At 43.7% G+C, this 72,089-nt stretch overlaps 1 protein-coding gene across 1 annotated transcript; it reads left to right on the plus strand.

Moving 5' to 3' along the window:
* Window positions 1–24,480: 24,480 nt before the first annotated feature.
* On the plus strand, window positions 24,481–52,270 carry pomgnt1 (protein O-linked mannose N-acetylglucosaminyltransferase 1 (beta 1,2-)). Its single transcript, XM_084185569.1, has 21 exons — window positions 24,481–24,650; window positions 26,859–27,120; window positions 27,228–27,330; window positions 27,534–27,649; window positions 27,942–28,007; window positions 28,611–28,724; window positions 30,447–30,564; window positions 31,731–31,829; window positions 35,300–35,427; window positions 35,541–35,611; window positions 35,792–35,867; window positions 35,970–36,053; window positions 36,288–36,329; window positions 36,466–36,524; window positions 45,667–45,739; window positions 48,617–48,745; window positions 48,998–49,123; window positions 49,327–49,436; window positions 49,717–49,852; window positions 50,098–50,207; window positions 50,396–52,270. The coding sequence occupies exons 2-21, from the start codon at window positions 27,001–27,003 to the stop codon at window positions 50,475–50,477; spliced, it is 1,962 nt and encodes a 653-aa protein (XP_084041695.1). The 5' UTR covers window positions 24,481–24,650; window positions 26,859–27,000; the 3' UTR covers window positions 50,478–52,270.
* Window positions 52,271–72,089: the final 19,819 nt, after the last annotated feature.

Raw genomic sequence — 72,089 nt, forward strand, 5'->3', positions numbered from 1 at the left:
TTTGGGTCGACTCAAGGGTATGAATACTTACAGTACCAGCCAAAAGTTTGGACACATTTACTCATTCAAGTTTTCTTTAACGGTTTTCTACGTTGTAGAATAATAGTGAAGACATCAAAACTATGAAATAACACATATGGAATCATGTAGTAACCAAAAAAGTGTTAAACAAATCTATTTTTTTAAAATTATTCAAATAGCCACCCTTTCTTTGCCTTGATGACAGCTTTGCACACTCTTGGCATTCTCTCAACCAGCTTCATGAGGTAGTCACCTGGAATGCATTTCAATTAACAGGTGTGCCTTCTTAAAAGTTAATTTGTGGAATTTCTTTCCTTTCTTTCTTTCCTTCTTCCTTGAGCCAATCAGTTGTGTTGTGACAAGGTAGGGGGGGTATACAGAAGATAGCCCTATTTGGTAAAAGACCAAGTCCATATTATGGCAAGAACAGCTCAAATAAGCAAAGAGACATGACAGTCCATCATTACTTTAAGACATGAAGGTCAGTCAATACGGAATATTTCAGTGCAGTCGCAAAAAACATCAAGCGCTCTGATGAAACTGGCTCTCATGAGGACCACTACAGGAATGGAAGACCCAGAGTTACCTCTGCTGCAGAGGATAAGTTAATTAGAGTTACCAGCCTCAGAAATTGCAGCCCAAATAAATGCTTCACAGAGTTCAAGTAACAGACACATCTCAACATCAACTGTTCAGAGGAGACAGTGTGAATCAGGCCTTCATGGTCGAATTGCTGTAAAGAAACCACTACTAAAGGACACCGATAATAAGAAGAGACTTGCTTGGGCCAAGAAACACGAGCAATGGACATTAGACCAGTGGAGTCAGTTAAGATCAAATTCTTATTTACAATGACGGCCTACACTGGCCAAACCCGGCCGACGCTGGGCCAATTCTGCACCGCCCTATGGGACTCCCAATCACGGCCGGTTGTGATACAGCCTGGAATTGAACCAGGGGGTCTGTAGTGACGCCTCAAGCACTGAGATGCAGTGCCTTAGACCACTGCGCCACTCGGGAGCCCTTCAAGACTGTTGGAAAAGCATTCCAGGTGAAACTGGTTGAGAGAATGCCAAGAGTGTGCAAAGCTGTCATCAAGGCAAAGGGTGGCTATGTGAAGAATCTCAAATATAAAATATATTTTTATTTGTTTAACACTTTTTTGGTTACTACATGATTCCATATGTTTTATTTCATAGTTTTGATGTCTTCACTATTATTCTACAATGTAGAAAATAGTACAAATAAAGAATAACCCATGAATGAGTAGGTGTTCTAAAACCTTTGACCGGTAGTGTATATATGGCAAGAAAGTAGCATTTGTGTCTAACTATGCACCCACTGTTTTTGAGGACAGCTTTTTACCAAAGAAGTGTTATCACTTTCAGAGTACGAATTGGTCATAGGGGCAGATATGAATTCAGTTTTCGATCCCAAGCTTGATAGATCCACGCAAACTTTTTCACATGCCCAACAATCAACATCATTAGCGTTGAATGCAATGACGGAACATTTCAATATCGCCGATGTGTGTGGCTAGTTCAAAATCCGGGCATCAAAGATTATACCTGTTTTTCTGCATATCACAAATCTGACTCTAGAATGTATTGTTTTCTATTCTCGCGTACTCTAAGTATGTGCGTCGTGCCAATACAAATATTGCCTGTGACTCTTTCAGATCATAATCCCCTGGTTACCCAAGTGGATGTGAGCTTTAAGGTGAATAAAACAAACCGTTGGTGTTTTAATACGACCCTGAATTTCAAGCCAAAGTAGTTTAATTCTTAGCAAAAAACAAGGACTCTGTAGAGGACTCAAGGTTTACATGGATGGCTACTAAAGGGTTTATCAGAGACATCACATCATCTTTTGCGTCTCACCTCAATAAAACCAGGAATCACAGAATCAAGTTATTGGAGAAATGTTTTTAATCACTTGAACAGAACCTGAAAAGGAATTACTCAAATAATGTCAGCAAAGATTTGAGAGTGATTAAACTGGAACTGAATTATTTACTAAGGAGGAGAGCTGAGTTCATCATGCATAGAGTGAGGCAGAACTATTATTTTAATGGGAGCAAACCAAGCAGGCCTCTAGCCTTAAAATGGAAACAAAGTGAATATTGTACTTCTATAGAATCTATTCAATCCCCATCTAAAGACTTACTTTCTGATCCACAGGAAATTAATGCAACATTTCAGTTTTTTTACCAGGAGTTATATAAATCTTCTATCCAGTTTGAGCCAGTTTTGAGATAATCTTGATTTGCCCGTATTGGACGAGAAGCAATCTGCGGATCTGGGCCGACTTATTTGGTTATTAGTATACAAACATCTCTGCATGGTCTGGTGAAGTTTAATTATGAGAAAATGTACAAGGAGTTTGAACGAGATTTAACCGTTTGGGAGAAGTTGCCTGCTTCTTTACAAACTAGGGCCGCTTCCATAAAGATAAATGTGTTGTCACGTATTAGTTTCCTGAGTATGATGATCCCACTCACTCCACCAGTAGGCTATTGCGGAATGATTGATAAACGTATACGTAAATACCTTTGGAATGGCAAACATCCAAAGATTAGGTTTGAGGTGTTACAACGACAGAAGTGTAATGGTGGACTTGCATTACCACATTTTTGAATTTACCACCAATCTTTCCAGTTACGCCCACTTAGATCATGGTTTGATCAGTCAACATCAGTCTCTTGGAGAACTATTGAGGAAGAACTTGTTTCACCTACTAGATTGCAGGATGTGTTATTTTCTGGTATATCTTATATGAAATGCATGCTGTATATTGGTCCTATTATTTCTAATACAATAGAGAATTTTAGGAAGGTTGAGAAGTGTGTAGGTGGTTACTGGAAATGGCATCTCCATACCCCTCTATGGCATAACAATGCTATTACTTCCGGTAATAAACCTTTTGAGTCTAGAGCCTGGTCTGCAAAAGGGGTCAATAATCTAGGGGATATATTCAACTCAAAGGGTCTTCTTAATTTTCAGGAACTTCGTCTTCGTTTTGATTTGCCAGGGTCGTTATTCTTTCTATATCTTAGACTACGGTCAGCACTTTGTGCCTAGGGGGTCCCATGGGGTACAAGTATGGGAAGGCACCCAGTAATGGAGTGGATTTTTACATTCCAGTCCAGATGTTTTGTGTCCGCTATTCATTCTCATCTTCAACGATTAAAGCAGAAAGATCTTTCTATAGTTAAAGCATGGGTAAATTATTTGGCTGTCGATGATGAGGCTATTGATTGGGAGAATGTCTGGGAGAATATATTGCACTCATTAAAGAACACAAACCATCAATTAATTCATTTTCAACTTTGTCATAGATTGTACTGGACACCACTTGTAAGATTTCATGAAAAACAGGCTCAAAGCCCATATTGTGACCTATGTAACCTCAATACACTTGGCACATACAAACATATGATATGGGATTGTCCTGAGGTTTATGCGTTTTGGAGGAAAGTGTCATATATTCTCTCTGACACGATTGATAAAACTGTACCCCTTGAACCAGTTACGCTGTTGCTTAACGATGATACAGGTATGCAGCTGAATGAGAAACAGTGAAAGATTTGGCTGGCTGGGTTGACTGCTGCCAAAACACTTGTTGTTCAGCGTTGGTTGCCACCACATGACCTTCAGATAAGGAAATGGATAGCATACTTTCAAAACGTAATTATGTTGGAGTTATCCACTGCCGTATGAATAAAGCAAGTCCTAGCACTCTGGAAACATGGAAAGTAGCCACCTCAGAAATCTCTAAACTGTTGGATGTGATGTAAAATGCTTACTTGATGGTGTTGTATTAACAAATGACTTTGCTGGGTATATTCTAGTGTAGTGTGTGTTGTTTATTTAATTTGCCAGGGGTATGGGTGGGAGGGTGTGTAAGTAAAAAAAAAAAAGAAAAAAAAAATATGTATGATTGTAAAAAAAAGCCCTAAAAAGGCATAGCACATTAAAGTACAAAGAAGTATTTTGCTTTATGTTTATTGTGTGTTTTCTGTTAAATGTATGCTCAGCCCACATGCTCACCCTCTCTATATAATATATACAAAACTATGTATTCAGACCAACTGTCCATTGCCCTCATATTTTATGACATGTCTTCTAAAATGTTATAGGATAGACGGAACAGACAAGGTTAACTTTGATTTTATACAAGTAAAGATCAACAAAATACAACTTAATACATGGAATGTGCACGGGCTCCATGACGGAAAAAAAGCATATGGTTTTTTAACACTTAACGAGATTGTCAGCCGATGTGGTTTTCCTGCAAGAGTTACATTTCAAAAAAGGAAAAATTGAATATTTAAAGAGGAGCTAGGATGGAGAGGTATATGCTGCCACCTACTGTAGTAACAGCAGAGGTGTAGGCATCATGATAAATAAGAATACACTCTTTTCCCTTATATCCCAGCACACGGACCAAGATCTATTATTGAATAATGTGGCTATTGAGCAAGTTGAGGAGACTAAACTGCTGGGTGTAACCCTAGATAGCAAGCTGTCATGGTCAAAACATATAGACTCAATGGTTATTAAAATGGGATGAAGTCTGTCGATGATAGGGTGTTGCTCTGCCTTCTTGACATCTCAGTCGACCAGACAGGTCCTACAGGCCCTAGTTTTGTCGCACCTGGACTACTGTCCAGCTGTGTGGTCATTTGCGGCAAAGAAGGACATAGGTAAATTGCAGTTGGTCCAGAACAAAGCAGCACGTATGGCACTTAGATGTACACGGAGGGAAAGTGTCAGTAACATGAATGTCAGTCTCTCCTGGCTCAAAGTTGAGGAGAGATTGACTGCATCACTATTGGTCTTTGTATGAGGTATTGATGTGTTGAAGGTACTGAACTGTCTGTTCAAGCAGTTGCACAAATCTCGGACACTCATCGGTACAACACAAGACATGCAACCAGAGGTCTCTTCACAGTCCCCAGGTCCAGAACAGAGGCTGGGAAACGCACAGTATTAAATAGAGCCATGACTACATGGAACTCTCTGCCACCCCAAGTAACTCAAGCTAGCAATAAAAAACAGTTTAAAAACAGATAAAATAACACCTTACTGCACAAAGGGGACTGTGAAGAGACACAGCCATTTTATATATCTTGTATTGTATTTTGCACTGTATTATGTATTAGACCTAGATATTGTGTGTATGTACTGATATGTAGGCTATGTGTGACGTTATAAATATATGTATTTCAGTCCTTGACTGAGTGAGTGAGTGTGTGTGTGTGTGTGTGTGTGTGTGTGTGTGTGTGTGTGTGTGTGTGTGTGTGTGTGTGTGTGTAGAGAGAGAGCACTACAGTTATTGGCCAAGTCATGAGAGAGCAGCACGAGCGCACATTGTGACACATTTTTACCAGTTGTAGGTAGGCTATTTAAATTGTTATTATGGAGACACCTATTTCCAAACCTTTTTCCATAAAACATATGAATATGCTAGAACTGAAATAATGGAGAAAAAACACTGGAAAACGACTTTGGACGTGCTAGAGCGCATTACATAAATCCGCTCTGAGGTGGTTTAAACTGCATTCTAATGTTGACTGCTTAAAGAAGCGAAGTGCTTCATGCATGCTCAGTTCTTGGGTCTGCCCGAGTGGAAATTTGAAATGGAAGTTATGGAACTCCCTCGCATGGTTCTTTTTATGTGGAAAAGTCCTCAATGAAACTGACAGGCTAAATGTGGAGAATTATACATTTACCTCTGTTGGCCATTAAGTGGCCTATTAATGTATATGCCATTGTAGGCTACCATTTGATACAATAAATATGTTGAAATGACGATATCACTGGAGTCATTGCAAATCAATTTGTGCCACTTGTGTTACCTACCTGGAGCTGGCAAACCAATTTAATAAATAGCCTATAACTTCAGTTTATTGTTGTTGTAGCCTTGTGTTATTATGAACACATTAGATTGACGGTAACAGTAGTCAGATTAGGCTAAAGGTAAAACAAATTCTAAAAAATTAAGACTGGCTGTTGTTGACAAGCCTATTCAGCTCATATACATATTATTAATATTTAATTCAGTGATTGAAATTATGACCACATCCTCAGTAGCCTATTCCAGCAGGCTATTGGGAAACACAAGCACTTCTTATTGCGAAATTGCCTCGCTATTCATGTTGAATAAATTAGTCTGTTAATTTGAACTAAGCAAGCTGCTAAATCGTTCAGTTTACATCTTGCCGAGGCTACTGTAGACTATATGAAATGAGATGTAGGCCTATCAGGGGCTATAGGCTTCCTGCCTTTATCTAAGCAAACTATGGCAACATTTTATTAGAATCATAAACCCAGATTTTAGTCTGTAGCCTATGCCTATTCAAATGACAAGTCAATCTCGGAAATGGGCCATTTCTAACAGTTTGTAGTCTTAACATCTGGCACATTGTCACGGATTCAGCCGAGGCTGCCCCTCCTCCTTGCTCAGGCAGGCTTCGGCGTTCGTCGTCACCGGAGTACTAGCTGCTACTGATCCATGTATCGATGTTCGACTTGTTCTGTCTTTATTGGTCACACCTGTTTCCCATTATGTAGTGATGTCTTCCCTATTTAACCCTCTGTCTTACACTGTGTGTTGTGTGTGTTTGTTCATGTTTCGGCGGGTTTGTTCCCTCCCTGTGTGGAGGTTGTTGTTCTTTATTTTACCTTCGAGTAAAGTACGTCTTCTGATCAATTCTGTGTCCTGCGCTTGACTTCGCCTACCGCATTTTACTGACGCCCTGACAGAAACACACACCATCTACATGGAGTCAGCAGGTACAGCGATGCCAGCCGGATCAATGGAGGAACGCGTACAACAACAAGCGGCCATGATCCAGGCTCTCGGCACCGCCATGGAACGAGTGATGAACACTATGGAGCGATGGGAGAGAGGAGGTCTTCCTATACCTCCTCCGATTACACCGATATCCATCGTTTCACCTCCTGGGTCCAGTGGGATTCGGCTCTCGCTCCCGAGGGCTTATGACGGTACAGCTGCCGGGTGTCAGGGTTTTCTGCTCCAGGTAGAGCTCTACCTGGCAACCATCCACCCGGCTCCCTCGGGATACGAGAGCGTGTCCGCCCTCATCTCCTGTCTGTCCGGTAAAGCGCTGGAGTGGGCCAACGCCGAGTGGGGTGGAATAGACACCGCAACTGTCAGCTATGCGGAGTTCACCCACCGCTTTAGGGCGGTATTCGATCATCCACCAGAGGAGAGAGCGGCGGGTGAGCGTCTATTCCACCTCAGACAGGGGAAGAGGAGCACGCAGGAATTCGCACTGGAATTTCAGACTCAATAACGTTATGGAAAAATAGTTTATTGTATAGATATGGCAACTCCTCTCTTTCTGTGAAAAAATAAATTGGGCTAGTTTTCAGGCATTTGGGCTATAAATGTTTTCCTTGACCTGGCAACCCTAATCATAATTACTATGCTCACCACAAGAAACCACACTATTAGCATGTTTCTCAATTACATATTTCTGCATTAATTTAGTTAACGAAAACAACAACAACTGCAATAATACTACCAATAAAAGTTTACAAGCTAAGACAGGGATGGATCCCCAAAGTAGAAGGTGGGAGTTTTCCCAAAGTCAACTTATGAGAGGAGACTGAAAAACAGTCCTCCACCCAGCAGGACTCACCACTGGCTGGGAGAATGATATGAAACTGTGGACGTCCACAACGTAAGCCAAAATATGCACATACATCATTGATTATCTTGCTGTTGATGGTCAGGCTATTGAAAATCTTAAAAGCTCAGAAGCCTATCAGTATCTTAACAGCGATAAAGTTGGGACCGTTCTGGCGAAGTCCGTCGGAGATGAAGATGAGTGGATCTTCCTCAAAGCCGATGTCGAGCCGATCCAGTCTGTGAGGAGCCAACCCCAACAAGCATGGGTGCTAGCTATTATGGAAGGAGATGTACTGACTGCTGGTTGCACCTGCATCACTAGTCAGGTGAAATCCTGCAGCCACGCCACCGCAATATTGTGGAAGGTGAGATTAATAGCACGCTAGTTAGCTACCACTATTTATTTCCCCTTTTTCCTGTAAGTGTATTAAAGTTCGGATGCAGGACACACTTTTCACTTGTTTACTTCCCAAACTCATCTGAACTACGGGACGTCTCGTGGGGCCTTCCGCAAATAAAATAATGGGACACAGAGATAAGATCAGTGGGTAAATTCCATAATAATGCCACTAGGGGGTGAACAATCCACAAAAATAGCCAAGGACATGTAGAATAGAATAGCTTTGGTTTCAGGGGGGAACTTATAATAATAATAATAATATGCCATTTAGCAGACGCTTTTATCCAAAGCGACTTACAGTCTTCTGGTGAAGCATTCAATATACAACATTAGAAACTGGGTGGTTCGAGCCCTGAATGCTGATTGGCTGACAGCCGTGGTATATCATTACTGTAAGTCGCTTTGGATAAAAGCGTATGCTAAATGGCATATTATTATTATTATTATTATTATTATTATTATTATTATTATTATTATTATTATTATATCAGACCGTATACCCCAGGTATGACAAAACATTTATTTTTACTGCTCTAATTATGTTGGGTAACCAGTTTATAATAGCAATAAGGCACCTCAGGGGTTTGTGATATATGGCCAACATATCACGCGTTGCGTCGTGCCTAAGAACAGCCCTTAGACATGGTATATTGGCAATATACCACACCTCCTCGGGCCTTATTGCTTAAGTATACACTATACAAATGGTCTTGACAGGAAGATGATTATATAAATGATTCATATAAGTTATTATAATAATGCTAATATAACACAAATCATTTTTTTCTCATTTTATGTTTGTAGCTGGTGAATTATGTAAGGCAAGGCATGAAAGGGCTTGCTTACACTGACATGCAGAGGCAGTATAACATGGGCACTAAGCATAGCCTAGGGCCTAAGAGACTTGCAGAGATCAGGTTTAAACACCACAAGCCTGACTACACATACACCCCACAATCCATAGCATCAGAGGAAAGGGAGAAGACCAAGGCACCCTTCACCACCCATCAGGAGTTTAAGATCTAAAAATAACAATGAAATATCTGGACATTCTCAAGAGCAAAAAGCCATAGATGTGTGACGGGGTATAATGACACAATCTGCTTTAAAAGTGGTTAATTCACGGAAATCTCCTTCCGTTGTTTTTATTTAATCTCTTGCTTCCATCTGCCCTGATAATACACCACAGTATTTTATAATGTGTATGTTGGAATATAATATGCATGTTCTGATGTCACATGAAACTTATTACAGAGCAATGAAGAAACTGTGTTTAATATTATTTTCACATCGTATTGTTTATTACTATGTTACATTGTCCAAGTGGATGTAGAAAGTAACATTTTCACATTTCTCACATTAAATAAATAAATAACATTTTCTTTAAACGTATGATCAGAAAATGATGTACATTTTCAGTTGAGGAAACAAACATATTTACAGGAGTAGTCTTCCAGACTCTCACAATCTTTTTGTAGCATCAGAGCACAGCTAGTGAGCATACTACTAGGGCACTAAGGATTAGTTGCTTACCAGTTTCCCTCTCAGGTTCACCACCCAGCACAGATTTTCAGGATTATGTTGCATTTTGGTGTCAGACTGATGGGGATACTTTGTGACAGGACCTTGAACACCTTCAAATGCCTGATTGCGCGCTTGACATGTATCCTGACTTTTGCCACTTGTCTTGTGCCAGTCACTCTCTCGTTGGTGAGTTGACCTCCCTTGTGTGAGAATTCAGGAATGTTCAGTTTCACTCTGATTGTGAACCCCCTGCCTGCTATGACCTCGTTTCCTGGCACAGATAGTTTTCCTTGGGAGCCATGGAACAAGCATTTGACATTTCTCTGCCATCACATCTATCCAGAAAGCTATGACCCTGTGACACCTTGAAACAGCGGGCTAGATCATCTAAGACAATATTCAGTTTGAGTTTCATCAGTGTCATTAAGATCTGGTCAACAGCACTCATGGTTACTGAATCGCACTTAAAAGGCTCCAAACAGGAAACCAGAGTCTTGAACTGTAAGAGGGGTAGTCCTGTGTAGAGCAGTGAACCAGAGTCATCTGTCAACATGGTGGAAACTGCTGGTATCACACTGTCGTCATATTTTGATGCTGTGTCTGTGGTAGTGGTGGTAGAGGTGGTATTCTCAGGACCACTCTTTCCATAAGAGTGGTCTGCCAAGGTTGGATCCTCCCACTGGGTCTGAGCATCGGTATGTTGGTTGCCGCCAGTGCCATCTTCATCTGGTAATTTTAGTCAATCATCATCATGCGCTGGAATACAGACACAACACATACATTCATGTTCAATTAGCTTAAATTATGCAGTGTCTCTTTCATTCATTCTCTCTCACTCACACACTTTACAATTTCAAATCAATTTTCATTGAGATTTTTACAAAAAGTTGTGACACCAGGGGTCTCTTCACAGTCCACAAGTCCAGAACAGAGTCTGGGACATGAACAGTACTATAAAAAGCCATGATTACATAGAACTCTTCCACCTTAGGTAACTCAAGTAAGCAGTAAAATCAGATTTTAAAAATGGATAAAACAACACCTTACAGCACAACACAGGCTGTGAAGAGACACACATTATATTGTAAAATATATAATATTAATATTGTAAATGTCTAAATATGGATACATTTACATTTGTATGATGAATTATTTTATTCATGATGTATTGTTTAATTCCTGTTTGGACCCCAGGCAGCAGCTAATTGGGGAACCTAATAAACACTAATACTAAGGGACAGGCAGGCAGGCAGACACAAATGTTCAGGAATCTATATCAACAAGTCTTGTTTATGCATGAACTAACGTTAGCTATAACATAACTACAATTACCTGTTGATCCCGATTCCGCTGGACAGACTCTATCAAGTGTCCTCCTCTTCTTCACAACGGGTCGGTCGTCCCCGAGGTACAATTCCGGATATGGTTGTTCCGTGGTGGGTTATTTGTTGTGTTAGTGGAATGAGCACACAAACAAATTGTTTGGTGGCTTCTTCAGATTTAAAGCCTTCAGCCATTGCCTCTTGTTGACTTCAGTCACGGGCATCTTGTGAAAAGAAAACCACGCTGGACATGAACATTTTGCCTTGGTTTGTGGCTTGTGGTCGAAACATTCCTGTCTTGACCACTTCTGCACAGGTAGTTCCAGAAAATACTTACACTATTGTTAGTAGCTTAATAGCTAACATTAGCGAACATGAATGAAATACATATACAATTACACAAATTCACTAACACTTATACTTGAGTTTTATACTGTATTTGACTCCTTCGAATAATTTACTCCATCAAAATGTTTTACAAACGCTGGGAAAGTAGCTAAAGTAGGGCTGTGGCTGTCATTACATTTTGTCAAGGGGTGATTGTCAAGAAAATAACTGCCGGTCTCACGGTAATTGACCGTTAATTAACATAAACACATTTAGCATCTCCTGGCTTCCACGCATAGCCTACAAGCCACTGATGCAGACCTTTGGAATATCTACATTTTAAAAAGTCTAATAAATCCATGTAATATAGCCTACATATCACAATAAATCCATTATTAATTTTAGACAGGTCTAAAGAAACATGATGAAGAAAATGTAGTCTATTTCAGAAGAATAGAATAGCATACTCTGAGTTGTCCTTATGTTAGTGTCACGGTTCAGACAGACGACCAGAGGACCACAATTGCGTCACACCAGAAAGTTTATTAAAACTTAAGGGAAAAGGGAAGTAGGGAGTGAATGAAGGCTCCAGGGGTAACAGGGATCCCGTCCAATGTGCTGGGTCTGTGCCCCCCCCAGTGGCAGCGATGCGTCCTATGAAGCCGGTGGTGGGTGGTCCAGAAGTCCTGGGGGGGGGAGACACAGACACAACAGGGCGGAATGAAACAAGGCAGCAGTACAGTTCAAGGGAAATCCAAAATACGTAGTAGCAAGGCAGAAGGCTGGTCAGAGTTACCGGGATAGCAGAGTAGTCAGGAGTCGTTATGGCAGAAGCAGGTCTGGATCTCCTGGGGCAGAAGAGTATCCAAAAATCAGGCAGGTCCGGGGTCACAAAACCAGGGTGAGCCAGAAGCGCGAGCAAACAGGTTCCGGGTGTGAGCTTTGCAGACGATCTGACACCGGAGAGCTGAAAGACAGGGCCTTAAATACTGGGAGAGGTAGTGGGTAATGCAGCGCAGCTGGCAGAGTAATTAGAGCAGAGCAGAGCAGGGACAGGTGGAGCTAGTTAGGCTGAGTAGAGAGAGTGGTGAGCAGAGTGGAAGAAAATTAAGGTGGTAACCCGGTGGAGTGAGAGGCTCATGACAGAACCCCCCCCCCAAGGGACGGCCCCAGAAGTCCCAAGAGCAACACCACGCCGGGCGGGAGGAGGGGAGCCGGAGGAGGGCTAGAACTCCTCCGAACGGTCCGAGTGAACGTCCTCATCCTCGGAGGAAGCCGGAGGGCCGTGGTCGGGAGATGGGACAGGTCCCGAGACAGGATCAGGCACAGGACAGGAAGCCGAGCGGGCAGGACGGTTAGGGACCCCTCTGGGGCGGCCCCTACGGATTGCAGGTTGATCAGGATGCCGTTGGTGGAAAGCGGTGATGAGAGTCCTATCCACAATCCGACTAGCTGGCACCCAGGTCCTCTCCTCAGGTCCATAGCCCTCCCAGTCAATGAGGTACTGGAGACCCCTACCCCTCCGTCTGGACCGAAGCAGGCGGCGGACGGTGTAAACCAGACCACCATCGACGAGCCGTGGAGGAGGAGGACAAGGCGCAGCAGGGACCAGCGGACTCTCATGGATGGGCTTAATCTTAGACACATGGAAAGTGGGGTGCACCCTCAGGGAATTAGGCAGTTGGAGCCGGACAGCAGTTGGGCTAATCACTCTTATGATAGGGAATGGGCCAATGAACCGAGGTGCCAGCTTCTGCGACTCCACCCTGAGTGGCAGGTTCTTCGATGACAACCACACCCTTTGACCAACATGGTAGGTGGGAGCAGGAACTCTCCGACGGTTGGCCCCGGTAGTGTAGCTGGCAACGGATCTGAGGAGTGTGGCTCGGGCTTGTGACCAGGTGCGGCGACATCGACGGGCAAAAGCAAGTGCAGATGGGCAAGTAACCTCCTCTTCCTGGCTGGCAAATAGAGGAGGCTGGTATCCATAAACACATTGGAAAGGGGACATACCGATGGCAGAGCAGGTCAGAGAATTGTGTGCGTACTCCACCCATGTCAATTGCTGCGACCAGGAGTGGGGGTTGCGTGAAGTCATGCATCGCAGTGCCTTCTCGAGCTCCTGATTAGCCCGTTCTGACTGCCCATTGGATTGGGGATGGAATCCGGAAGTCAGACTGACTGTGGCTCCCAGCAGGTGACAGAACTCCTTCCAAAAAGCGGAGGAGAATTGTGGACCACGGTCAGAAACTACGTCCTTTGGCAGTCCGTGGATCCGGAAGACGTGTTCCAGGACCACCTGGGCGGTCTCCTTGGCGGTTGGGAGCTTGGGGAGGGGAATGAAGTGTGCCATCTTGCTGAAACGGTCCACTATGGTGAGAATGACGGTCATGCCACTTGAAGGGGGCAGCCCCGTGACAAAGTCAAGGGCGATGTGAGACCAGGGACGTCTGGGCACAGGCAGGGGCTGCAGCAATCCGGCTGGGGGCTGGCAGGACGACTTGTGTTGGTTGCAGATGGGGCAGGCTTGGACGAATTCCCGTACATCCTTTCTCAGAGAGGGCCACCAGAACCTCTGGGCGAGCAGGTTGTAAGTGCGGGTGGAGCCAGGGTGACAAGCTAGGCGGGAGTCATGTCCCCACTGAACGACCTGGGACCTCAGGTCTTCGGGGACAAAAAGGCGGTCAGCTGGGCAAGTGCTGGGACCTGGCTGGTTACGGAGAGCCTCCAGCACCTGTTCCTCAACAGCCCAGGTCAGAGCTGCAACGATGCAGGGACTTGGCAGAATCGACACAGGGTCCTTGGAGGGGGTGTCATCCTTCTGGAATTGACGGGAGAGGGCGTCTGGCTTGGTGTTGCGTGATCCAGGCCGGTATGACAGAGTGAAATTAAACCTGGTGAAGAACAGGGCCCAGCGGGACTGCCTGGAGTTCAACCGTTTGGCCGTGCGGATGTACTCCAAGTTCTTATGATCGGTCCAAACGAGAAATGGAATGGTGGACCCCTCCAGCCAGTGACGCCACTCCTCCAAGGCAAGCTTCACAGCCAGCAGCTCACGGTTCCCTATGTCGTAATTGCACTCAGAGGGGGACAACCGACGTGAGAAAAAGGCACAGGGATGGAGCTTCCTATCCTCCGCAGCCCACTGAGAAATCACAGCACCAACTCCCACATCCGAGGCGTCCACCTCCACAATGAATTGCCGGTCCACATCAGGCATCTGGAGGATGGGAGCGGAGGTGAACCTCACCTTGAGGGTACTGAAGGCTTTGTCGGCTGCTGGGGTCCAGGTGAAGGGTTGCTTGGTGCTGGTTAGAGCAGTGAGAGGGGCAGCAACGGTACTGTAGTTCCGGATAAACTTTCTATAGAAGTTAGCAAATCCCAGAAACTGTTGCAGCTTCTTTCTGTTCTCCGGAACTGGCCATGAAGTGACTGCTGATACTTTGGCAGGATCCATTTGGATACTTCCCTCTGCCACTATGTACCCCAGGAAGGCCACTGTCTTGACGTGAAACTCACATTTCTCTGCCTTGGCGTAGAGGGAATTCTCCAGAAGACGATGAAGGACTTGCTGGACATGGCGGGTGTGTTCAGACAGGTTTCTGGAGTAGATTAAGATGTCATCCAGGTAAACGAAGACAAACTTGTTTAACATGTCCCGCAGTACATCATTCACTAGAGCCTGGAACACAGCAGGAGCATTGGTGAGGCCAAAAGGCATAACCAGATACTCGTAGTGGCCTGTTGGTGTATTGAATGCGGTTTTCCATTCATCTCCCTCCCGGATCCGCACTAGGTGGTAAGCGTTTCTGAGATCCAACTTGGTAAAAACAGTGGCTCCCTGGAGCAACTCAAAAGCAGAGGTGAGCAGAGGCAGAGGGTAACGGTTCTTCACTGTGATGTCGTTGAGTCCCCTGTAGTCGATGCAGGGGCGAAGGGATCCGTCCTTCTTCCCCACAAAGAAGAAGCCAGCACCAGCAGGAGATGAAGATGAACGGATTAATCCTGCGGACAGAGAGCCATTGATGTAGTCCTCCATGGACTTTCTTTCAGGAGCAGACAACGAATAAAGACGACCCTTTGGAGGGGCTGTTCCAGGGAGGAGGTCGATGGCACAGTCGTACGGCCGGTGAGGGGGCAGAGATGTGGCTCTTGCTTTGTTAAACACCTCTCTGAGACCATGGTAGCATTCTGGGACATTGGAGAGGTCAGGAGCGGAGTTAGTAGGTACTGGCCGAGGGGGTAGTGCGGCAGCAAGCAGGCAGGTTCGGTGGCAGTCCTCTCCCCACTCCCTGATCACCCCGGTCACCCAGTCGAGCTGAGGGTTGTGCCGGCGGAGCCATGGGTAACCCAGGATGAGGGGTTGGCCTGGAGAGGGGAGCAGGTGAAACTGGATAGTTTCTTGATGGTTTCCGGACAGACCCATCGAGACCGGGGCCGTGACATGAGTGACCGATCCGAGTAAGTGTCCGTCCAGTGCCCGGGCAGGAATAGGAGGTGTCAAACGGAGGTTCTCCAGTCCCAGTTGGCGTGCCAGCTTGATGTCCATTATGTTGGCTTCGGCGCCAGAATCCACCAGAGCAGCCAGGGTGTGAGTTGAGTCAGAGAGGCGGAGGTGAACTTGCAGCAGGGGTTTGCGGTCGGAGGACTGGATGGTCATTGAACTCAACCGGACTCCCTCTATGCCCGGTGAGCTCCGGCCCTTTAAAGGGCAGGTTACCACACGATGTCCATCACCTCCACAATAGAGGCAGAGGTTTGAGGTGAAGCGGCGCTGGCGCTCTGCAGGAGTGAGAGAGGCTCGCCCAATCTCCATAGGCTCAGACTGATCAAGCTGACCTGGGTGAGTGGCAGTAGATGACAGGAGCCCAGTCGGATCTCTCCGAATGCCGGTAGTAGGTGGACCTTGGCGCCCCCTCTCACGACGACGGGTCTGTATCCTTCTGTCGATCCTGACAGTCAGTGCGATGGCTTCATCAAGAGTGGAAGGCAGTTCATGGGAGACCAACTCGTCCTTGATATAGTCAGCCAAACTATGGAAGAACGCGTCCACCAACGATGGTGTGTTCCAAGAACTTCGTCTAGCCAGGGTTCGGAAGTCGATGGAATGGTCTGCGACTGTACGTCTGCCTTGTCGAATACTGAACAGTTCACGAGACGCCTCTGCGGTTGGTGAATCCAGGTCAAACACCTTCAGCATCTCCTCAGCAAACAGGTCGAAGGTTGCACATGCGGGGGTTTGACGTTCGAACTCTGCTGTTCCCCAGAGTCGAGCTCGGCCCGTCAGGTGAGTGATGGCATACCCAACTTTAGCCCCCTCCGTGGCGAAGGTCCTTGGCTGCAAGGAGAACTGAAGTCGGCAGCTAGTCAGGAATGGCCGGACCTGGGTTGAATCGCCGTTGAACCGCTCGGGGTTTCCAATCTTGGGTTCCGGAGCAGCAGCTGCAATGACCGGGGCAGGTAACTCGGGGGCAGGGCTGGTGGGCAGACTGGCTGGGGTAAGGTTGGTGAGGAGTTGAATGATCATGGCGAGTTGTTGTTGCTGCTGCTGGAACTGCTGCTCATGCTCATCGGTTTCCATGTCGGGGAAAGTGTGCGCTGAGTCCATAATGGTCAGATCGTACTGTCACGGTTCAGACAGACGACCAGAGGACCACAATTGCGTCACACCAGAAAGTTTATTAAAACTTAAGGGAAAAGGGAAGTAGGGAGTGAATGAAGGCTCCAGGGGTAACAGGGATCCCGTCCAATGTGCTGGGTCTGTGCCCCCCCCAGTGGCAGCGATGCGTCCTATGAAGCCGGTGGTGGGTGGTCCAGAAGTCCTGGGGGGGGGAGACACAGACACAACAGGGCGGAATGAAACAAGGCAGCAGTACAGTTCAAGGGAAATCCAAAGTACGTAGTAGCAAGGCAGAAGGCTGGTCAGAGTTACCGGGATAGCAGAGTAGTCAGGAGTCGTTATGGCAGAAGCAGGTCTGGATCTCCTGGGGCAGAAGAGTATCCAAAAATCAGGCAGGTCCGGGGTCACAAAACCAGGGTGAGCCAGAAGCGCGAGCAAACAGGTTCCGGGTGTGAGCTTTGCAGACGATCTGACACCGGAGAGCTGAAAGACAGGGCCTTAAATACTGGGAGAGGTAGTGGGTAATGCAGCGCAGCTGGCAGAGTAATTAGAGCAGAGCAGAGCAGGGACAGGTGGAGCTAGTTAGGCTGAGTAGAGAGAGTGGTGAGCAGAGTGGAAGAAAATTAAGGTGGTAACCCGGTGGAGTGAGAGGCTCATGACAGTTAGGCCCTGATCTGGCTATGCCATATGGCTGTGGGCTACACTAGTTCATTTAGCAGACAATATTTGCTTAGAATTCCATGGCATTATTGAACATAGCTGAATAAAATAGAAAGGATATTTTCTCCAACCGATTTGCACTACTATTCTGTGTTGAGCAGTCAACAAAGAAACAGGTACTGCGTGCGTCCTTATCCAATTCCGAGGCGCTTATTGAAGATATTGGAAGAACTGTCCACTTTTTACTTTTTACTTTTCGTCAGCCAACAAGATGAGTATGCCTAACGAACAGCAAAAGCACTAGCCTATGTCAATCTACTATCCCCCATAGTACAAAAGTTGACCTTTTCTATTCTGTGCGAGAAATAAATATTCCAAACATAGTCTGGGACAGTTGTGGGATGCGATAGATCCCAAATGAATACAACCACTAGCATAAAAAAAAAACTGTTTTAAGCAATGAGCCTGAGGCAACAGATGAGAATGTTTAGCTTAAACGTTGATAAACTATTAGGCTATTTCTTCACATTATAATCGCAGCAATGCGCACACGTCAGTAGGCTTACGAGCGAATGTTCCATTAGCAGGAAAACCATTCTCAAAAGTGGTGTGTGTGTTGAGACAGCGCTGCAGCAGGCAGCTGAGTCTCGTAAGTGTGAGTAGACAGAGCAGCATGCATAAACGTCGTGACAACTTTTTACCAGTTGTAGGTAGGCTATTTAGGTTTTCATTATGGAGACACCTATTTCCAACCCTTTTTCCGTAAAACATATTAACGCGCTAGAACTGGTGCGCATCAAGAAATAACGGTGACAAAGCACAGGAAAACGACTTTAGGCGCTCTAGAGCGCATTAGATAAATTCGCTTGGAGGTGGTTTAATCTGCATTCGAATGTTGACTTTGCTTATAGAAAACCATATCAAGCGATGGGTTTTACGCATGCTCAGTTCTTGGGTCTTAAGTGCTGCGTGAGTGGAAATTTGAAATGGAAGTTATGGAACTCCCTGGCTTGCTTCTGTTATAGGGAAAAGCCCACAATGAAACGTACATTAAATATGGATAATGATACATTTGCATCTGTTGCCCATCAATTAGCCTATTAATTTATGTATGTGATACCCGAATACTTATGTAAATAAGGTATTTATGTTTAATATTTTTAATCAATTATGTAAAATTTCTAAACACCAGTTTTTTGCTTTGTCATTATGGGGTATTGTGTGTAGATTTCGGAGGAATTGTTTTTATTTAATCAATTTTAGAGTAAGGCTGTAACGCCTCCCGGAGGCGCAGCGGTCTAAGGCACTGCATCGCAGTGTTTGAGGTGTATACACAAAAAAAAAAAATTTATGCACGCATGACTGTAAGTCGCTTTGGATAAAAGCGTCTGCAAAAAAAAAAAAAAAAAAAAAAAAAAGGTGTCACTACAGACCCGGGTTCGATCCCAGGCTGTGTCACAGCCAGCCATGACCGGGAGACCCATGAGGTGGTGCACAATTTGTCCGGTTGGGGAGGATTTGGCCGGCCGGGATTCCCTTGTCCCATTGCGATCTGGTGATTCCTTGTGGCGGGCCGGGCGCCTGCAAGCCGACTTCAGTCGCCAGCTGGACGGTGTGTCAAGAAACAGTGCGGCTTGGCAGGGTCGTGTTTTGGAGGATGCATGGCTCTTGACCTTCGCCTCTCCCCAGTCCGTAGGGGAGTTGCAGCGATGGGACAAGACTGTAACTACCAATTGGATATCACGAAATAGTGGTAAAAGTACAATAATAAAAAAAAGAATAAGGCTGTAACGTAACAAAATGTGTAAAAAGTCAAGGGGTCTGAATACATTCCGAAGGCACTGTAATTCATCCTTCATTCAGTTCAGTCAGTCAGTCAGTATGTCATCCATTCAGTAATTTGTCTTGAGTTGCAATAGGAACTAAATCAAAGAGAATAGAACAGTCTTATACATGTGTTTATTGAAATCCATGTGTGTGTTCCAAATTATCAAAATTATCAAAAGTTCTTTAGCCTTATCACTTTAATAATTCAATGTTTAATTTAGGCCTATCCAAATACAAAATAGACCTTCAACTTGTAGTCATTGCAATTTAGGTTAGCATTTTGGGTACTGGTGTCTTGCGGAATAATATTTGAACATTATTTGTGTTTTATAACTGTTTTTATTATAGGCCTCCCATTAAAAATAGACCCTAGCTCACAGGCCTCTAAATATAGCCTGTAAATAAAAAAATAGTTGAAAAAGCACGTGCAGTGGCAGATAGGGAAAACAGATCTAGCAATAAGAATAGGCTATAGATAGTCTTGACCATTTGGGACCCCTTGGCTATTTCGCTCAGGATATGTTATAACCAAGACTTAATCAATATTTTGTTTTGTCTCATTTATAGATAAGTATATAGCCTCTGCGTGATGGGGTTGTGCAATGCAAATGGCTATAACAAGCCCACATACAGAGTGGAATTCACTAATACAACAGTCAAACTATCTAATATAAGGTCTACAGTCCGTGATCCCAAATACTGGAGAAAGTGTGATTCATTAGGTTACAGGATCACCACAGTAGCCCCACGCAGCTATAAAAATAAATGATCAAATCAAATGAAATTTTATTTGTCACATGCGCCGAATACAACAGGTGCAGACCTTTATTAAGAAAAATAAGAGATAACAATTTTTTAAACTAAATAAACTAAAGTTAAAAATAAAAGAGCAACAATAAAATAACAATAATGAGGCTATATACAGGGGGTACCGGTACCGAGTCAATGTGCGGAGCTACAGGTTAGTCAAGGTAATTGAGGTAATATGTACATGTAGGTATAGTTAAAGTGACTATGCATAGATAATAGATAATAGATAATAAAGAACGAGTAGCAGCAGCGTAAAAAGTCTGGGTAGCCATTTGATTAGCTGTTCAGCAGTCTTATGGCTTTGGAGTAGAAGCTGTTCAGAAGCCTTTTGGACCTAGACTTGCCGTGCGGTAGCAGAGGGAACAGTCTATGACTAGGATGGCTGGAGTATTTGGCCATTTTTTGGGCCTTCATCTGACACTGCCTGGTATAGAGGTCCTGGATGGCATGAAGCTTTGCCCCAGTGATGTACTGGGCCGTACGCACTACCCTCTGTAGCACCCTGCGTTCGGAGGCCGAGCAGTTGCCATACCAGGTGGTGATGCAACCAGTCAGGATGCTCTCGATGGTGCAGCTGTAGAACCTTTTGAGGATCTGAGGACCCATGCCAAATCTTTTCAGTCTCTTGAGGGGGAATAGGCCTTGTCGTGCCCTCTTCACGACTGTCTTGGTGCGTTTGGACCATGATAGTTTGTTGGTGATGTGGACACCAAGGAACTTGAAGCTCTCAACCTGCTCAACTACAGCCCCGTCGATGAGAATGGGGGTGTGCTCGGTCCTCCTTTTAAGCGCACACCCCTGAGGGGCGCCCGTGTTGAGAATCAGCGTGGCATATGTGTTGTTGCCTACCCTTACCACCTGGGGGCGGCCCGTCAGGAAGTCCGGGATCCAGTTGCAGAGTGAGGTGTTTAGTCCCAGGGTCCTTAGCTTGGTGATGAGCTTTGAGGGCACTATGGTGTTGAACGCTGAGCTGTAGTCAATGAATAGCATTCTCATGTAGGTGGTCCTTTTGTCCAGGTGGGAAAGGGCAGTGTTAAGCGCAATGAAGATTGTGTCATCTGTGGATCTGTTGGGGCGGTATGCAAATTGGAGTGGGGGTCTAGGGTATCTGGGATGATGGTGTTGAGGTGAGCTATGGCCAGCCTTTCAAAGCACTTCATGGCTACAGACGTGAGTGCTATGGGTCGGTAGTCATTTAGGCAGGTTACCTTGGTGTTCTTGGGCACAGGAACTATGGTGGTCTTCTTGAAACATGTAGGTATTACAGACTCGGCTAGGGACAGGTGGAAAATGTCAGTGAAGACACTTGCCATTTGGTCAGCGCATGCTCTGAGTACACGTCCTGGTAATGCGTCTGGCCCTGCGGCCTTGTGAATGTTGACCTGTTTAAAGGTCTTACTCACATCGGCTACGGCGAGCGTGATCACACCGTCGTCCAGAACAGCTGGTGCTCTCATGGATGCTTCAGTGTTGCTTGCCTCGCAGCGCGCATAGAAGTAATTTAGCTCATCTGGTAGGCTTGTGTCAACAGAGCCGGTGTAGTAGGATTCAATCTTAGTCCTGTGTTTACGCATTGCCTGTTTGATGGTACGTCTGAGGGCATAGCGGGATTTCTTATAATCGTCTGGGTTAGAGTCCCGCTCCTTGAAAGAGGCAGCTCTACCCTTTAGCTCAGTGCGGATGTTGCCTGTAATCCATGGCTTCTGATTGGGGTATGTACGTATGGTCACTGTGGGGACAAAGTCATCGATGCACTTATTGATGAAGCCGGTGACTGATGTGGTATACTCCTCAATGCCATCGGATGAGTCCCAGAACATATTCCAGTCTGTGCTAGCAAAACAGTCCTGTAGCTTAGCATCTGCGTCATCTGACCACTTCCATATTGAGCGAGTCACTAGTAAATCCTGCTTTAGTTTTTGCATGTAAGCAGGAATCAGGAGGATAGAATTATGGTCAGATTTGCCAAATGGAGGTCAAGGGAGAACTTTGTACTTGTCTCTGTGTGTGGAGTAAAGGTGGTCTAGAGTTTTTCCCCCTCTTGTTGCACATTTAACATGCTGGTAGAAATGAGGTAAAACGGATTTAAGTTTCCCTGCATTAAAGTCCCCGGCCACTAGGAGCGCCGCCTCTGGATGAGCATTTTCTTGTTTGCTTATGGCTTTATACAGCTCGTTGAGTGCGGTCTTAGTGCCAGCATCGGTTTGTGGTGGTAAATAGACAAATACGAAAAATATAGATGAAACTCTCTTGGTAAATAGTGTGGTCTACAGCTTATCATGAGATACTCTACCTCAGGCGAGCAAAACCTTGAGACTTCCTTAATATTAGATTTCACGCACCAGCCGTTATTTACAAATAGACACAGACCGCCACCCCTTGTCTTACCGGAGGCAGCTGTTCTGTCTTGCCGATCCACGGAAAAACCAGCCAACTGTATATTTTCCATGTCGTCGTTCAGCCATGACTCGGTGAAACATAAGCCATTACAGTTTTTAATGTCCCGTTTGTAGGATAGTTTTGACCGGAGCACATCCAGTTTATTCTCCAATGATTGCACGTTGGCCAATAGGACAGATGGTAGAGGCAGGTTACCCACTCGCCTACGAATTCTCACAAGGCACCCGGACCTGCGTCCCCTGTATCTCATCTTCTCTTCACGCGAATTACGGGGATTTGTGCCTTGTCGGGTATCTGGAGTAAATCCTTCGTGTCCGACTCGTTAAAGAAAAAATCTTTGTCCAGTTTGAGGTGAGTAATCGCTGTTCTGATATCCAGAAGCTCTTTTCGGTCATAAGAGACGGTGGTAGAAACATTATGTACAAAATAAGTTACAAATAACGCGAAAAAACACACAAAATAGCACAATTGGTTAGCAGCCAGTAAAACGGCAGCCATCTCCTCCGGCGCCATTATTCACAGTGATTCAATTCATAATGATTCAATTATATGGCCATTAAATAACACACGACAGCATGGCACATTTAGATAGCAGAATAGGCCTAGCCTAGGCAGGTAGCTCAGTGGTTAAGAGCGTTGTGCCAGTAACCGAAACGTCGCTGGTTCTAATCCCCGAGCTGACTAGGTGAAAAATCTGTCGATGTGTCCTTGAGCAAGGCACTTAACCCTAATTGATCCTGTAAGTCTCTTCTGTGCATTTATCATTTTCACATAAGTCATTTGCTGAAAGTCCAAGGCCAAAAAGATCATCAAGGACATCAACCACCCGAGCCACTGCCTGTTCACCCCGCTATCATCCAGAATGCGAGGTCCGTACAGGTGCATCAAAGCTGGGACCGAGAGACTGAAAAACAGCTTCTATCTCAAGGCCATCAGACTGTTAAATAGCCATCACTAGCACATCAGAGGCTGCTGCCTATAGATATCACTGGCCACTTTAAGAAATGAAACACTAGTCACTTTAATAATGTTTACATATCTTGCATTACTCATCTCAGATGTATATACTGTATTCTATAATATTCTACTGTATCTTAGTCCGTGCCGCTCTGTCATTGCTCGTCCATATATGTATATATTCTTAATTCCATTCCTTACTTACATTGTGTGTGTTGGGTATATGTTGTGAAATTGTTAGATGTTACTTATATATTACTGCACTGTCAGAGCTAGAAGCACAAGCATTTAGCTACACCCTTAATAACATATGCTAAACACGTGTATGTGACAAATAAAATTTGATTTGATTATACTACGCCATCTACTGGTATAACGTCGTTATTGAATGCAGTTCTAAAACAACTCTAGACTTTTCTTTTGGAAATGAAACCGGAAGCTGCAAAGTAACTCTAACGTCTGGGCTAGAGTTGCTTTATTGACTAGCTAACTTCGACTAGCTACATTCAGTTCATGTCCTTTGCAGATGCCACATTACTGACAAAAGTTTGTACGCATAAAAAAGATCTGTAACCGAGTAAAGGGAGACGTAAAGTAAGAATTGAACCTGTAAATGTTCATTCATAGTCGTAACATAGGGTTTGTACGTTTACAGATCTAATTTAACGTTTACATTTCATGTTTCATGCATGGCTTTTCTTACTATCCTAACAATTTACGTATGGATGTTCTTACGATCTTAACGATACGTACGTTCAACCATTTGGCAGCTATCTCGCTCCATATTGTGAACTCACTCCATAATGGTAGGTGGAAACACAGTGCTAGATAAAACGAATAGATTAATAGGCAGGCTGTGAATGGCCTCACATTCCAGTACAGTAGGAGGCGGTGTAAGCACCCCACGGTTGCGATACGCCAATACATATTTAAGAAGAAGAAGGAGGCGAAGAAGAAGAAGAAGAAGATGATGATGAAGGAATCGTTCATGAAGTCAACGTCACTAAAGCTCGCAGGATCAGGGTGCTTTGCGAGGCTAGGAAACGACAGAGTTAGCAGCCGATAGCCAGCTGCCATTTACACAAAAGCAACTCCAGCGATTGTCCTGCAAATTACGGTCGGCGTAAGTGTTGAGTTATTACTAGCTAGCTACCACAATGTAACTTGAGTTGTTATGCAACCAGATGTATATCAGACAACCAGGCAGCAACGAGTGCGCTTGTTACCGTTAGATAGCCAGCTAACGTTAGCTGCATTGGTGTGTTAAAACTTCATTACCGTTCTCCTGGCAGCAGGATATTATGCTGGCAGGACGATCGCTGATATTTATTTTCAAAATAAGAGCCCCCATACAAGGCCACGCTAAATTTAGGCAATATCGTTTTTTTCCACTCTAGTGCAGTACACCTGTTTTCACAGCGTTGCAACCACCTTTAAAGCGGCAATCAGCAGTTGAAACAATAACAAAGCGTAGTCCCCACCCCTGTTTCGTTAAAAAGTTGAGGGATGGGTCTGGAGAAGTGTTCCACTCTCAAATTCATTGAGGGAGCTATGGATGCAAGGACTGAACATCCATGGTTTTAAGCATGTTTTGATGCTAAATAAATGGAGAATTTGACCTACTTTTATTTTTAATATTGTATTATTTATACCAGTATTTCTGTAGAAAGTGTACACCAATGCTGGCATGTTGAAAGCTATTATGTAAGGCTAAATGTAAGGAAATACATGTAATTGGAATTTCTCAATAGGATACAAAACTTGAATTGGTCAATTGTGTTGGGCAATGGGTTTAATAGAGTGTGCTGGTGACGCCTTACTCCATTCACTGCAATGCAATACAATACGCTGCATATGAATTACATATTGGTTAATAGAGAATATAAACGACTGTGCCGATGTAAAAGTAGTGTTGGGATTACTCCGTAGGGTCTGTAGATATGGTGTTATTTCTTGAGGGACTGAGGACTACATACCCAGCAGCACTTTCAAATCCACCCGTTCCAGTGGTCCAGGTGAGGCTTGAGGCTGGGGTACTAATGGGGGTCCACTAGAATTGGTAGCCCTGGAGACCTGGCCCGAGATTGCCTCCACTCCCAGAAGGCCTAGTTGCACCCATGCACCGCAGTTCCTCGAGCGAAGTTTCTTTGATCCGCATGGCCAAAATTGGCATCTCATAATCATCACTCAGGTGTACTTTGTCGTGGCACAAGAGGCGCCGTTGAGAGGGTGGGAAGGCGTTGGATGGAGCCCTTCTGTAGGTCACACCCAGCTCTCATGCTTGGCATTCATACTCCAATGCTAGCTGCTCCAGTTACTTTAGATCTTTGACCCCGTCAATGTGACTTGGGAAGTCAAGGACAAAGACCTATAATTACAAGTGGCATTGCAGAGTTTTAGTAATTTGCAAAACATGGTCTTGGAAATCGTTTACGTTATGTTTTGATGCAACTAGTAATGGTAATTAAGGATTTACCCGAGTCCACTTCAACAGAGCAGCACAAAGAAGTTCTTTAAACTCCTTTCCTGCATGAGCGATGGATGGACTGTATATAAGGTTGTTGCCAGGAGCTAATAGACAGACAACGTCTGGGACGAGGCCTTGTGGTAACAGTCCCACAAACATTTGCGTCCAGCATTGAAGCTGTAGCTCCAGGAGTGGAGTTATCTGAGCTCTGTCTTGGTCTCAGCAAGAGGGTGTTGTAACGCTTGCTGGGGTTGATTTCTGAACGGGGCCATTGGTTAGCTTTATGGCGGGAACCATACGTGTAAAGAAAGTCTGGCATGACTGGAAAATGTCATTAGTATGATTTTGGTTTTTGCCCTAGCACTACACCGCTGATTCAAATAATCAAAGTTCGATGATGAGTTGGTTATTTGAATCATAAATTCCTTCTTGCATTTTTCAACATGGATTAAAATGTAATATCTTATTGAGTTAGCACCTTGTAATATTTTGAAATGTGGGCTTTTATTTTGAAGGTTTCCTCATTACCTTAGGAAAGTGACATCTTCGTTAGTTTTGCTAGCAGAAAAATAGTGAAGACCTCCTAGCTAGCCAAATACAGTATCTATGGGTGTGATGAACCTGTGGTGGTGTTTTTGTAAAAAAAAATGTATCCTGCATAAGTTAATTTGACTTATCTTGGTGTGTTAGCTGTTAATTCGTCATACTACTAGTTATGTTATGCTTGTTATTGTCAACAAGAATGTGCAAAAATAAATCTCACAGAATCAAATACTTGTTGTTATGCTAACGTTAGCTAACTGTGCACGTAAACTAGCTAGCTAGCTACTGCATTCTTCAACTTCTGCTCTCTCTGCTTTCAAGATGACAAGGTGATTGCATCTAATTAGTCACTTCAACTGGTCATCAGCTTGCACTGGATGCTGTGTAGGCATATGCGTTATTGTCGTAAAGCGCTCGGCAGCAGGAGGTGGAGAGGGTTTGCAGTCTCGTGCCACAGTCCGGGATGGACACCTGGACACCGAATCCTCGAGCGAAACCGTTCATCCCTCGCCAGCAACGGAGCCTCTACCTCACCTGGAAGTACAAATTAACTAACAAGCGAGCTCTTCGTCGAGGCTGCCAGGTGAGCCCATGTTGTTTTGCCAGTTCAGCCTCCATTCACTGTCACTTTTGGTTAGCCTACATTTGGGGTACTTTTGAGAAAACAACTTGCCTTTTTCCTCTGTGCAGGCTGGAGCGGTTCTATTTCTGCTGGTCACAGTCATTGTGAATATCAAACTCATCTTAGACACAAGAAGAGTAGCCAATGAGGAAGAGGCAGTGCAGGAGTATGGTGAGTCTTGTCAATTCTTCCACCATTTGTTTCACACATTTCCATTTGCCATGTCAAAAGCTGTTTCTCACGTATTATAGCCTAACAAATTTGTTGATCTATGGAATTCATGCTGCTGAGCAATGTTATGCACCGTCTCAGTCAACTTACGAAACAACTTTCCACAATTCAAAATGGCTGAACTTCCCCGTGCTCGTTTCCAGACGAAGCCCTGCCCAACATGGAGACCCCGCGCAAGCCGGCGAGCGGTAGGAAGGTCCTGGACATTGAGGTGTACTCCAGCCGCTCCAAAGTCTATGTGGCAGTGGACGGCACCACTGTGAGTACCTGTACGCATTTCACTATTAGGCTACCCTTTTCACAGTACTGAGCCAAACCAAGCTGAGCCAAGCCAAGCTGAACTGTGCTGGCCTAGGTATGCATCGTCCATAGTTGCTGGAAAAGACCATGTGTAAAAATAAATTAAAAAAGATCTGAGCCAGCACGGTCTGGCTCAGGGTGCAGTCTGGCTCTAGTGTGAGTCTGGCTTATCATTGTTGATTTCATAGTGTGATTATGATGTAACTGTTGATATTTTAAAAGGTGCTTGTGTTGTCTGTGTCCCTCTCCAGGTGTTAGAGGATGAAATGCGGGAACAGGGCCGAGGCATTCACGTGATAGTCCTCAACCAGGCTACCGTAAGTAAGCATGTGTGACTCTTCACCTAGAGACACACTGAAACTACTGTGGTGTTTTTTTTCTCTGCACTTGTGAGCAGTTTCAATTTAGCCTTTGTTTTTCAAGCATTCATGAACCGCAAGATGTCGATAACATAGTGAGATGATACTGCTAGTCTTGGTAGTAGGCAATTCCATGGTAACAGAGTGATACTGAGACTCAGATTTTTCACTTTAAATTGTCAAACAAAAACCAATCATTGCAAAGTTAAACAAAACACACAACTGTATGCACAAGGACTACTTTGAACAATTTCCACACATTTTGCTGAAACACATTGACTTGAACAGTTCAGATGCAACGTTTGTTAAGAGAATGGTTTGGCCTGTTTATGCCGTCATTCTCTTACCAAACTTAGCATCTGCACTGTTCTCCAAGTTTTTGTAAAATGTTCAGTGGAAATTGTTAAAAGTAGTCCTTGTGCATGGAGTTGTATGGTTTGTTTAACTTTGCAGTCATTGTTACTGTGGACTTGCCCTATTGCTAAACCAACCTCTCCTCTCAAGACAAGGTCTATTTGTAGGTCTGCAGCATAAGTGTCACTTGTGTGTGTGTGTGTGCAGGGCCATGTGATGGCCAAGAGGATATTTGACACCTACTCTCCCCATGAGGACGAAGCCATGATCCTCTTCCTCAACATGGTGACACGTGGCAGAGTCCTCATCTTCACCATCAAGGTCAGTCACTACCTCAGTCACTAACTCCCTTCAAGTTTTGTAGATATACTATACTAAACTCAGCAAAAAAATAAACGTCCTCTCGCTGTCAACTGGGTTTATTTTCAGCAAACTTAACATGTGTAAATATTTGTATGAACATAGCAAGATTCAACAACTGAGACATAAACTGAACAGGTTTCACAGACATGTGACTAACAGAAATTAAATAATGTGTCCCTGAACAAAGGGGGGGGTCAAAATCAAAAGTAACAGTCAGTATCTGGTGTGGACACAAGCTGCATTAAGTACTGCAGTGCATCTTCTCCTCATGGACTGCACCAGATTTGCCAGTTCTTGCTGTGAGATGTTACCCCACTCTTCCACCAAGGCACCTGCAAGTTCCCGGACATTTCTGGGGGGAATGGCCCTAGCCCTCACCCTCCGATCTAACTGATCCCAGACGTGCTCAATGGGATTGAGATCCGGTCTCTTCGCTGGCCATGGCAGAACACTGACATTCCTGTCTTGCAGGAAATCACGCACAGAACGAGCAGTATGGCTGGTGGCATTGTCATGCTGGAGGGTCGTGTCAGGATGAGCCTGCAGGAAGGGTACCACATGAGGGAGGAGGATGTCTTCCCTGTAAAGCACAGCGTTGAGATTGCCTGCAATGACAACAAGCTCAGTCCGATGATGCTGTGACACACCGCCCCAGACCATGACGGACCCTCCACCTCCAAATCGATCCCGCTCCAGAGTACAGGCCTCGGTGTAACGGTCATTCCTTCAACGATAAACGCGAATCCGACCATCACCCCTGGTGAGACAAAACCGCTACTCGTCAGTGAAGAGCACTTTTTGCCAGTCCTGTCTGGTCCAGCGACGGTGGGTTTGTGCCCATAGGCAACGTTGTTGCCGGTGATGTCTGGTGAGGAACTGCCTTACAACAGGCCTACAAGCCCTCAGTCCAGCCTCTCTCAGCCTATTGCGTACAGTCTGAGTACTGATGGAGGGATTGTGCGTTCCTGGTGTAACTCGGGCAGTTGTTGTTGCCATCCTGTACCTGTCCCACAGGTGTGATGTTCGGATGTACCGATCCTGTGCAGGTGTTGTTACACGTGGTCTGCCACTGCGAGGACGATCAGCTGTCCGTCCTGTCTCCCTGTAGTGCTGTTTTAGGCGTCTCACAGTACGGACATTGCAATTTATTGCCCTGGCCACATCTGCAGTCCTCATGCCTCCTTGCAGCATGCCTAAGGCACATTCACGCAGATGAGCAGGGACCCTGGGCATCTTTCTTTTGGTGTTTTTCAGAGTCAGTAGAAAGGCCTCTTTAGTGTCCTAAGTTTTCATAACTGTGACCTTAATTGCCTACCGTCTGTAAGCTGTTAGTGTCTTAGCGACCGTTCCACAGGTGCATGTTCATTAATTGTTTATGGTTCATTGAACAAGCATGGGAAACAGTGTTTAAACCCTTTACAATGAAGATCTGTGAAGTTATTTTGAATTTTACAAATTATCTTTGAAAGACAGGGTCCAGAAAAAGGGACGTTTCTTTTTTTTTTGCTGAGTTTATAAGCTAGTTCTTGATGCACTAGTAGTGACTTGCATCAAAGCTATTGTATTTGCATGCAATGAACTTGATGAGCTAAATGGGCTAATGTAGAGTAAGGCTAATCATTTAGCCTGATGATGCAGTGTTTTGTGTCTGTCTGTTTGTGTTGTGGTGTTTACGTTTAGGATGAGGGTACGTTCCACCTGAAAGAGTCTGCTAAAAACCTGCTGAAGGGGCTGGGGAGCCAGGCTGGCCTCAACCTCAGCTGGAGAGACATGTGGACCTTGGTGGTGAAGAAAGGAGGTACAGGAACAGACGCTCACTCACTCACTCTTGAAACACACACACACACACACGCTGAGATCCATTTTCACACAAATTACATAGTTTCTGCTAGGGGTGTGAACGTTTAAATGTTAAAATCTTTCAATGCAATTGGGATCTTTACGTTGAAGATCCTTAACCAAAATACTTGTTTTTCCCCCCACAGAATTTTAATCACAGTGCAGTTATTACAAAACCGAACCGTGTTATAGCTATAAAGGCCTGGGGAAAGTAGTGTCATTTAAATAAAAAAAGAGAGGAAGTCAAACTTTAGGCTACTTCGGTGAATTTGCGAGGCGTACAAGACATTGCAAGGTACAGATGAAGACATTCTTTCTGCCTGCCCCCTCCTCTCTCTCCCTTGCGCTGGCTCGCCTGCTCTTACTCTTCGCTAATGATGTGAGTGTGTGTTCAGTCTTCGGACTGTTGCATGTAGAATATCTTCGCCTATTCATTGATGATAGGCCCTGCTTTACTGAAGTTGTGCGACATTGCAAGCTAAGAAATTGCGACATATTGCATTGCGAGATACAGCTTTTTTATTTTTTATTGAAGATAGGCCTAGTGCACGGTTCAGACTGTCTGCCTGGTGGCCGACCTGCCTATACTGTGCCCCTCCCCTCTCTCTCCATCCTTCGCTAGCTCGCTATGAAAGATGTAAGTGTTTGATTAGTTGCCGTACTTCCGAGAACACAATCTCCCCCGTTCCAAAAATACTGAATCTTAGGACTCAATTCCTTGCGGAATAGAATCTTGATATTCAGAAATGGGAGTCGACACTGGGAGTATCGACTCTCCACTGCTACGTAATCATCTTATTAAGTTGGAAAAATGCCAGAGAAAGGCAAGCGACCGCAGCGAAGTCCTGTATGGCAATACTTCGAGAAATAAAATGAGAAGGAAATGCAAACTTTGCGAGGTGGAATTGAGGTACAGTAATGGTAGTACAGGTGCAATGCTTAACCATCTGAAAGGGATGTACTTTGAGACCCAAACCGTTGCTGGCAGCAGTGTAGCTGCATTGTGAATTCACGTGAAATTGTAATTATTTTTGTTATCGTTTTAACATAGTTTTTTTCAATTTGCGTGTCATGCGATGTAGGTGTGTTGATGATGAGTTGCTTGGTATATGTGTGTGTTTTCAGGTCAGTTGTATGGTGAGAAACACTCCAAGTCCCCAGCCCTGTCCACCTGGGGAGACCCTGTTCTACTGAAGACTGAGGTGCAGCTCACTGCTTCTGAAGGTACCTACCTAGCCTCCCATTCCCTCTTCTCCCTCCCCACCTTGCTCCATGCTCAACAATGACCAATCATCCTTTATATGCAGCTATTAAGAGAGAAATTACCTCAAATATACAGTCGCTAGTGAAAGTCTACACATCCCTTGTACAGTCTTCACATTTTGCTGCCTTAAAAATATATCTTAAAAGGGATTACATTTGAATTTTTTTATACCCATCTTTACAACCTACTCCACACTTTCAAAGGGAAAAAATATATATATAACATTTTCCATATGAATAAAAAATTTAAGATTTATTGATTGCATGTGTCTTCTCACCCATAGTTAATAATTGGTGGATGCATCTTTAAAAACGGGATAATTTTGAATAAGATTCCTCCGACATTGCACAACTCTTAGGGCAATATATAGCAATTGTTTTTGTCAAAATGACTGAAGCTCAGTAAATTTGGTTTGGAATCTTTGATGGACAGCAATATTAAAAACATGTCTCAAATTTTTAAGCATATTTAAGTCAGGACTGAGACTGGACCATTCAGGAACATCTCACCAGCTCTTGGAAAGCCATTCTGGTCTGTCTTTGGAAAGAAAATGTGTGTAATTGTCCCGCTGAAAAATAAAACCCTTCCAGGGTTAGGTTTTCAAATCAAATTGTATTTGTAAAATGCTTGGTAAACAACAGGTGTAGACTAACAGTGAAATGCTTAGTTACGGGCCCTTCCCAACAATGCAGAGAAAAATAGAAAAATAATAACACAACAAATAATTATACAATGAGTAACGATAACTTGGCTGTATACATGGTGTACCAGTACTGAGTCGATGTCCATGGGTACGAAGTAATTGAGGTACAGTAGTATTCGCACCCCTTGGCTTGTTCCTAATTTTGTTGTTACAAAGTGGGATTAAAATTGATTTAATTGTAATTTTATGTCAACGATCTACACAAAATACTCTGTAAAAGTGGAAGAAAAATTCTAACATGAAAAAAAGTACAAAATACAACATATACAGTGCCTTCGGAGAGTATTTAGACCCCTTGACTTTTTCCCACATTTTGTTAGGTTATAGCCTTATTCTAAAATTAATTAAATAGATTTTTTCCCCCTCAATCTACTCACAATACCCCATAATGTCAAAGCAAAAACAGGTTTTTTAGAAATGTTTGCAAATGTATTACAAATAATAAACCGATCACACTTACATAAGTATTCAGACCCTTTACTCAGGACTTTGTTGAAGCAACTTTGGCAGCAATTACAGCCTTGAGTCTTTTTGTGTATGACGCTACAAGCTTGGCACACCTGTATTTCAGTGGAACTCTAGAGCTCTGTCAGAGTGACCATCGGGTTCTTGGTCACATCCCTGACCAAGGCCCTTCTCCCCCGATTGCTCAGTTTGGCCGGGCGGCCAGCTCTAGGGAGAGTCTTGGTTGTTCCAAACTTCTTCCATTTAAGAATGATGGAGGCCACTGTGTTCTCAGGGACCTTCAATGCTGCAGACATTTTTTGGTACCCTTCCCCAGATCTGTTCCTCGACAGAATCCTGTCTCGGAGCTCTACGGACAATTCATTCGACCTCATGGCTTGGATGCTGCCACCACAATACTTGAAAATACAGATGGTTTCATTCTGTTGTGTTATATTGGATTTGACTTCTTCAAAGTAGCCACCCTTTGCCTCGATGACAGCTTTGCATACTTGGCATTCTCTCAACCAGTTTCACCTGGAATGCTTTTCCAACAGTCTTGAAGGAGTTCCCACATGCTGAGCACTTGTTGGCTGCTTTTCCTTCACTCTGCATTCCAACTCATGGCAAACCATCTCAATTGGGTTGAGGTCGGGGGATTGTGGAGGCCAGGTCATCTGATGCAGCACTCCATTTCTATCCTTCTTGATCAAATAGCCCTTACACAGCCTGGAGGTGTGTTTTGTATCATTGTCCTGTTGAAAAACAAATGATAGTCCCACTAAGCCCAAACCAGATGGGATGGCGTATCGCTGCAGAATGCTGTGGTAGCCATGCTGGATAAGTGTGCCTTGAAATATAAATAAATATCTCAGTGTCACCAGCAATGCACCCCCACACCATCACACCACCTCCTCCATGCTTCACGGTGGGAACCACACATGCAGAGATAATCCTTTCACCTACTCTGCGTCTCACAAAGACACAGCGGTTGGAACCAAAAATCTCTAATTTGGACTCCAGACCAAAGGACTGATTTCCAACGGTCTAATGTCCATTGCTCGTGTTTCTTGGCCCAAACAAGTCTCTTCTTCTTATTGGTGTCCTTTAGTAGTGGTTTCTTTGCAGCAATTTGACCACGAAGGCCTGATTCACACAGTCTCCTCTGAACAGTTGATGTTGAGATGTGTCTGTTACTTGAACTCTGTGAAGCATTTATTTGGGCTGCAATTTCTGAGGCTGGTAACTCTAATGAACTTATCCTCTGCAGCAGAGGTAACTCTGGGTCTTGCTTTCCTGTGGCGGTCCTCATGAGAGCCAGTTTCATCATAGCGCTCGATAGTTTTTGCAACTGCACTTGAAGAAACTTTCAAAGTTCTTTACATTTTCCGTATTGACTGACCTTCATGTCTTAAAGTAATGATGGACTGTCGTTTATTTTTTGCTTATTTGAGCTGTTCTTGCCATAATATGGACTTGGTCTTTTACCAAATAGGGCTAGCTTATGTATACCACCCCTACCTTGTCACAGCACAACTGATTGGCTCAAACGCATTAAGAAGGAAAGAAATTCCACAAATTAACTTTTAAGAAGGCACACCAGTTAATTGAAATGCATTCCAGGTGACTTCCTCATGAAGCTTGTTGAGAAAATGCCAAGAGTGTAAAGCTGTCATCAAGGCGAAGGGTGGCTACTTTGAAGAATCTCAAATATAAAATATATTTTGATTTGTTTAACACTTTATTTTGGTTACTACATGATTCCATATGTGTTATTTCATAGTTTTGTAGAAAATAGTAAAAATAAAGAAAAACCCTTGAATGAGTAAGTGTATCCAAACTTCTGACTGGTATTGTATGTTTCCCTAAGAGTTGTGCAAGGTTGGTAGTCTTATTCAAAATGATTTACAGCTGTAATGGCTGCCAAAAGTGCTTCCACCAAGTATTATCTTGGGTGTGAAGACATGCAATCAATACATCTTCATTTTTTATGAAGATGAATTTTGCATTTTACTTTGAAAGTGTGGAGTAGGTTGTGTAGATAAAAAAAAAAAAAAACATTAATTTAAGATTTCATTTTGAGGCAGCAAAATGTGAAGGCTGCAAGGGGTGTGCATACTTTCCCTATGCGTTGTAAGGTGGTTTTATGTTCCTGCACCATGTCAACCACCATCTGAACTTTTATACTGAATGCCACACCCGAAGTTCCCTTGTGGGAAATAAAAAATTATATGTTTCAGTTCAATGTAATTGGGTACCATTCTCCTCCCTCTCCCCGTGCAGATGCAGAGTGCCATTGGGCCGACACAGAGCTGAACAGGAGGAGGAAACTCTTCTGCAGTAAGGTGGAGGGCTATGGCAGCATCTGTAGCTGCAAGGACCCGGCCCCCATAGAGTTCAACCCAGACCCAGTAAGGGCCACGTCCCAAATGGCACCCTATTCCCTATTTAGTGCACTACTTTTTATAAGGGCCCATCTGGATGATTGAACACAAGCTGTCCCCCCCTCCCCCTCTTTTTCTAGCTCCCCAACAACAATGTGTTCAGTGTTCCTGTGGCTGTCATCGCTGGGAACAGACCTAACTATCTGTACAGGTATGACTGGGATTCTGAGGTGAAGGGAATGACTCTGAAAGTAGCATTCAGACCAGAAACATTGTTTTGATCTTACAAATCAATGCTGGTTTTCTGAGGCCAAATAGCAAACACAAATCTAATCAGGCAACCATTGCCTGATGTCCTATCATTATTACGACCAGCTCTTCTCTATGTTAGGATGCTGAGGTCTCTGCTCTCGGCCCAGGGGGTCAACCCACAGATGGTCACAGTCTTCATCGATGGATACTATGAGGTACTGAGTTTCTTCTCTTTATTATGTTCTCCCTCTTCCTCTTCTCAACTATATAGCATTTCATTTCTTGCGCTTAAAGTGTGTGCATGTGTGTGCGTACAGGAGCCCATGGATGTGGTGGAGCTGTTTGGACTGAAGGGGGTTCAACACACTCCCATCAGCATCAAGAATGCCAGAGTATCACAGGTGAGATGTCCGTCAGCCAACTCACTCATCACACTCCGAGCAGCCTCCATCACAGACCAGCTGAAACGGTGTCAGTCATTAGTCAACTAGAAATCACTTATTTTGTCTACTTATTTTGTCAAACACCAACCAATGAGACAAAGGCAATGTTGTGTTGTAATGCACACACAGTGTTTTGACATCAATCACCCACTCACTACCACCTCTATACATATGTCTGCTCTCTCCTCTCAGCATTACAAAGCCAGTCTCACTGCAACCTTCAACCTACACCCAGTGAGTACTTTCACAACTTTTAAGATATGAAGCCAAACCTTTCTGTCCACCACATCCAGATCAGTTATTATGGTGTGGTTGTGGTTGCTTTGTGCCATTGTGGTTGTTATGTGGTTGATTTGTGTTTGATTTGCAGGATGCCAACTTTGCCATAGTCCTGGAGGAAGACCTGGATATCTCCATAGATTTCTTCAGGTAAGATCTCTATAGTTTTAGATTGATGGAAGCTTTAACTATACAATGTATAGAGAGGGAGTGTGTGTGTGTGTGTATGTGCGCACACTGAACAAAAATAAAAACGCAACATGCAACAATTTCAAAGATTTTCAGTTCATATAAGGAAATCAGTGAATTGAAATACATTCAATAGGCCCAAATCTATGGATTTCACATGACTGGGAATACAGATATGCATCTGTTGGTCACAGATACCTTAAAAACAAAAGTAGGGGCGTCGATCAGAAAACCAGTCAGTATCTGGTGTGACCACCATTTGCCTCATATACAGTGAGGGGAAAAAAGTATTTGATCCCCTGCTGATTTTGTACGTTTGCCCACTGACAAAGACATGATCAGTCTATAATTTTAATGGTAGGTTTATTTGAACAGTGAGAGACAGAATAACAACAAAAAAATCCAGAAAAACGCATGTCAAAAATGTTATAAATTGATTTGCATTTTAATGAGGGAAATAAGTATTTGACCCCTCTGCAAAACATGACTTAGTACTTGGTGGCAAAACCCTTGTTGGCAATCAGAGGTCAGACGTTTCTTGTAGTTGGCCACCAGGTTTGCACACATCTCAGGAGGGATTTTGTCCCACTCCTCTTTGCAGATCTTCTCCAAGTCATTAAGGTTTTGAGGCTGACATTTGGCAACTTGAACCTTCAGCTCCCTCCACAGATTTTCTATGGGATTAAGGTCTGGAGACTGGCTAAGCCACTCCAGGACCTTAATGTGCTTCTTCTTGAGCCACTCCTTTGTTGCCTTGGCCGTGTGTTTTGGGTCATTGTCATGCTGGAATACCCATCCACGACCCATTTTCAATGCCCTGGCTGAGGGAAGGAGGTTCTCACCCAAGATTTGACGGTACATGGCCCCGTCCATCGTCCCTTGGATGCGGTAAAGTTGTCCTGTCCCCTTAGCAGAAAAACACCCCCAAAGCATAATGTTTCCACCTCCATGTTTGACAGTGGGGATGGTGTTCTTGGGGTCATAGGCAGCATTCCTCCTCGGCGAGTTGAGTTGATGCCAAAGAGCTCGATTTTGGTCTCATCTGACCACAACACTTTCACCCAGTTCTCCTTTGAATCTTTCAGATGTTCATTGGCAAACTTCAGACAGGCCTGTATATGTGCTTTCTTGAGCAGAGGGACCTTGCGGGCGCTGCAGGATTTCAGTCCTTCACGGCGTAGTGTGTTACCAATTGTTTTCTTGGTGACTATGGTCCCAGCTGCCTTGAGATCATTGACAAGATCCTCCCGTGTAGTTCTGGGCTGATTCCTCACCGTTCTCATGATCATTGCAACTCCACGAGGTGAGATCTTGCATGGAGCCCCAGGCCGAGGGAGATTGACAGTTCTTTTGTGTTTCTTCCATTTGCGAATAATCGCACCAACTGTTGTCACCTTCTCACCAAGCTACTTGGCGATGGTCTTGTAGCCCATTCCAGCCTTGTGTAGGTCTACAATCTTGTCCCTGACATCCTTGGAGAGCTCTTTGGTCTTGGCCATGGTGGAGAGTTTGGAATCTGATTGATTGCTTCTGTGGACAGGTGTCTTTTATACAGGTAACAAACTGAGATTAGGAGCACTCCCTTTAAGAGTGTGCTCCCAATCTCAGCTCGTTACCTGTATAAAAGACACCTGGGAGCCAGAATTCAGACCCTTTGCTATGAGACTTGAAATTGAGCTCCGGTCCATCCTGTTTCCATTGATCATCCTTGATATGTTTCTACAACTTGATTGGAGTCCACCTGGGGTAAATTCAATTAATTGGACATGATTTGGAAAGGCACACATCTGTCTATATAAGGTCCCACAGTTGACAGTGCATGTCAGATCAAAAACCAAGCAATGATGTCGAAGGAATTGTCCGTAGAGCTCCGAGACAGGATTGTGTCGAGGCACAGATCTGGGGAAGGGTACCAAAACCTTTCTGCAGCATTGAAGTTCCCCAAGAACACAGTGCACTCCATCATTCTTAAATGGAAGAAGTTTGGAACCACCAAGACTCTTCCAATAGCTGGCCCCCAGCCAAATGGAGCAATCGTGGGAGAAGGGCCTTGGTCAGGGAGGTGAGCAAGAACCCAGTGGTCACTCTGACAGAGCCCCAGAGTTTCTCTGTGGAGATGGGAGAACCTTCCAGAAGGACAACCATCTCTGCAGCACTTCACCAATCAGGCCTTTATGGTAGAGTGGCCAGATGGAAGCCACTCCTCAGTACAAGGCACATTACATTCCTTTTGGAGTTTGCCAAAAGGCACCTAAAGGACTCTCAAACCATGAGAAACAAGATTCTCTGGTCTGATGAAACCAACATTGAACTCTTTGGCCTGAATGCCAAGCGTCATGTCTGGAGGAAACCTGGCACTATCCCTACGGTGAAGCATGGTGGTGGCATCATACTGTGGGAATGTTTTTCAGCGGTAGGAACTGGGAGACTAGTCAGTACAAGGGAAAGATGAATGGAGCAAAGTATAGAGAGATCCTTGGTGAAAGCCTGCTCCAGAGCACACAGGACCTCAGATTAGGGTGAAGGTTCACCTTCCAACAGGACAACGACCCTAAGCACACAGCCAAGACAACGCAGGAATGGCTTCAGGACAAGTCTCAATGTCCTTGAGTGGCCCAGCCAGAGCCCGGACTTGAACCCGATGGAACATCTCTGGAGAGACCTGAAAATAGCTGTGCAGCGACGCTCCCAATCCAACCTGACAGAGCTTGAGAGGATCCGCAGAGAAGAATGGGTTAAACTCCCCCAATACAGGTGTGCGACGCTTGTAGCGTCATACCCAAGAAGACTCGAGGCTGTAATAGCTGCCCAAGGTGCTTCAACAAAGTACTGAGTAAAGGGTCTGAATACTTGTTTTTGCTTTGTCATTATGGGGTATTGTGTGTAGATTTAGGGGGGGACAAAAACTATTTTAATCAAGTTTTGAATAGTCTGAATACTTTCCGAATGCGCTGTACATACACTACCAGTCAAAAGTTTGGACACACCTACTCATTCAATGGTTTTTCTTTATTTTTACAATTTTTTACATTGTAGAATAATAGTGAAGACATCGTAGTAACCAAAAAAGTGTTAAACAAATCAAAATATGTTTTATGTTTGAGATTCTTCAAATAGCCACCCTTTGCCTTGATGACAGCTTTGTACACTCTTGGCATTCTCTCAACCAGCTTCATGAGGAAGTCACCAATTTCAATTAACAGGTGTGCATTCTTAAAAGTTAATTTGTGGAATCTCTTTCCTTCTTAATGCGTTTGAGCCAATCAGTTGTGTTGTGACAAGGTAGGGAGGGATATACAGAAGATAGCCCTATTTGGTAAAAGACCAAGTCCATATTATGGCAAGAACAGCTCAAATAAGCAAAGAGAAACGACAGTCCATCATTACTTTAAGACATGAAGGTCAGTCAATACGGAAAATGTCAAGAACTTTGAATGTGGAAGGGGGAGAAAGTAAGGAACTTGTCTGTCGGCCTTGCATTAAAGAACATAATTGGTTAAAGGAAACTGTGATAAATAAAAAAAGTATACCAGTTTCATTTAAGGACCAAAGGATTGACAGCCATCCCATATAGATTGCAAAATAGTTGGGAAGAGATTTTTGATCTACCGATCCCATGGCATAGTGTTTATGAACTGATACACAAAATTACACCGGATTCAAAACTTAGAATCTTTCCATTTTAAATTATTATATAAAATACAATCTTCCCAGCTCTGCAGATTTTGCTGCAAAGAGATAGAATCATTAGATCATTTGTTTTGGTACTGTCCATTTGTAGCTTGTTTTTGGACACAGGTCCCAGATTGCAATATTTACCTGGAGCTAACCTTGCAGGTAGCATTACTGGGTGATGTGAAAATTCATAGTCAATCGATCAATAATATAATAATACTTTTAGCAAAAATGTTCATTTTCAATTTACAATCTGTAGAAACAATGAGAATAGAAAGGTTCAGAACTTTTGTAAAACATCACAGTACAGTTGAAAAATTATATGGCAAATATAAATCCTATATGGATGGTGTTAAGAGATAGATGGGTGGTGTTGAATGGAGTTGAAGGATTGGACTAATAACAACTATCAACAACTAATAACAAGATAACTAATAATGTATGCATACTGTGTCCATAATAAGTATATAGGTTGGGAGCTTTTGTGAAAGAGCACAGTTAGAAAGATATGGCATATAGAAGCAAACCGGATGGACATCATGAAAATGATCGGAGAGGTTGAGAATAGAAGTAGTTCAGGAGAAAAAACAAACAAAATATAATTATTGTAAAATTGACTGTGTCCATAAAATGTATATTTACATTTACATTTAAGTCATTTAGCAGACGCTCTTATCCAGAGCGACTTACAATAGTAAGTATAAGCTGGAAGTAGAGGCCTAAGCATTGTTGTTCACTAGTTTACTCCAATTAGGGAAAGGGTGGTGGGGTTGGAAAGTAATAAAGGATATGTGTGTGTGTGTGTGTGTGTGTGTGTGTGTGTGTGTGTGTGTGTATGTATATGTATATATACACACACACACACACACACACACACACACACACACACACACACACACAGTGGGGAGAACAAGTATTTGATACACTGCCGATTTTGCAGGTTTTCCTACTTACAAAGCATGTAGAGGTCTGTAATTTTTATCATAGGTACACTTCAACTGTGAGAGACGGAATCCAGAAAATCCAGAAAATCACATTCTATGATTTTTAAGTAATTAATTAGCATTTTATTGCATGACATAAGTATTTGATACATCAGAAAAGCAGAACTTAATATTTGGTACAGAAACCTTTGTTTGCAATTACAGAGATCATACGTTTCCTGTAAGTCTTGACCAGGTTTGCACACACTGCAGCAGGTATTTTGGCCCACTCCTCCATACAGACCTTCTCCAGATCCTTCAGGTTTCGGGGCTGTCGCTGGGCAATACGGACTTTCAGCTCCCTCCAAAGATTTTCTATTGGGTTCAGGTCTGGAGACTGGCTAGGCCACTCCAGGACCTTGAGATGCTTCTTACGGAGCCACTCCTTAGTTGCCCTGGCTGTGTGTTTTGGGTCGTTGTCATGCTGGAAGACCCAGCCACGACCCATCTTCAATGCTCTTACTGAGGGAAGGAGGTTGTTGGCCAAGATCTCGCGATACATGGCCCCATCCATCCTCCCCTCAATACGGTGCAGTTGTCCTGTCCCCTTTGCAGAAAAGCATCCCCAAAGAATGATGTTTCCACCTCCATGCTTCATGGTTGGGATGGTGTTCTTGGGGTTGTACTCATCCTTCTTCTTCCTCCAAACACGGCGAGTGGAGTTTAGACCAAAAAGCTCTATTTTTGTCTCATCAGACCACATGACCTTCTCCCATTCCTCCTCTGGGTCATCCAGATGGTCATTGGCAAACTTCAGACGGGCCTGGACATGCGCTGGCTTGAGCAGGGGGACCTTGCGTGCGCTGCAGGATTTTAATCCATGACTGCGTAGTGTGTTACTAATGGTTTTCTTTGAGACTGTGGTCCCAGCTCTCTTCAGGTCATTGACCAGGTCCTGCCGTGTAGTTCTGGGCTGATCCCTCACCTTCCTTATGATCATTGATGCCCCACAAGATGAGATCTTGCATTGAGCTCCAGACCGAGGGTGATTGACCGTCATCTCGAACTTCTTCCATTTTCTAATAATTGCGCCAACAGTTGTTGCCTTCTCACCAAGCTGCTTGCCTATTGTCCTGTAGCCCATCCCAGCCTTGTGCAGGTCTACAATTTTATCCCTGATGTCCTTACACAACTCTCTGGTCTTGGCCATTGTGGAGAGGTTGGAGTCTGTTTGATTGAGTGTGTGGACAGGTGTCTTTTTATACAGGTAACGAGTTCAAACAGGTGCAGTTAATACAGGTAATGAGTGGAGAACAGGAGGGTTTCTTAAAGAAAAACTAACAGGTCTGTGAGAGCCGGAATTCTTACTGGTTGGTAGGTGATCAAATACTTATGTCATGCAATAAAATGCAAATTCATTTCTTAAAAATCATACAATGTGATAGATTCTGTCTCTCACAGTTGAAGTGTACCTATGATAAAAATTACAGACCTCTACATGCTTTGTAAGTTGGAAAACCTGCAAAATCGGCAGTGTATAAAATACTTGTTCTCCCCACTGTGTGTGTGTGTGTGTGTGTGTGTGTGTGTGTGTGTGTGTGTATATATATATATATATATATATATATCTATATCATGGGGGATTGGAAGTGATGCAGACAATTACATTGATGTAAGTTACAATCTATCTGCAATATTAAGCTGATCTACCAAAGAAAAGGAAGAAAAAAAAAAGAACTTTGAATGTTTCTTGAAGTGCAGTCTCAAAAGCTTTATGATGAAACTGGCTCTCATGAGGACCACCACAGGAATGGAAGACCCAGAGTTACCTCTGCTGCAGAGGATAAGTTCATTAGAGTTACCAGCCTCAGAAATTGCAGCCCAAATAAATGCTTCACAGAGTTCAAGTCAGACACATCTCAACATCAACTATTCAGAGGGGGCTTTGTGAATCAGGCCTTCATGGTCGAATTGCTGCAAAGAAACCACTACTAAAACCTTTCTTTTTTGATAGAATGTTTAAAAAAGGTATAATCTTCGTAAATGATATCATCGGTAGGACTGGTGGAGTTATGTCGTACATGCAGCTGACGAAAACATATGGAAATGTCTGCTCTACCCAAAATTACAACCAAATAATTGCAGCCTTACCGCAAAAGTGGAAGAGGAAAGTGGAAGGGGGAGAAAGTAAGGAACTTGTCTGTCGGCCTTGCATTAAAGAACATAATTGGTTAAGGAAAACTGTGATAAATAAAAAAGTATATCAGTTTCACTTAAGGACCAAAGGATTGACAGCCGTCCCATATAGATTGCAAAATAGTTGGGAAGAGATCTTTGACGTACCGATCCCATGGCATAGTGTTTATGAACTGACACGCAAAACGACACCGGATTCAAAAATTAGAATCTTTCAATTTAAATTATTATATAAAATTCTTGCTACCAATAGAATGTTATTTATATGGGGGATACAATCTTCCCAGCTCTGCAGATTTTGCTGTGAAGAGACAGAATCATTAGATCATTTGTTTTGGTACTGTCCATTTGTAGCTTGTTTTTGGACACAGGTCCAGGAATGGCTAAAGGATTGCAATATTTACCTGGAACTAACCTTGCAGATAGCATTACTGGGTGATCTGAAAAGTCATAGTCAATCAATCAATAATATAATAATACTTTTAGCAAAAATGTTTATTTTTAATTCACAATCTGTAGAAGCAATGAGAATAGAAAGGTTCAGAACTTTTGTAAAACATCACAGTACGGTTGAAATATATATGGCAAATAGAAATCCTATATGGATGGTGTTAAGAGATAGATGGGAGGTATTGAATGGAGTTGAAGGATGGGACTAATAACAAATAACAACAAATAAAACAAAGATAGCTAATAATGTAAGCATACTGTGTCCATAATAAGTATATAGGTTGTATGTTTTGAGCTTTTGGGAAAGAGCACAGTTAGAAAGATATGGCATATAGAAGCAAACCGGATGGACATCATGAAAATGATCGGAGAGGTTGAGAGTAGAAGTAGTTCAGGAGCAATAAAAAAATAAAAAAAAATATATAATATAATTATTGTAAAATTAACTCTGTCCATAAGGTGTAGATAGTAAGTATAGACCGGAAGTAGAGGCCTGGGCATTGTTGTTCACTAATTTACTCCAAGTAGGGAAAGAATGGTGGGGTTGAAAAGTAATAAAGGGGAGTATATATATAAAAAAAACATGGGGGATTGGAAGTGATGCAGACAATTACATTGATAGATTGTATCTTCTATCTGCAATATTAAGCTGATCCATTCCCCCCCCAAAAAAGAGAGAACAAAAAAAAAAAAAAAGAAACCACTACTTAAGGACAGCAGCAAGAAGAGGAGACCTGCTTGGGCCAAGAAACACGTGCAATGGACATTAGACCGGTGGAAATGTGTCCTTTGGTCTGGAGTCCAAATGTAATATTTTTTATTCCAACCGCCATATCTTTGTGAGACGCGGTGTGGGTGAACGGATGATGTCCGCATGTGTAGTTCCCACCGAAAGCATGGAGGAGGTGGTGTTATGGTGTGGGGGTGCTTTGCTGGTGATACTGTCTGTGATTTATTTAGAATTCAAGGTACACTTAACCGTCTTATTGATGTCACTTGTTAAATCCACTTCAATCAGTGTAGGTCAGGGTTGCCCAGCCCTTTTCCTGGAGAGCTACCCTCCTGTAGGTTTTCGCTCCAACCCCACGTGTTACTAACCTGATTCATCTTATCAACCTGCTAATTATTAGAATCAGGTGTGCTAGATTAGGGTTGGAGCGCAACTCAATATTAGGAAGGTGTTCTTAATGTTTAGTACACTCAGGAGAGCGGGAGCGAGACTTCAAAATGACTATCTGTGTGTCTTCAATCTCAGTTCAAAGATAATTGGAAGGTTGTCAGTGTGTTGAATATAGCCGAGTGTGTACTTTAGAATTAATATTACCATTAATGACCAATAGGGGGCAGTAGATCCACATGCTTCCTACTTTACTAAATCTCACTGGGACATTGTCTCCTTTGTGTGGCCCAAGCCTTAAATGTATTTACTGTTGAACATGTGCTACTACTCCAGCTTTGCGATCTGTCCTCCGTTAACTAATGTCAAATGGCTTAGAAACATTTTGTGTATTGGGCCAACTGAATTCAATGCTTGTTTACCCTCGCAAACATGCTTTTTGAAAGAACTGGTAGAGATAGTTTAACTGTCACATACGGGAATGGAATGTATTTGTGGTAGGGAATCATAGACTTGGATTGATTTGAACCCATTGTTGATCCCCAGCATGAAATGAAGATATCTAAGTGTTGTGGTGAAATCATGCTGTTGTGGTGGTGACCATTGTCTTATGTCAGATTGTGTCATTCCTACGTGACGCTTGTCCCTCAACCGATGTGACAGATCAGTGCAGGCGGAATCGACACGCTATCTGACATAAGACAATGGTTGGTGACATGTTCTGGTTGTTGTTCCTGTCCAGTTTCCTGAGCCAGACCGTCCATCTGCTCAACGAGGACGACAGCCTGTACTGCATCTCAGCCTGGAACGACCAGGTCAGTGTCCTCTTCCTCTCGACTCTTTCCACCCTTAATGTTTTCCTTTCGTTGCTGTAGCTCAGTTGGTAGAGCATGGCACTTGCAGCGCCAGGATAGTGGGTTCGATTCCCTTGGACCACCATATGTACAATGTATGCATGCATGCCATTTGGGGGCCCTAAGTGAGATTTGGTTAGGGGGCCCCCCACCTCACGGCAAAACATTTTAGTGGCCCTTCTTGATGACAGAGAGAGAAATGTACGTTTTAAAGTTAATTTCCTGCAATTCTACACATTTTGTCAGATGGCAATGTAGCAATTTTATAAAACATTTTATGCAATTCTACAAATTTTGCCTGTTTTAAATGCCCTTAGCTTACCAATGATGTTGCACAACGATTTAAGTCAATAAGTCATAATCTTAGTCAAAGGATGATATACTGTATTTGGGGTTGAAGTGGGAAATCCGAAGCGGTAACTTCGGATATTTTCCATGCCAATGCCGTGTATGATATGACGTGCTAATACTTTTCAGTCTACTTTTCTTTTCAGGGCTGGGTTTTATTTGAATGTTACAACCCACCAGCATGGCATTGTTTATTAATCAGAAACACCTGAAAAGTTATTCCTCTTCGTGACTGAGCAGAGCAATATAATGGATAAGGTTTGGCTGAGCCGAACAGCTTTTCCCATAGCCTAGACTTGGCCGCCTGAGATATGGAGCAGATTAAAATAGGGGGTGCAAACTTAAGTTTTTGCACCTCCATTTTTTTACCAGCAAATTATCATAATCCATTGGATAATGTGTCAAGTTTCACTTATTTTTAAGATAGTCTGTATAAAAATATATATACACTAAGTGTAGAAAATATTAAGGACACCTGTTCTTTCCATGTCATAGACTGACCAGGTACGCAACTCAATATTAAGGTGTTCTTAATTTTTTGTACACTCCTTTCATTGCTGTAGCTAAGTATGACAATTTTATAAATGGTAAAATTGCATGTGATATGATTGCATTTTGGAACCCCGCTCCCCCCGTCGCCCCAAGATAAATGGTTTTGACCACGCTCCACTGTTGTGATTGGTGCAGCTAGAAATCACAAGTGTTTATCCTATAATGAAAAGGCTCCCACAAAAGAAAATTCCATGAACTTGTTTATCTATTTTGTACTGTTACATTTGTATTGGTGTTTCGATGCGCTCAGGGTGGTGTTACATAGAATTTGTGGCATGCATCATGAGCAAAGTCATTGTAGCCTCATTTCACTTCCCATGGAAGAGAGAACAATGGCATGAGCACAGGCTGACTTAGCATTGCTATAGCGCAACTGAATAGCCTGCCAGCAGCCTACCAAAGGTTGCACCGTGTCCATTACAATGTAGAAAAACGCAACTTTAGTCCAAATCGTTCAATAGTTCAACTATCCATATTACTTTTTCTATTTCTATGGCGGATTCGCGGCCGCAATTTATGAAACATGCTAAAACTTTGAATATAACAATAGATGGCAAAGTCAAAGATACTGGTTTCTCCGATCCTTCTGGCTAACTTTTCCCTAAATGCTTATGACAAATCCAGCTCCAGCACCAACCGTAGCCTAGCCAACTGGCTAATCTTTTGAATAAGGTGTAGCAACAGCAGATAACGTTAGCTGGCTAAATAAGCTGTCAGTGCCCTACTCGTTGTTATTTCTCCACGCCATGTGGAAATCAACACAACGTTCCCACCCCCAATTCGTGAATATGTATTAGCAGGCTGCGTCGTTCTTCGGAGGTGGAACCTAAACGAGAATTTACGCGATAGGAGTTATGTAGAAATAGGGGCGGAATTGCCCTCTGGTGGGGTTCTTTTTAAAGTTACAGTTCTTTTGCCATGACTTATGCCACTTTAATATGATATCTGAGTGAGAGTGATTAACAAAATCAATGGGTGCCCCATGGAGGACAGGGCCCCTGGGCACGTGCCCGGTCGGTATTCGGCCATGATTACTACAAGTTTAGATAGCTGGTTAGACTACCTACCAATCAAAACATTGACATGGCTAATTGAGTGAGTGACATAAGAGAAACTGCACATTTCGAAATTGCACCTGGTGTGTTTGACTATTCTTACTCTCAATAGTAAGTTGAGACCCCGACTGAGTTCCAAAAAAAGACATCTTTGGGGCGGATCTGGGGGCCCTAAAGACATCAGCATGTTTCAGTTCGGCTGGCGCCTAGCCGAACTCGGCTAGCCCGAAACGAACGAATGTGCTCACATACTCCCTTAATAGACCTTCGCTCGAAAAACAAGAAAAAAGCGGCAGTAGTACTTTGTCCATTTTGAGACGCCGTTTCCAGTATACACTTCCTCAAATTAGTCAGAATTAATCGAAAATAATGTCATTCATTTTGACGTTTTTGAAGAGGAAATCTTAGTCGTGCAATTTTACATCTATCGAAGATGTTTGGTGCAGTATTATCAATAAAATAATGTGTATGAAAACGAGTCGTCTCTCAATGAATGACAACAAAGACTTTATTGCAGAATCCCTGCTGTTGGCCAATCACTGACAAAGGGGCGTAGACTTCGGCTCCGAACTTCGGCTTGCCTCTAGAAAAAAGGTTGTGTGCCCGAACAGCCTAAAAAACCCTCACCGAAGTCCAAAACGAACAAAAACGTCACGAAATGTCATCATAATATATGCACAAACTGTTTCGGCTGGGAAGCATGCGGACGCCTTAAGCCACCGCTTATTTCGCTTTTGCCTTGAGCTGGCCCTGCACGCATGACTGTAAGTTGCTTTGGATAAAAGCTTCTGCGAATTGGCATATATTACTGTATACTACTGTAATGTGTGGAAATGATGTGTTTTATGTCGTTTTTAATATCTGTTATAATGTTGCTATGCAGGGTTATGAGCACACAGCAGAGGACCCAGCTCTCCTCTACAGAGTGGAGAGTATGCCAGGCCTGGGCTGGGTGCTGAAGAAGAGCCTCTACAAGGACGAACTGGAGCCCAAGTGGCCCACGCCTGAGAAGGTACTGGTGCGTGTGTGTGTGTGTGTGTGTGTGTGTGTGTGTGTGTGTGTGCGCGCGCGCAGTGTTTCCGAAACTGTAATAGTTAATATGTTCTCTGTGTGTGATAATGACAACGTTTGTGTGTGTCAAATCAAATCACATTTTATTTGTCACATACACGTGTTTAGCAGATGTTATAGCGGGTGTAGCGAAATGCTTGCGCCTCTAGCTCCGACAGTGCAATAATATCTAACAAGTCATATCTGTGTGTAGCTGTGGGACTGGGACATGTGGATGCGTATGCCAGAACAGAGGAAAGGCAGAGAGTGTATCATCCCTGACGTGTCCCGCTCCTACCACTTTGGCATCATCGGACTCAACATGAACGGCTACTTCCACGTAAGGCCCTCTTCTTCACTACTAGAATACACCCTCTATAGCCTTCCATCTGCTCAGGCTGGTATACATTTTTAAAGTGAACTTGATGATGAGGATGATGAATCAGGATACTGACAGCTATTTTCTCAGTGGGTTTTCAATAGCTGATTATGAGTTTGACATGTCTTGCATCTGAGTGTTTCTTCCCCATTTCTTCTCTCTAGGAAGTGTATTTCAAGAAGCACAGGCTCAACACGGTTCCTAATGTCCAGCTGAAGAATGTAGACGGCTTGAAGAAAGATGCCTACGAGCTGGAGATTCAGAACTTACTTAAGTGAGTGAGCATGTATCAGATATAGTCCACAAATTAAGCTCTGTGTCTGTGTGTCAGAGATGTGTGTGATGCGTGCGCGTGTGTGTTTTTAAAAATATATATATTTCCACCGAGACGCGCTTTTTAAATGGATAGTCATTGCCTCAATGACTGGAAGTCTATGGGAACAGCTAGCATGTCATTGCACCCCCCCCCCCCGCTACCCTTGCAACCACTGCTGAAAATAATCCTAGTGAAAACATCTGTGACTAATGTGTGTTATTCTGTGTGTTGTGCTCAGGGAGGCTGAGGTGCTGGACCATAGTAAGAACCCATGTGAAGACTTGTTCATCCCTGATACAGAGGGGAAGACCTACGTCATGTACGTCAAGATGGAGCTGGAGACCGACACATCCACCTGGACTGAGCTCGCCAAGGTAGAGGGGGAGGGAAGGAGAGGGAGTGGAATTAAGGAGGGAGGGAATGAAAGAGAGAGGGAGGGGAGATGTAGAGACCAGCCCTTCACATTTCAAAATAGGTAGTGGTTTACAATCGTAAAACGAATCAGTATCAAACTGTTGCTGATTTTGTCACCCTTAAAAAGTTGTTGCTGTTTTTTTTTTTGTGTTGTCTTTCTCTGAAGAGTGTTTTGTAGACTAACGTGTGTGCTGTCCTCCTTTAGTGTCTCCATGTGTGGGATCTGGATGTGAGAGGGTACCACAACGGCCTGTGGAGGCTCTTCAGGAAGAGGAACCATGTCCTGGTTGTGGCCGTTCCTATCTCGCCATACTCGTGAGTTATTATAGTGCATCACTGTAGCCACGGCTATGGTTAAGGCCCCTCGGCACATGCAGTACTTCACAATAGAATGACAATGTATTCTTCTCAACTAAACTTTCTTTAACCAGAACAGAATCCCATCCAACTTATTTTCACCGCTAATATATATCTATATTTGTCTCTCTCTTCACTTTGGTCAGTGTGAAGAAGCCAGCGAACGTTACACCCATCCACCTAGAGCCTCCACCCAAAGAAGAGGGAGCCCCAGTGGAGCAGCGGTAGCCCAACTCCTCCACACACCCTCTCACAATGCTCTCGACTGGTATTAAGGTCATTCTTGCAGGGGCTTGTGGCGTCGGAGAGCCGTTGTCTTTACACTACACCATTCAGAGGGGGGGGGGGGGGGGGGTGTATGTGGTGTAAATGGTGGAGTAGCCCAACACCTCCACACACACACACACTCTCCAGCCTGGCCTTAACACCTGCACCCTTACCCTACTACCAACACCACCCTCCTGGCCTCACCACAGACAGCAGGGCTTCTTGGAAGTAGTGTTTCTATGGTGGAGGTATGGTGACTGGACTGCACCACTGATCATCCTTGGTCTTTCACTGTGTGGAGGTCAGCTAGAAGAAGGTTTTTGACGAAGTGGGAGGTTGACCGTATTGGGCTGTGTCACAGTGCCACAGGATTCTGTCCAAATGGCTATGTGTGTGTATATATAGCTATGCCCCTTACTGACACTCCACCTGTGAATTCTCAGAGAAGAGGAGGAAGGAACAGAGGCTGGACCAGGAAGCAGTAAAAAAAATATTTACTGGATCTCCTTTACGACGGTTGGATGACATATGGAAGAAACAAACTGGATGAAAAGGGAGAGAAAGAGCGAGAGAGAGGATGATTGACGCTCAAATCTCACCCCCAGCTTTGGGACACACACTCGCATAAATAAGTGGCTTCTGGTGAAATTTGCCCAAGCAGAAAATATTGTTATTTTATTTCTAAGTGCTTTGTCAATCATGTGTACATTTTAACTTATGTTTATTTATTTCACTTGCCGGTATATCAACCAACAAGTGGTTCAAATGTTTCATTTTTAATCTGATTTCATTAATATCAATAAAAACATTGAGGCCTAACATTGTTTACAGATCTGATATAATAATGTCTATACATACATATTTTTGGATGAATAAAAAGGCTGCTTATTTTTCAGCTTTTTTCAGCACCTTTCAACAGGTGTGTTTAGTATGTTTTTAAAGTGCTAGTTGTTGCAGATTCGGCACATAAGGGTTACGTCCCAAATGGCACCATATTCCCCATATAGTGCACTACTTTTGACCAGAGCCATATGGGCCCTGGACTAAAGTCGTACACTATAGGGAATAGGGTGCCATTTGCGACGCAAAGAACAGTGGTTAACATCAACCCGTGAACACTACAGTCTCAGTTGTCAGTCTGTTTCTGCACATATTATGGTCTGCACAGTGTGGTTAAGAGACATATTTCAAGGTACTACTGGTGCAGTATTTCAGAAAGCCTATGATCACTTTTTTCATTTAATGTTGGATATGTTATCTACTGTAGGGTTGAATGGTGATGAAATTGTTTGTAAAAGCAAGTATATTGTATATCAGTTTTTGCAGAGTTAGTTTTTGGCCTGTTAGTCAAGAGCAGTGGATGGTATCGGAGCCTAGAGTAAGTGGTGGGCAGTGCTGCTTTTAAATGTCATTTTTGACCTATTGAACATTGTGATGAGCAATAATGCAGATGGAATATTGATTGGGTGGGTTTTAGTCCTGCAGCTAAAACAATGTTCTTCATTTCACTTATAATTACCACTTGTTATTTTGCAGTATCACAGGACAACAAAAGTATGTCCAATGGACCATGGCCATGATCATCTCATTGTCTAGCTCTACGGTCCTCTAATTTCAAAGACCACAAGACAGATCTATTATAACGGAGGTTTGTTCTCTGTTTGATAACGGTCCATAGACATTTGTTTTGCAGTTTGACTTACATGTTAAGTACTATATTCTTTCTCATGGAAATGAATAAATATGTTTTTTAATTCTGGTGTCAGTTTTTCTTGTGGTGTTTGTTTTATGGATTGGGGGAGTTGTAGTGAAAGAATGCTTAGGTGTGTGATTAACATAAGTATGTGAATTTATTATAGAGGTGAATTTACAGCAGGCATAATAACAATATTGATTTATTACTTTGGAATATTCTCAATATATTCTCAATATATTTTCTTAGTTAGATTGTTTCTCTCCCGAGTGGCGCAGTGGTCTAAGGCACTGCATCGCAGTGCTAACTGTGCCACTAGAGATCCTGGTTCGAATCCAGGCTCTGTCGTAGCCGGCCGCGACCGGGAGACTCATGGGCGGCGCACAATTGGCCCAGCGTCGTCCAGGGTAGGGGAGGGAATGGCCGGCAGGGATGTAGCTCAGTTGATAGAGCATGGCGTTTGCAACGCCAGGGTTGTGGGTTCGATTCCCACGGGGGGCCAGTATAAAAAAATATGTATTCACTAACTGTAAGTCGCTCTGGATAAGAGCATCTGCTAAATGACTAAAATGTAAATGTAAAATGTAATTTTGTCTCCAGATTTCCCAGGAGAGGATGTTCGTTAAACCAACAGAGGAGATTAAAGGAGAGAAGAGAGGGGAGCAGAGTGTGGGCTATGGAAATTAATGAAAGTCCCTTGGAGGTACATTTCCGTAACCATAGTGGTTGACCAAGGACAAACACCTTCCTGGTCTTTGAGTTTTCATCCCCCACCATCTCAATTATCTCATAAAGGGGACGCCCAGTCAGAACCCAGAGTGGACTGTGTCTTTGTTTTAATAAGTACTGTACATCAGTATCTTTGTGTGTGTGCATGGAAGTGTGTGTGCTTGTTTGTGCACATCTGCATGTACTATGTATTCCTGTATCTGCATTAGTCTGTCAATCTGAATGTTCATAATTGAAGTGCGTCTGTGTGTGTTTGCGCATGTTTCACATGGCACTCAGCCATTTAACATCCCCACTTAAAGGCATCCTGTCACCCAGTGTTAGTTTCCTACATGGCGATTGTTTATGGCTCTGTACACACACAAACACACTGAAGCCGTTGCTGGAAAGCCTCGTTTTCTCTCCCAGTCAGATAAGGGGATTTAGACTCTGTTTCATTATAAACTGTAATGCTAAACCTGTTCATTTGGCCTTTTAGTCAAGAGCAGTGGATGGTATCGGAGCCTTGAATTAGTGTTGGGCAGTGCTGCTTTTAAATGTCATTTTTGACCTATTGAACATTGTGATGAGCAGCACACTATCTCAGCACCTCGGAGCTAAAGATGGAATATTGATTGGGTGGATTTTAGTCCTCCCTATAGAGAGCGAGAGAAGGGTGGAAAAGACAGGGTTGGTGTACAAGGGTTATTGTTATACGTGGGAGGGAATGAGGAGAAAAGGAGAAAGACTTGTTTAAAAACAATATGCTACTTATTGTTTTATCTATAAAATCTCTTGCACAACTAACTTAATTTGTGTAGAGCACTTTAAACATTTATTTTGGGATCCACCCCTGTAAATGTCACTAGTCTAATGATAAGCGATTGGAGAAGGATTGTCTCATTTCAAGCAAGGGCATTTCCATCCACGTTCACTCTCCTCGATAACTTTGACCTTTTTCAAAAGGAGGCGAGAGAGGACGCAGGAGGTGAGCTAATTGATAAAAGGGCATGGTCTCTCACTCTCTCACTCCACTTAAATAGACTGTCAAAGGGGAACAGTTAACATGCTTGGTGTTCAGGGTTTGAACAGGGATTTCAGATGATGATTACATTAGTTCAGGTGTCATAGATAGAGGCACGGTATATGAGGCTCAAACAATACCCTATTTCACTCTCTCCATTCCTCCTTTCTATGTTTCAAAGGCCCCTGATCGGTCAATATTTGCAGTACTTTGTTATAGAGTGTGGAAAGTAATACAACCAAGCCTAAAAACAAAATTGCGCACACACTTTGTAATCAAAACTTTCTCCATTTATAAATCAGTATATGTTGTTGCTCACTGATGTAATACCTGGGTGTGTATTACAGTGAGGGAAAAAAGTATTTGATCCCCTGCTGATTTTGTACGTTTGCCCACTGACAAAGACATGATCAGTCTATAATTTTAATGGTAGGTTTATTTGAACAGTGAGAGACAGAATAACAACAAAAAAATCCAGAAAAACGCATGTCAAAAATGTTATAAATTGATTTGCATTTTAATGAGGGAAATAAGTATTTGACCCCTCTGCAAAACATGTCTTAGTACTTGGTGGCAAAACCCTTGTTGGCAATCACAGAGGTCAGACGTTCCTTGTAGTTGGCCACCAGGTTTGCACACATCTCAGGAGGGATTTTGTCCCACTCCTCTTTGCAGATCTTCTCCAAGTCATTAAGGTTTCGAGACTGACGTTTGGCAACTCGAACTTTCAGCTCCCTCCACAGATTTTCTATGGGATTAAGGTCTGGAGACTGGCTAAGCCACTCCAGGACCTTAATGTGCTTCTTCTTGAGCCACTCCTTTGTTGCCTTGGGTCATTGTCATGCTGGAATACCCATCCACGACCCATTTGCAATGCCCTGGCTGAGGGAAGGAGGTTCTCACCCAAGATTTGATGGTACATGGCCCCGTCCATTGTCCCTTTGATGTGGTGAAGTTGTCCTGTCCCCTTAGCAGAAAAACACCCTCAAAGCATAATGTTTCCACCTCCATGTTTAACGGTGGGGATGGTGTTCTTGGGGTCATAGGCAGCATTCCTCCTCCTCCAAACTCAGCGAGTTGAGTTAATGCCAAAGAGCTCGATTTTGATCTCATCTGACCACAACACTTTCACCCAGTTCTCCTCTGAATCATTCAGATGTTCATTGGCAAACTTCAGATGGCCCTGTATATGTGCTTCCTTGAGCAGGGGGACATTGCGAGCGCTGCAGGATTTCAGTGCTTCACGGCGTAGTGTGTTACCAATTGTTTTCTTGGTGACTATGGTCCCAGCTGCCTTGAGATCATTGACAAGATCCTCCCGTGTAGTTCTGGGCTGATTCCTCACCGTTCTCATGATCATTGCAACTCCACGAGGTGAGATCTTGCATGGAGCCACAGGCCGAGGGAGATTGACAGTTCTTTTGTGTTTCTTCCATTTGCGAATAATCGCACCAACTGTTGTCACATTCTCACCAAGCTGCTTGGCGATGGTCTTGTAGCCCATTCCAGCCTTGTGTAGGTCTACAATCTTGTCCCTGACATCATTGGAGAGCTCTTTGGTCTTGGCCATGGTGGAGAGTTTGGAATCTGATTGATTGATTGCTTCTGTGGACAAGTGTATTTTATACAGGTAACAAGCTGAGATTAGGAGCACTCCCTTTAAGAGTGTGCTCCTAATCTCAGCTCATTACCTGTATCAAAGACACCTGGGAGCCAGAAATCTTTCTGATTGAGAGGGGGTCAAATACTTATTTCCCTCATTAAAATGCAAATCAATTTATAACATTTTTGACATGCGTTTTTCTGGATTTTTGTTTGTTATTCTGTCTCTCACTGTTCAAATAAACCTACCATTAAAATTATAGACTGATAATTTCTTTGTCAGTTGGCAAACGTACAAAATCAGCAGGGGATCAAATACTTTTTTCCCTCACTGTATACTGTGCGTTATAGGGAAATAATGCACATTCTAGAATGCCCTTCAAGCCAATCAAGTATTCAACAGTGCCATGGTATAAATGGTTATATGTAATTGTGCCACTCCTATGTAGAAGTTTGTGAAGGTGTTACATTTCTTGAGGGAGAGGCTATTTTCCTGGCACCACTCCACCAGGGCTCTAACCTCCTCCCTGTACAGTCTCGTCATTGTCGGTAATCAATCCTACCACTGTCGTGTCGTCAGCAAACTTGACAATTGAGTTGGAGTCGTGCGCAGTCATGGGTGAACAGGGAGTACAGGAGGGGGCTGAGCACACACCCCTATGGGGCCCCCGTGTTGAGGATCAGCATGGCTTAGGTGTTGTTGCCTACCTTCACCACCTTAGTGACAAGCTTGAATGGCACTATGGTGTTGAAAGCAGAGCTGTAGTTGATGAAAAGCATTCTCACATAGGTATTCCTCTTGTCCAGGCGGGATAGGGCGGTGTGCAGTGCAACGGCGATTGCGTCGTCCGTGGATCTGTTGGGGCGGTATCTAAATTGTAGTGGGTCTAGGGTGTCTGGTAAGGTGCAGGTGATTATGGACTGTGACAAGTCTCTTGAAGCACTTCATGATGACATAGGTGAGGGCTACAGGGCGATAGTAATTTAGTTCAGTTACCTTTGCTTTCTTGGGTACAGGAACAATGGTGGACATCTTGAAGCAAGTTGGGACAACAAACTGGGATAGAGAGAGATTGAATATGTCCGTAAACACTCCAGACAGCTGGTCTGCCCCTGCACTGAGGACGTGGCTTGGGATGCCATCTGGGCTGGCAACCTTGTGAGGGTTAACACGCTTGAAAGTAGTCGGCTATAAACATGTTGTTTTCCTCGAAGTGGGCGTAGATGTTAAAGGAAAAATGTTATGTTTTATAACCAAATCTCTATTGTTGACATAAATTACATGTTATAGAAGGATCCAGACACCTTTTTTGTGATTTCACTTTTGATAAACTTACCCCAAACAGCGAATCACTTCCTCATCCTTGTTGTGCAGTACGGGGGCCCTGGAGAAACATGAACAAAGGCTCCAAAAACACACACATGTCATTTTAGAAACAGCAAAGCTATCAGTATAGTGATGCAGGTCTTTAGATGTTGTACACATGAAATTGTGTCATTCCCAACTTTATTCGCACCGATAATTTGATGCGCATGCATATTGACATGCATGCGTGTACTTCCTCGTTGCCAATTCCTCTCGCTACTGCGCGCGTGTAAGTAGGGTGACGTGCTACCGGCACAGGTATAGCTAGCCAATGTTACGTTGTCAGTCATTCACGAGATCAGGAAACACTCAGGCCACACTGAAACAGTGGACCAAAGTAGTTTTTAGGTGTTAGGTAATTCGCCTTAATATTAATGAAAATGGTTCGCAAATGTGTGATCCCAACATGCGGCAATGCAATGAAAAAACATAGTCTGATAACTTTTCACAGACTTCCTTTGGATGACCCAGCTCTACTGAGGCTTTAGCTAGTTGTTCTACATAGACGCATAAACACTCCCATCCACAGACTTGGTGGTGTGCGTCGAATCTACGAGCATTTTTGCAGCAAGCAATTTTCTGATGACTTCTGTAAACCACCACGAAGGAGAAAAGTAATTGGTACAAGAACACATTTAAAGAAAACAGCTGTTCCAACCATAGTAGGATGTCGCCAGACCGTTCTTGACCTGCAGAAAATGAAATCGAGGTAAGAGATTGGCTATAACGTTAGCTGGCTAGCTAGTTAATAAAATAACATCACAGATGAAAGGGGAAACGTTAGCTAAAAGTTTGCTTACGTCATGTAGAATGTGCATCTCGCAAATCGCATCCTGAAATGGTTATGTTCAGGTGTTTGTGAAAGCAAAACATATTTTGAGTAATTCTCACAAATGCTCCATGGAACCAAATTTCAAATGTGAAAACGCCCCTAAATTGAACAACATCAGCCAGAGGTAGGCTGACAGTGGAATACGGATAGCCACTGTATTGTATAGTGACTCGATGGTTCTATTATTGGGTAGGCTACTGTGTGGAGTGCATGATAGTGGGACCCTGGCTAGGGTGGATCCAGTTGTTTTTCATTTAGCTTTTTATCTATGTTGTGCAGGCTGATGTTGGTGGCAGCACAGAAATGAGTGGATATTGCTGCTCTCCAGTCCACAGCAGGCAAACCCATGCACAACATGTTCAACCTCAGGGGTCTACCTTGCTTTACACTTTACCACCTGGGCAATGGTAATTCAGTAATTTTTTACTGGTTATCAGAAATAATCATATGAACACAGCTTAACAAAACTGTGTCACTGTTTTCTCTTTTATATAAGACTAATTTGGCATTGTTGTCTTGTTTCTTATGTTTTTTTCTGTCACAGGACACCTCAAGTGAATTAACCACTGCTCCAAGTCAGCCAACCAATGAAGTCGCATCACAAGTGAGTGGATTACATTGTCCTCTTACAAGCATTTATTTTTTCAACATGTGTATTAGATTGCGTCGAATTTGTATATCTTACATCTCACACCCTAACATGTGGGTAGATTAACATGGTCTACTTCACTGGCATTCTACATCATGACTGCAGAGGCATAACTGCATACACAGCATAGTTATCTGCAATAATAACAGATGCAAATTGTACTGAATGATTACATAGGCAGTTCAGTAAAAACCTCACCATTCATAACATATCACATTTTCTTATTAATCTCGTCTTCGACACAGGCTTGTGGTCCTCTGTAGCTCAATTGGTAGAGCATGGCGCTTGTAACGCCAGGGTAGTGGGTTCGATCCCCGGGACCACCCATACGTAAAAATGTATGCGCACATGACTGTAAGTCGCTTTGGATAAAAGCGTCTGCTAAATGGCATATTATATTAAATTATAAGAAGTTGCTGGCCCTGTCCAAGAAGAAAGAGAACCATGAACTTGTTCCCTGGCTAAGGTCCATTGGGAACCATTTGTGGTGGTCGTGCTCAGCATGCAATAAAGACCCAGAAGTGAGAAATGAACTTTTACATCAAAACATGTCATTACAAGGGGAATAAGCTAATGTTATCTTCCCGGGTAATCAATGTGTTTTGCCTAATTCAGACTGCAATGCCATTTGCTAAATTGGACACTATACAGCCAGCCACTGTTGATCAGGGGCCATGTCTTTGAAGGGTCTCAGATTAGGTTTGTTGATAGGATCAGGCCATCCCTGTCCATACACTGACATGGTGTGATCTACAAGAAAAGGTCCACCGCTGCATAGAAGATGGAGAGGAGCAGACTTGCAAGCACCCAAGTCTAACTGCAGATCAACAGAGGAGAAATAAGGGGCTACTACAAGATTCACCTGCACACAAGGCTCTCTCCTCTGTGGTTTTTGACAGAAACCTTCAAAGTCCTCAATCAAATGACCCTCTTCAAGCATACTGGTACAGTGCCTTTGGAAAGTACTCAGACCGATTGACTTTTTCCAAATGTTGTTATGTTACAGCCTTATTCTAAAATGTATTAAATTGTTTTTTTCCCTCATCAATCTACACACAATACCCCATAATGACAAAGCAAAAAACTAGTTTTAGCAAAAAAAACATAAGTATTCAGACCTTTTACTCAGTACTTTGTTGAAGCACCTTTGGCAGCGATTACAGCCTTGAGTCTTCTTGGGTATGACACTATAAGCTTGGCACACCTGTATTTGGGGAGTTTCTCCCATTCTTCTCTGCAGATCCTCTCAAGCTCTGTCAGGTTGGATGGGGAGCGTCACCGCACAGCTATTTTCAGGTCTCTCCAGAGATGTCCGATCAGGTTCAAGTCCGGGCTCTGGCTGGGCCACTCAAGGACATTCAGAGACTTGTCCAGAAGCCACTCCTGCGTTGTCTTGACTGTTTGCTTAGGGTTGTTGTCCTGTTGGAAGGTGAACCTTCGCCCCAGTCTGAGGTCCTGAGCGCTCTGGAGCAGGTACTTTCTCTGTACTTTGCTGCGTTCATCTTTACCTCGATCCTGACTAGTCTCCCAGTCCCTGCCACTGAAAAACATCCCCACAGCATGATGCTGCCACCACCATGCTTCACCGTAGGGATCGTGCCAGGTTTCCTCCAGATGTGACGCTTGGCATTCAGGCCAAAGACTTCAATCTTGGTTTCATCAGACCAGAGAATCTTGTTTCTCGTGGTCTGAGAGTCCTTTAGGTGCCTTTTGGCAAACTCATAGCGGGCTGTCATGTGCCTTTTACTGAGGAGTGGCTTCCGTCTGGCCGCTCTACCGTAAATGCCTAATTGGTGGAGTGCTGCAGAGATGGTTGTCTTTCTGGAAGGTTCTCCCATCTCCACGGAGAAACTCTAGAGCTCTGTCAGAGTGACCGTCGGGTTCTTGGTCACCTCTCTGACCAAGGCCCATCTCCCACGATTGCTCAGTTTGGCCGGGCGGCCAGCTCTAGGAAGAATCTCGGTGTTTCCAAACTTCTTCCATTTAAGAATGATGGAGGCCACTGTGTTCTTGGGGACCTTCAATGGTGCTGAAATGTTTTGATACCCTTCCCCAGATCTGTTCCTCGACAGAATCCTGTCTCGGAGCTCTACGGACAGTTCCTTCAACCTCATGGCTTGGTTTTTGCTCTGACATGCATTGTCAACTGTGGGACCTTATATAGATAGGTGTGTGCCTTTCCAAATCATGTCCAATCAATTGAATTTACCACAGGTGGTCTGGAAATTGTTTTATTTAATCAATTTCAGAATAAGGCTGTAACATAACAAAATGTGGAAAAAGCCAAGGGGTCTGAATACTTTCCGAAGGCACTGTATGTTATCTCTGCACACAGTGGAAATGAAGGAATTAAGGAAAGTTTAGCCAAAGACAGAGAAACACAAACTTTGCTTCAAGCTCATCCTCTTCCTGCTGAGCATGTGATTAAAACACACACACACACACATTGAGGAAGTGAGTCACTGTTTGGGGTAAGTTTATCAAAAACAAGTGAAATCACAAAGGTGTCTGGACCCTTCTGTAACATGCCAAAAATAGAGATTTGGTTGTAAAAAATAAAACATATCCTTTAATTTTGTCTGGGAGTAAGACGACGGTGTTTGCGACATGGCTTGTTTTCCCTTTATAATCCATGATTGTCCCTTCCGCATTCGTCTCGTGTCTGAGCCATTGAATTGCTACTCCACTTTATCCCTACAATGTATTTTTGCCTCATTGATTGACTTACGGAGATCATAGCTGGTCTGTTTGTACACGTCCATGTTCCCAGTCACCTTAGTGGTTAAATGAGGTGGTTCACGCTTTCAGTTTTGCTGCCATCTATCTATCCACAGTTTTTGGTTTGGATACGGGTTTTGGTATGACATACAGTGGGGGAAAAAAGTATTTAGTCAGCCACCAATTGTGCAGGTTCTCCCACTTAAAAAGATGAGAGAGGCCTGTAATTTTCATCATAGGTACACATCAACTATGACAGACAAATTTAGATTTTTTTTCCCAGAAAATCACATTGTAGGATTTTTAATGAATTTATTTGCAAATTATGGTGGAAAATAAGTATTTGGTCACCTACAAACAAGCAAGATTTCTGGCTCTCACAGACCTGCAACTTCTTCTTTAAGAGGCTCCTCTGTCCTCCACTCGTTACCTGTATTAATGGCACCTGTTTGAAATTGTTATCAGTATAAAAGACACCTGTCCACAACCTCAAACAGTCACACACCAAACTCCACTATGGCCAAGACCAAAGAGCTGTCAAAGGACACCAGAAACAAAATTGTAGACCTGCACCAGGCTGGGAAGACTGAATCTGCAATAGGTAAGCAGCTTGGTTTGAAGAAATCAACTGTGGGAGCAATTATTAGGAAATGGAAGACATACAAGACCACTGATAATCTCCCTCGATCTGGGGCTCCACGCAAGATCTCACCCCGTGGGGTCAAAATGATCAGTGAGCAAAAATCCCAGAACCACACGGGGGGACCTAGTGAATGACCTGCAGAGAGCTGGGACCAAAGTAACAAAGCCTACCATCAGTAACACACTACGCCGCCAGGGACTCAAATCCTGCAGTGCCAGACGTGTCCACCTGCTTAAGCCAGTACATGTCCAGGCCCGTCTGAAGTTTGCTAGAGTGCATTTGGATGATCCAGAAGAGGATTGGGAGAATGTCATATGGTCAGATGAAACCAAAAATAGAACTTTTTGGTAAAAACTCAACTCGTCGTGTTTGGAGGACAAAGAATGCTGAGTTGCATCCAAAGAACACCATACCTACTGTGAAGCATGGGGGTGGAAACATCATGCTTTGGGGCTGTTTTTCTGCAAAGGGACCAGGACGACTGATCCGTGTAAAGGAAAGAATGAATGGGGCCATGTATCGTGAGATTTTGAGTGAAAACCTCCTTCCATCAGCAAGGGCATTGAAGATGAAACGTGGCTGGGTCTTTCAGCATGACAATGATCCCAAACACACCGCCCGGGCAACGAAGGAGTGGCTTCGTAAGAAGCATTTCAAGGTCCTGGAGTGGCCTAGCCAGTCTCCAGATCTCAACCCCATAGAAAATCTTTGGAGGGAGTTGAAAGTCCGTGTTGCCCAGCGACAGCCCCAAAACATCACTGATCTAGAGGAGATCTGCATGGAGGAATGGGCCAAAATACCAGCAACAGTGTGTGAAAACCTTGTGAAGACTTACAGAAAACGTTTGACCTGTGTCATTGCCAACAAAGGGTATATAACAAAGTATTGAGAAACTTTTGTTATTGACCAAATACTTATTTTCCACCATAATTTGCTAATAAATTCATTAAAAATCCTACAATGAGATTTTCTGGATTTCTTTTTCTCATTTTGTCTGTCATAGTTGACATGTACCTATGATGAAAATTACAGGCCTCTCTCATCTTTTTAAGTGGGAGAACTTGCACAATTGGTGGCTGACTAAATACTTTTTTTCCCCACTGTACAGGTTGGCTTTCTTAACCTCGCTCTCTCTCTCTACCTCCCTCCCTTCCACTCACTCTGTCCCTGTTTTTCCCATTTCGATTAATAAGCCCTTGGCGTACAGTCACACACAGACTAATTTGAAGGAGCGGTAGGGTGTGAGTGTGTGCATGCGTGTGTGTGTGTGTGTGTGTGTGTTCAGGGGGCAGGGAGAGAGTAGCCCGAGGGGACGTGGAGACATGGTACAATTAAAAGTGCCACAAGAAGCGGGAAGAGGGGCTCAGATCAGAGGGGTTATTACCAGCTAGATAATTCATCACTGTCACACTGCCTGCCTGTGCCTCGCTACACTGCATTCCCTCACACACACATACACACGCAAGCCCACACACGCAAACACACACACGTGTACACACACACGCAGGGGCGCAACTTTGGTTTTAGAAGTGGGGGGGGGGGACTTAACTTGGCATCTAAAGCTCATTTCCTGCATTTTTACACAAAAGTATTCAACCCCCTTAGCGTTTTTCCTATTTTGTTGCATTACAACCTGTAATTTAAATGAATTTTTATTTGGATTTCATGCAATGGACATACACAAAATAGTCCAAATTGGTGAAGTGAAATGAAAAAATGAACTTGTATAAAAAAATTCTAATAAAATAAATAACGGAAAAGTGGTGCGTGCATATTTGCATTTTAGTCATTTAGCAGACGCTCTTATCCAGAGCGACTTACAATTAGTGAGTGCATACATTTTTCATACTGGCCCCCCGTGGGAGTCGAACCCACAACCTTGGCGTTGCAAGCGCCATGCTCAACCAACTGAGCTACAGGAGGCCTGTATTCACCCCCCTTGCTATGAAGCCCCTAAATAAGATCTGGTGCAACCAATTGCCTTCAGAAGTCACATAATTAGTGAAATAAAGTCGACCTGTGTGTAATCTAAGTGTCACATGATCTCAGTATATATACACCTGTTCTGAAAGGCCCCAGAGTCTGCAACACCACTAAGCAAGGGGCACCACCAAGCAAGTGGCACCATGAAGACCAAGGAGCTCTCCAAACAGGTCAGGGACAAATTTGTGGAGAAGTTCAGATCAGGGTTGGGTTATAAAACATATCAGAAACTTTGAACATCCCACGGAGCACCACTAAATCCATTATTAAAAACTGTAAAGAATATGGCAACACAACAAACCTGCCAAGAGAGGGCCGCCCACCAAAACTCACGGACCAGGCAAGGAGGGCATTAATCAGAGAGGCAACAAAGATAACCCTGAAGGAGCTGCAAAGCTCCACAGTGGAGATTGGAGTATCTGTCCATAGGACCACTTTAAGCCGTACACGCTACAGAGCTGGGCTTTACGGAAGAGTGGCCAGAAAAAAGCCATTGCTTAATGAAAAATAAGAAAACACGTTTGGTGTTCGCCAAAAGGCATGTGGGAGACTCCCCAAACATATGGAAGAAGGTACACTGGTCAGATGAGACAAAAATTTAGCTTTTTGGCCATCAAGGAAAACGCTATGTCTGGCGCAAGCCCAACCACCTCTCATCACCCCGAGAACACCATCCCCACAGTGAAGCATGGTGGTGGCAGCATCATGCTGTGGGGATGTTTTTCATCGGCAGGGACTGGGAAACTGGTCAGAATTGAAGGAATGGTGGATGGAGCTAAATACAGGGAAATTTGAGGGAAACCTGTTTCAGTCTTCCAGAGATTTGAGACTGGGACGGAGATTCACCTTCCAGCAGGACAATCACCCTAAGCATACTGCTAAAGCAACACTCGAGTGGTTTAAGGGGAAACATTTAAATATCTTGGAATGGCCTAGTCTAAGCACAGACCTCAATCCAATTGAGAATCTGTGGTATGATTTAAAGATTGCTGTACACCAGCGGAACCCATCCAACTTAAAGGAGCTGGAGCAGTTTTGCCTTGAAGAATGGGCAAAAATCCCAGTGGCTAGATGTGCCAAGCTTATAGAGACATACCCCAAGAGACTTGCAGCTGTAATTGCTGCAAAAGGTGGCTCTACAAAGTATTGACTTTTGGGGGGGGGGGGGGGGTGAATAGTTATGCACACTCAAGTGTTCAGTTTTTTTGTCTTATTTCTTGTTTGTTTCACCCCAAAAATATTTTGCATCTTCAAAGTGGTAGGCATGTTGTGTAAATCAAATGATACAAACCCCCAAAAAATCTGGATGTATGTACAGTGGGGAAAAAAAGTATTTAGTCAGCCACCAATTGTGCAAGTTCTCCCACTTAAAAAGATGAGAGCGGCCTGTAATTTTCATCATAGGTACACGTCAACTATGTCAGACAAATTGAGAAAAAAAATCCAGAAAATCACATTGTAGGATTTTTAATGAATTTATTTGCAAATTATGGTGGAAAATAAGTATTTGGTCACCTACAAACAAGCAAGATTTCTGGCTCTCACAGACCTGTAACTTCTTCTTTAAGAGGCTCCTCTGTCCTCCACTCGTTACCTGTATTAATGGCACCTGTTTGAACTTGTTATCAGTATAAAAGACACCTGCCCACAACCTCAAACAGTCACACTCCAAACTCCACTATGGCCAAGACCAAAGAGCTGTCAAAGGACACCAGAAACAAAATTGTAGACCTGCACCAGGCTGGGAAGACTGCAATAGGTAAGCAGCTTGGTTTGAAGAAATCAACTGTGGGAGCAATTATTAGGAAATGGAAGACATACAAGACCACTGATAATCTCCCTCGATCTGGGGCTCCACGCAAGATCTCACCCCGTGGGGTCAAAATGATCACAAGAACGGTGAGCAAAAATCCCAGAACCACACGGGGGGACCTAGTGAATGACCTGCAGAGAGCTGGGACCAAAGTAACAAAGCCTACCATCAGTAACACACTACGCCGCCAGGGACTCAAATCCTGCAGTGCCAGACGTGTCCCCCTGCTTAAGCCAGTACATGTCCAGGCCCGTCTGAAGTTTGCTAGAGTGCATTTGGATGATCCAGAAGAGGTTTGGGAGAATGTCATATGGTCAGATGAAACCAAAATATAACTTTTTGGTAAAAACTCAACTCGTCGTGTTTGGAGGACAAAGAATGCTGAGTTGCATCCAAAGAACACCATACCTACTGTGAAGCATTTGTTTTTCTGCAAAGGGACCAGGACGACTGATCCGTGTAAAGGAAAGAATGAATGGGGCCATGTATCGTGAGATTTTGAGTGAAAACCTCCTTCCATCAGCAAGGGCATTGAAGATGAAACGTGGCTGGGTCTTTCAGCATGACAATGATCCCAAACACACCGCCCGGGTAACGAAGGAGTGGCTTCGTAAGAAGCATTTCAAGGTCCTGGAGTGGCCTAGCCAGTCTCCAGATCTCAACCCCATAGAAAATCTTTGGAGGGAGTTGAAAGTCTGTGTTGCCCAGCGACAGCCCCAAAACATCACTGCTCTAGAGGAGATCTGCATGGAGGAATGGGCCAAAATACCAGCAACAGTGTGTGAAAACCTTGTGAAGACTTACAGAAAACGTTTGACCTGTGTCATTGCCAACAAAGGGTATATAACAAAGTATTGAGAAACTTTTGTTATTGACCAAATACTTATTTTCCACCATAATTTGCAAATAAATTCATAAAAAATCCTACAATGTGATTTTCTGGATTTTTTTTCCTCATTTTGTCTGTCATAGTTGACGTGTACCTATGATGAAAATTACAGGCCTCTCTCATCTTTTTAAGTGGGAGAACTTGCACAATTGGTGGCTGACTAAATACTTTTTTTCCCCACTGTATGTAGAATTCCAGGATGTAAGGCAACAAAATAGGAAAAATGCCAAGGGGGGTGAATACTTTCGCAAGCCACTGTAATATGACCCATGGCCCTTCTAGCTGTCTCTATTTAGAACAACAAAAAGTAAACAAAAATGCCCACAGTCATCAAGCTAGGTAAGAGATCGTTATTAAATATTTTTAAGTGATTGCTAAGACTGAACTAGATCTGTGCCCTTGAGCAAGGCACTTAACCCTAATTGCTCCTGTAAGTCGCTCTGGATAAGAGCGTCTGCTAAATGACTAAAATGTAATGTAAATGTGATAATTCAATAATCAATATTGTGTTGCACCTTTAACCAGTAGTCTTAACAAATGAACAACTCTTACAAATAAAGTACAAAGACTTTTGATTGTCTTTATTAAGACATCATCTATATCAAATTTCAGCCAGATCGCCCAGCCAGCCCGAGCTGCCTGCATGCCCGACCCCCACCAGTCTAGTTAATAACTCAACTCTCTCCCTAACACAACTTCCTTCCCATCTTTTTTTTTTATGTGTCAAGAAAAAGTTTTGGAAAACAAAAGTTAAATAAAAATACACATACACCTACACATTAACACCCTCCATATAATTCATATCATAGGCCTAATAGTACTGTAGAGGTCTTTTTACTTGCACATAATATAGCTGGATCACCCCGTCCTGCCCCTAGGGGTCCACGGCCCTGTAGCGCCCCAACCCAACACACCCCACTCAGCTTTAGGATCTTAGTGAAACATTCATTATTGGTTTCAGGTGTATTAGGCCAAGGCCAGAGTGACAACCAACAGTATGGCAGACCCCTATGGCCAGGTCTGAGCTGCCCAGCAGCTAGGGATTGCCTTGATGCATGAAGAACAGCGCCGGAGAAGATGGCTGCCGTTTTACAGCCCTCTAACCAATTAACTATTATGTGTGTTTTTCCGAGTTATTTGTAATTTATTTTGTACATAATGTTTCTGCCATCGTCTCTTATAACCAAAAAGAGCTTCTGGATATCAGGACAGCGATTACTCACCTCGTATTGGACGAAGATTTTTTCTTCAATGAGGCGGCCGCGAAGGATATCATACAGACACCCGACAAGGCCCAAATCCCCGTCATTCGCGTGAGGAAGAGACGGAGATATCGTGGACGTAGATCGGGGTGCCTTGTAAGGATCCGACGGCGAGCGAGTAAACTGCCTCTTCCATCAATCCTATTAGCCAACGTTCAATCATTTGAAAATAAATTGGATGATTTAAAATTACGGTTATCCTACCAACGGGACATTAAAAACTGTAATATCTTATGTTTCACCGAGTCGTGGCTGAACGACGACATGGATAACATACAGCTAGCGGGCTATACGCTACATCGGCAGGATAGAACGGCTGACTCCGGTAAGACAAGGGGTGGCGGTCTGTGTATATTTGTAAACAACAGCTGGTGCACAAAATCAAATACTAAGGAAGTCTCGAGGTTTTGCTCGCCTGAGGTAGAGTATCTTATGATAAGCTGTAGACCACACTATTTACCAAGAGAGTTTTCATCTATATTTTTCATAGCTGTCTATTTACCACCACAAACCAATGCTGGCATTAAGATTGCACTGAATGAGTTGTACAAGGCCATAAATCAACAGGAAAACGCTCATCCAGATGAAGCGCTCCTAGTGGCCGGGGACTTTAATGCAGGGAAACTTAAATCTGTTCTACCTAATTTCTACCAGCATGTTAAATGTGCAACCAGAGGAAAAAAAACTCTAGACCACCTTTACTCCACACACAGAGACGCATACAAAGCTCTCCCTCGCCCTCCATTTGGCAAATCTGACCATAACTCTATCCTCCTGATTCCTGCTTATAAGCAAAAACTAAAGCAGGAAGCACCAGTGACTCGGTTAATAAAAAAGTGGTCAGATGACGCAGATGCTAAGCTACAGGACTGTTTTGCTAGCACAGACTGGAACATGTTCCGGGGTTCTTCAGACAGCATTGAGGAGTACACCACATCAGTCACTGGCTTCATCAATAAGTGCATCGATGATGTCGTCCCCACAGTGACCGTACGTACATACCCCAACCAGAAGCCATGGATTACAGGAAACATCCGCACTGAGCTAAAGGGTAGAGCTGCCGCTTTCAAGGAACGGGACTCTAACCCGGACGCTTATAAGAAATCCCGCTATGCCCTCCGACGAACCATCAAACAGGCAAAGAGTCAATACAGGACTAAGATTGAATCGTACTACACTGGCTCTGACGCTCGTCGGATGTGGCAGGGCTTGAAAACTATTACAGACTACAAAGGGAAGCACAGCCGTGAGCTGCCCAGTGACACAAGCCTACCAGACGAGCTAAACCACTTCTATGCTCGCTTCGAGGCAAGCAACACTGAAGCATGCATGAGAGCACCAGCTGTTCCAGATGACTATGTGATCACGCTCTCCGTAGCCGATGTGAGTAAGACTTTTAAGCAGGTCAACATTCACAAGGCCGCAGGGCCAGACGGATTACCAGGACGTGTACTCCGAGCATGTGCTGACCAACTGGCAAGTGTCTTCACTGACATTTTCAACATGTCCCTGACTGAGTCTGTAATACCAACATGTTTCAAGCAGACCACCATAGTCCCCGTGCCCAAGGACTCTAAAATAACCTGCCTAAATGACTACCGACCCGTAGCACTCACGTCTGTAGCCATGAAGTGCTTTGAAAGGCTGGTCATGGCTCACATCAACAGCATTATCCCAGAAACCCTAGACCCACTCCAATTTGCATACCGCCCCAACAGATCCACAGATGATGCAATCTCTATTGCACTCCACACTGCCCTTTCCCACCTGGACAAGAGGAACACCTACGTGAGAATGCTATTCATTGACTACAGCTCAGCATTCAACACCATAGTGCCCTCTAAGCTCATCACTAAGCTAAGGATCCTGGGACTAAACACCTCCCTCTGCAACTGGATCCTGGACTTCCTGACGGGCCGCCCCCAGGTGGTAAGGGTAGGTAACAACACATCTGCCACACTGATCCTCAACACGGGGGCCCCTCAGGGGTGCGTGCTCAGTCCCCTCCTGTACTCTCTGTTCACCCATGACTGCATGGCCAGGCACGACTCCAACACCATCATTAAGTTTGCCTACGACACAACAGTGGTAGGCCTGATCACCGACAACGATGAGACAGCCTATAGGGAGGAGGTCAGAGACCTGGCCGTGTGGTGCCAGGACAACAACCTCTCCCTCAACGTGACCAAGACAAAGGAGATGATTGTGGACTACAGGAAAAAAAAGAGGACTGAGCACGCCCCCATTCTCATCGACGGGGCTGTAGTGGAACAGGTTGAGAGCTTCAAGTTCCTTGGTGTCCACATCACCAACGAACTATCATGGTCCAAACACACCAAGACAGTCGTGAAGAGGGCACGACAAAGCCTATTCCCCCTCAGGAGACTGAAAATATTTGGCATGGGTCCTCAGATCCTCAAAAAATTCTACAGCTGCACCATCGAGAGCATCCTGACTGGTTGCATCACCGCCTGGTATGGCAACTGCTTGGCCTCCGACCGCAAGGCACTACAGAGGGTAGTGCGTATGGCCCAGTACATCACTGGGGCCAAGCTTCCTGCCATCCAGGACCTCTATACCAGGCGGTGTCAGAGGAAGGCCCTCAAAATTGTCAGACTCCAGCCACCCTAGTCATAGACTGTTCTCTCTGCTACCGCACGGCAAGCGGTACCGGAGTGCCAAGTCTAGGTCCAAAAGACTTCTCAACAGCTTCTACCCCCAAGCCATAAGACTCCTGAACAGCTAATCATGGCTACCCGGACTATTTGCACTGCCCCCCCACCCCATCCTTTTTACGCTGCTGCTACTCTGTTAATTATTTATGCATAGTCACTTTAACTCTACCCACATGTACATATTACCTCAACTACCTCAACTAGCCGGTGCCCCCGCACATTGACTCTGCAACGGTACCCCCCTGTATATATAGCCTCCCTACTGTTATTTTATTTTACTTCTGCTCTTTTTTTTCTCAACACTTTTTTTGTTGTTGTTTTATTTTTACTTTTTTGGTTAAAAATAAATGCACTGTTGGTTAAGGGCTGTAAGTAAGCATTTCACTGTGATGTCTGCAGCTGTTGTATTCGGCGGCTGTGACCAATAAAATTTGATTTGATTTGATAGGTGTCTCCCATGACGTGGGCATGTTTTCAATACAGACTCCTTTTGTCATACAGTATTCCATATAAAGCATCCAGACCTTGTGAAAGTTGCACAGTATACCCTTAATATCTGGTAATACATAACTTTACATTTCTTCCATCCATTGTGGGAGGATAACCAACCTTCCAATTAATGGCAATGCATTTCTTAGCCGCTATAAATGCTAGGTTACACAGTTTCCTCTGATAAGTCTCTAGTATCATCATTTCCAAGCAAACAAAAACAGGGAGAATCTGTAGACATGCTGTGATAAAGAACATACTCTTTACTTTTGTGTTTTACATCTCCAGCAGAAGAATTACATTTCTGAGTGCATGATATTCAGTTTCACTGGCATATAGTACGTTCTATGGATGGTCTTAAATTGCAGTAATTTATGTCTGAGATTATATGAACATGACTGGGCATTCTAACATATGTATCCATTCATCATCAATAGCGTCTCCCAGGTCTTCGTCACATTTTTGTTTTACATGTTTTGTGTCATCGGTAAAAGCCTCTATCAACCCTTGATACAGTTTGGAAATCAACTTTAGAGGTTTGTCAGACTGCTTTAAAATAGTTTCTATCTTTGAAGCTTCTTGCTTGTCCAGTGTTTACTGCACAGAGAGAATAAAGTATTGTATCTGCAAAAGTTCAGCTCTGCGCCGTTACAGACTGGTCTTCCCTGGCTGCCTGACCCTGCTGAGACCCCTGTCACCATCTGATCCTGCTCAGATGAGACATGACAAAGAATTACCTTGGTGTACATTTATACATTATTTTATCCAAGAATAGAAATAGTTCAATAATTGAAATGACCATTATTCACACTGCGCCTTGCGGACCAGACTCTCTATTCCCCAGATGAATGCAGCCGCTAGAGAGTAAGTAGGGAGGATGGTCTCGGGGTTCGATGGTGTAGTCGCAGGGCTGTACAGATGTGAGAGTGCATCAGGCTTCACATTCTTGGACCCTGGGCGGTAGGAGATACAGTGGGGGGAAAAAGTATTTAGTCAGCCACCAATTGTGCAAGTTCTCCCACTTAAAAAGATGAGAGAGGCCTGTAATTTTCATCATAGGTACACGTCAACTATGACAGACATATTGAGGGAAAAAAATCCAGAAAATCACATTGTAGGATTTTTTATGAATTTATTTGCAAATTATGGTGGAAAATAAGTATTTGGTCACCTACAAACAAGCAAGATTTCTGGCTCTCACAGACCTGTAACTTCTTCTTTAAGAGG

Source organism: Coregonus lavaretus (genome assembly GCF_964263955.1).
Source record: "Coregonus lavaretus genome assembly, chromosome: 21".
Lineage (NCBI taxonomy): Eukaryota > Metazoa > Chordata > Actinopteri > Salmoniformes > Salmonidae > Coregonus > Coregonus lavaretus.

What these genes read in the sequence shown, in the direction of transcription:
- pomgnt1 (XM_084185569.1), top strand. Translation starts at nt 27,001, where the DNA reads ATGGACACCTGGACACCGAATCCTCGAGCGAAACCGTTCATCCCTCGC. An exon ending in CTCTTCGTCGAGGCTGCCAG is followed by an intron (nt 27,121 to 27,227) that starts GTGAGCCCATGT and finishes TCCTCTGTGCAG; the next exon opens with GCTGGAGCGGTTCTATTTCT. An exon ending in CCTGGACTGAGCTCGCCAAG is followed by an intron (nt 49,853 to 50,097) that starts GTAGAGGGGGAG and finishes GTCCTCCTTTAG; the next exon opens with TGTCTCCATGTGTGGGATCT.